The sequence below is a fragment of the Centroberyx affinis genome, unplaced genomic scaffold (assembly GCF_046629955.1).
Source record: "Centroberyx affinis isolate AG114_WGS23_722 - 3 ecotype Tasmania unplaced genomic scaffold, CSIRO-AGI_Caff_v1 ptg003351l_1, whole genome shotgun sequence".
NCBI lineage: Eukaryota > Metazoa > Chordata > Actinopteri > Beryciformes > Berycidae > Centroberyx > Centroberyx affinis.
In genome coordinates, this window is record NW_027281347.1 from 148,711 (window position 1) to 209,658 (window position 60,948).

The 60,948-nt window shown below is 43.6% G+C and overlaps 6 protein-coding genes and 1 pseudogene across 9 annotated transcripts in view; all 7 read left to right on the forward strand.

Annotated features, from left to right (window-relative positions):
* Positions 1 to 12,190, forward strand: part of kcnab1b (potassium voltage-gated channel subfamily A regulatory beta subunit 1b) — a 34,113-nt gene extending 21,923 nt beyond the window's left edge. For both annotated transcript variants that reach the window (XM_071538806.1, XM_071538807.1), the window contains exons 6-14: positions 1 to 23; positions 1,415 to 1,458; positions 5,430 to 5,516; positions 10,738 to 10,823; positions 11,048 to 11,168; positions 11,284 to 11,378; positions 11,563 to 11,683; positions 11,876 to 11,964; positions 12,101 to 12,190. The exon at positions 1 to 23 is cut by the window's left edge and continues 22 nt beyond it. In XM_071538806.1, the coding sequence (XP_071394907.1) occupies positions 1 to 23; positions 1,415 to 1,458; positions 5,430 to 5,516; positions 10,738 to 10,823; positions 11,048 to 11,168; positions 11,284 to 11,378; positions 11,563 to 11,683; positions 11,876 to 11,964; positions 12,101 to 12,190 (756 nt within the window). The remainder of the gene's footprint in view (positions 24 to 1,414; positions 1,459 to 5,429; positions 5,517 to 10,737; positions 10,824 to 11,047; positions 11,169 to 11,283; positions 11,379 to 11,562; positions 11,684 to 11,875; positions 11,965 to 12,100) is intronic.
* Positions 12,191 to 14,063: 1,873 nt separating this feature from the next.
* On the forward strand, positions 14,064 to 24,678 carry pask (PAS domain containing serine/threonine kinase). Its single transcript, XM_071538823.1, has 22 exons — positions 14,064 to 14,321; positions 14,518 to 14,742; positions 14,878 to 15,107; positions 15,199 to 15,369; positions 15,595 to 15,729; positions 15,962 to 16,096; positions 16,294 to 16,411; positions 16,894 to 17,075; positions 17,227 to 17,341; positions 17,550 to 17,645; positions 18,038 to 18,209; positions 18,579 to 18,811; positions 19,199 to 19,328; positions 20,180 to 20,772; positions 20,895 to 21,040; positions 21,275 to 21,442; positions 21,617 to 21,742; positions 21,851 to 21,985; positions 22,102 to 22,301; positions 22,703 to 22,836; positions 23,023 to 23,172; positions 23,960 to 24,678. The coding sequence occupies exons 2-22, from the start codon at positions 14,538 to 14,540 to the stop codon at positions 24,151 to 24,153; spliced, it is 3,768 nt and encodes a 1,255-aa protein (XP_071394924.1). The 5' UTR covers positions 14,064 to 14,321; positions 14,518 to 14,537; the 3' UTR covers positions 24,154 to 24,678.
* Positions 24,169 to 26,185, forward strand: LOC139660624 (chymotrypsin-C-like; annotated as a pseudogene).
* A 3,399-nt stretch (positions 26,186 to 29,584) lies between these two features.
* On the forward strand, positions 29,585 to 34,795 carry mterf4 (mitochondrial transcription termination factor 4). 3 transcript variants are annotated; one of them, XR_011696560.1, is made up of 5 exons: positions 29,585 to 29,612; positions 29,956 to 30,403; positions 30,545 to 30,729; positions 31,664 to 33,740; positions 34,659 to 34,795. XR_011696560.1 is itself a non-coding variant. In XM_071538818.1 (5 exons), the coding sequence occupies exons 1-4, from the start codon at positions 29,586 to 29,588 to the stop codon at positions 32,057 to 32,059; spliced, it is 1,056 nt and encodes a 351-aa protein (XP_071394919.1). In that variant the 5' UTR covers position 29,585; the 3' UTR covers positions 32,060 to 32,061; positions 34,659 to 34,793. The 3 variants fall into 3 exon arrangements, 2 of the variants coding, with proteins under 2 accessions (XP_071394919.1, XP_071394918.1); XM_071538818.1 differs by having other exon boundaries at positions 31,664 to 32,061; positions 34,659 to 34,793; XM_071538817.1 differs by lacking the exon at positions 34,659 to 34,795 and having other exon boundaries at positions 31,664 to 34,049.
* A 1-nt stretch (position 34,796) lies between these two features.
* On the forward strand, positions 34,797 to 36,216 carry LOC139660622 (probable G-protein coupled receptor 148). The gene has a single exon (XM_071538819.1). It carries the CDS (start codon positions 34,799 to 34,801, stop codon positions 35,744 to 35,746), a length of 948 nt encoding a protein of 315 aa, XP_071394920.1. The 5' UTR covers positions 34,797 to 34,798; the 3' UTR covers positions 35,747 to 36,216.
* A 308-nt stretch (positions 36,217 to 36,524) lies between these two features.
* Positions 36,525 to 38,059, forward strand: LOC139660604 (probable G-protein coupled receptor 148). The gene is made up of 4 exons (XM_071538777.1): positions 36,525 to 36,763; positions 36,882 to 37,142; positions 37,317 to 37,479; positions 37,664 to 38,059. Exons 1-4 carry the CDS (start codon positions 36,525 to 36,527, stop codon positions 38,057 to 38,059), a joined length of 1,059 nt encoding a protein of 352 aa, XP_071394878.1.
* Positions 38,060 to 38,952: 893 nt separating this feature from the next.
* klhl24a (kelch-like family member 24a) lies at positions 38,953 to 60,720 on the forward strand. The gene is made up of 8 exons (XM_071538814.1): positions 38,953 to 39,177; positions 40,757 to 40,875; positions 40,994 to 41,838; positions 44,051 to 44,235; positions 48,379 to 48,497; positions 54,901 to 55,089; positions 56,558 to 56,746; positions 56,927 to 60,720. The coding sequence occupies exons 2-8, from the start codon at positions 40,801 to 40,803 to the stop codon at positions 57,125 to 57,127; spliced, it is 1,803 nt and encodes a 600-aa protein (XP_071394915.1). The 5' UTR covers positions 38,953 to 39,177; positions 40,757 to 40,800; the 3' UTR covers positions 57,128 to 60,720.
* Positions 60,721 to 60,948: the final 228 nt, after the last annotated feature.

Sequence of the window (60,948 nt, forward strand, 5' to 3'; positions counted from 1 at the left end):
ACAAAGCTCTACTGGGGAGGAAAGTAAGTGTGCGTGTGTGTGTGAGAGAGAGAGAGAGAGAGAGAGAGAGAGAGAGAGTGCGTGTGTGTGTGTGTGTACCTTTGTATTCAGCATGTGCGCGTGCACGTTTTCCCTCCTCAGATGTTCGGGGTGCCTCACTAACACGCTACAAATTAAACTTTCACCTCCAGCCATAGAGCATGAAATGGGATAAAGCCTTGGAAACCCACAGCCTCAATCTGGAGGGGGGGGGGGGGGGGGGGCACTCAAAAGATCAGTGGGATACATACCCCACCCTCCACCCACCCCACCCCACTCTCCACCCCTCCCTCACTCCCTTCATACCCTTCCTCAGCCTTCTTGCCTTGCTGCCAAGAGTCATAGCTTGTTCTACTGTCATGCTGAAGTATGCTGCTCTCAATCTGCATTAGTCACATTCCCTTCGTCTTGAGGCTGCTACTGAGGGAAGCTGGAGATGTAGATCAGTGCATTCGCATTCCTCTCATGTGACGGTGGAGGTATTTTGTCTGATGCAGATCAGCGGTGTATGGGGCCTGGGCGGGCGCGATGGTGTAAATTTAATCTCACCCCATCCTGAGTGGCCCATATCGCCAAGGTACCAAATCTATCTCCATGCCGGATTGGATGGATTCAGCGAAAAAGAACTGCTTAACCACCAGCTGAGCAAGCTGTGACAGAGCCTGAGAGGCTTGCTGAGCATCTCGGCACACAAACAGATATTTGCACACTTATACTCTCTTCTCTCTCTCTCTCTCTCTTTCGCTTTCTTTGTCTCTCTCCCTTGCACAGCAAGCAGGAGGACATAATAATACCGAGGAGGGACAGCATGGTTTAGCCCCCGTGCTACTTTCTCTTTGTGTTTGTAATATCCATTACCCTAAGCAGGCAGGGAGATAGCAGGATGGAGGGAGGCGGAAAGAGAGTGTGAAATGAAGCAAGGAGGAGACAAATAGCAGGCAACTGAGCAAACTGGGGAACAGTGGGGCAGAAGGAAAGGAGAGAGGAGGCATAAAGTGGAAAAGGGAAACGCAGAGAGTTGGGGTAAATCAGAAAGTGGCTGAGCAAATGTAGGTTGGGGCTACTGACAGATCTTTGAGGGCTACTGACAGATCGCTGGGGGCTATTGACAGATCGCTGGTGAATAACACACAGTGGCTTAAAGTGCCTGTTTGCCCACAGACAGACAGACAGCACAGTGTGTTCTGTAGCTGCAGGCTCACTGCTGAGCGCTGCGTGTGTGTCTGTTCAGTGATTTGTAGGTAGTTTGTAACACAGGCTCTTGCTTGACATGTTTAATGATCTGTTTCAGTTCGTCTGTGGGAATGTATGTGTGTGTGTGTGTGTGTGTGTGTGTGTGTTGACCCCCCCTGACATGTTTCCCCTCCTGTTGCAGGGCGGAGACAGAGAGAGGGCTCAACAGGAAACACATCATTGAAGGTAACAGGTCTATTTCCTCGCCTCCGCTTTGTCCTTCACATCACCCCCATCACTCCACGGCCCGCTGCACTCCAGTAATCTTCCTCTTTTATCTCTCCGCCTCCCCCCTCTTTCTTCCCGCCTCGCCTCTCTTCCTCCTCTTTGATTTTTCTCAGCATGTACATGCAGCTGAACATAAAAGTTGTCTTAGCCAACACCACCTCAAACGCAGACGTCTGAAGTACAGTACATGAAATTTGTCTTTTAGCTTCTTATACCTTTAGAGGTTTCTTTCTAAGAAGCCGTCTAAGAAACAACAGACTTTGCGTATCTTCCCACCTGCGCTCTTCTTTCCTCTCCTCTCTTCTCTGCTTTTCCGCTTTTCTCCCATCTCCTATCCTCCCATCCCCTTTTCTCTCCTCTCCATTCCTCTTTTTCCTCCTTCTTCCTCTCCTCTCCTTTTCTCTCCTCTTTTCTTTTCTCCTCCCGTTTTGTCCAGTTATCTCCTCTCCTTTCCCCTCCTCTCCTCTCCTCTCCTCTCCACTTTCCTCCCATCTCCTGTCCTCTCATCCCCCTTTCTCTCCTCTCCTCCTCCCATTTTGTCCAGTTATCTCATCTCCTTTCCTCTTTTTCCTCTCCTCTCCTCTCCTTTTCTCTCCTCTTTTCTTGTCTCCTCCCATTTTGTCCTGTTATCTTCTCTCCTTTCCTCTTTTTTTATCTTTTTTCCTCTCCTCCTCTCCCCTCTTCAGCCCTCTTTTAGAGGTTTTGGGGAAGAGGCTTTCACCCTTGCACAAACTTATAATGACACAGCGCTCACATACCCTTGGCCCAATCCAATCCCACCTTCACGACCAACTCAGCATCCGGTCCACAGCACAATGCACCTCCAGCAGTGACTCAGCTCCCTCACACACATTAACATTCACTGCAGCACTCTCTAACTTTCCCCCGAAGAAGAAGAGTAGAGGAGAACACTTAGAAAGGAGTGGGGGGGGGGGGGGGGGAAGAGGGGGGAAGACACAGGGGTGAAGGGAGGAGGGCATTGCCAATTAGCTAAAGCCCAGTTGCCCTGTCCAGAGGATAGATGGCATCGCTGAGAGGTGCAGTGTCCCTGTCACCACTGGTGTGGCACATGTCACCACAGGCTAATGAACTGGCTGAGTGAAACATCTGCTGACACCATCTTCATCACTACTGGTGGTGGGCGTCACCGCGGGGCCATCAGTGAATCATTTGATTGGTTAAATGACACTTGTTGACAGAGCGCATAGCACAGCAGTTGTTAGTGGGTATGATGGGGTGTCAAAACTTTATGATCAATAGCAGAGAGAAGCACTGATGAACTCTGGGTGACAGTGTTAACACCTCAAAATGTCTCTAGCAAACGAAAGAAAAGAAAAGAAGCTCCAATTCATTGATAAAAAAAAAAAGTGGCATTGAAATAACGTCAAATTCTCACATTTCAGAGGAACTTTCGCACAACACACACACAAACGCATTCTTCATCGCAGACGCCTGTAGAATGGCTTTGTTGTCGAACATCCGTCTTTCTCCGTTCCAAAAATAGAATCCCTTGACAGCCAGTAAACTCCGGCTAATCCACAAGACAGAGGAAACTGCTAGTGATGACGGTGCAGGCCGGGATTAGGACGCATGTAATGGGTGTTTCTGGGATCACGGGTGTGCAGATGACAGAGGAGGGAATAGGATGTGAGAACGGTGATGGGGGGGGAAGGCAGAACTCTCGACCGGGATTAGCTCTGATGATGAAGACTCTGGCACTAATCTGCCACAGACACTCGCGCATACTTACTGGAGAACGGGAGAGTGTCTTTTTTCCTTGTCTCTCTATTAGTCTGCTGTCCTCCTTTGTGACAGTCTCCCATGCTCGGCTTTCATCTTTCATCTGGTCGTCTCTGTGTGTGAATGGGGGCTGATTTGCACACAATACTCTGTTTGTCACCTTCTCTTATCCTCTCTTCAATATACAGTTTTCACTTGCTTTGAATTCTGAAAGCTGAGCAAGAGAAAAAGAGATGAGTGAGACCTTTTCCTGATCCCCCCTTATCATCTTCCCTGCGCAGAGTTGTTTGATTCCTCCAACATTTGTCAAAATAATATAAATTTCTACAGGTGCTAGGGCATTTTGCAAATTTTCAAAATGAAATATTCTGATCTGCTAAGCAGGAGCCAGTGGCATGAACTCAGCTTAAGACTGATATAAGCCTTAAACTGGTTTAAAATACTCTTATGAGACTGTCTGTGCCATAAAAATTAAGATTACTTTGTAAGACACAAATTGTTACAATGAATCTCTCCTTGCAAATTACCAAACTAAAAATCACTGATTCTGCTTTGGATGGTGCACAGTATTTAGGGCCTGACTGGGCAGCATGTCTTAACATCTCTCAATGTACATCAAATTAGTCTAATGCTGAATTGAAGAAGATGATGATGTATCTGTTGAATGGCACACAATGGGATAAAAAATCATTGCCATTTGACAATGGCCTAAAATCTATTCTAATCTATTCTAAATTCTAATCTACCCAATGCAGAGGGCTCTGTATATTGAATTTCTCATTTCACCAATAAACAGGCCAACATTTTTCATTGAAGTAGATCAAGGCTCTTGGAAAATTATTGGATTAGCAATCTATAACTTAATTTTATTTTTTTTTAGGAAATAGTTGCTAGTTGCTATTTTTCAGAAAAAACAGGACTGACAAATACATATGAAAATATATACACTAATGTGGGTTAAAGGAGACCGTTTTTCCAATGCATTTTGCTCTTCCACAAATAAGGTTTGGAAGACTTTGACTGTGTCATGCATATTGTGATAACCTGTTTGAAACTTAGCAGTTTCACATTCAGGGCATTGAAATGTGCTGTTATGTCACACATAAAACAGGTCAGGCAACCTGCTTCATCTTCTTGAACCTGCCTTTCAGCTTGACAACAGCTTTCCCTGTGCTGGCTGTATACTGATAAAAATTCAGCTGAAAAAAATGAAAAAATCCTCATGCATCTCAGTAGAATTGACTTAGCCTGCATGCTTCTGTGTGGAATGACACATCTTCATATTCAGGATGGTCTCTTGGTAAATCAGACACACAGGCTTTTCTTTTACATCTCTCTTTAAATTGTCTGCTTTTAGCCTGAACTTTACTTGTTTTGTAGCCATTTTGAGCCAGTTAGCTCGCTACCTCACTTGATGAGCCATTAGATTGTTGGCTATTGAATTGTGTTGGAGGTGCGGAAAGCTGCATATGTTTAACACAGCACACAAAGGCAATGTTTGAAAGTGTGTAAATCAGACTTGTAGTCCCACTAACAATGACTGCAACTAGGCAGCCAGAGTGAACTGACAACCCAGATTCTCGTGCAGGCTGGATCAAAAATTGTGGCAGGCCGGATCGATCTGGCTAGCCTTGAGCCACATGTGGTCGACTGTCACTGTAGGAAAGCTGTGAAACATGCCGACTTTAAATTCACCTGCAAATATCATCCTTCTTGATGCCATGGTTTTAGTGCAAATAATCAAATTTTTGTGGCAAATATGCTTTAACAGGGGGCAGAATTAGAGGCAGTTGCGGGTGCAAGGTGACTATCGCACTTCTCAGTAGATCAAGGCTTTTGTGTCCATATCCCAAGATTGCAAGGGATATGATATTGTAATAAGTCCCCTTGGTCCACTGGTATTTGCACAAATATTTATGACTGGATGACTGATGCTCCAGTCTGATGTGGGCTATGATACATTCCTCTGCCAAGCAAGTCAAAACATCCTATTGGGAAAATGATAAATATTTATTGGTGTGTTTACATACCATGGGTGCTGACCCATGTGCTTCTACTTCAAAACTACAAACACAACAAATATTCCCAAGGCTCTTAATTCCTAGTGGTTCTTTTTTTTTATATATTGTAATCAGCCTCACTCTTTCTCATCTTCTCCCTCCCTATCTCTTCACCTCCCCTCACCCCAGGTTTAAAGGGCTCCCTCCAGAGGATGCAGCTGGAGTATGTGGATGTGGTTTTCGCCAACCGGCCAGACAGCAACACTCCCATGGAGGGTGAGTGACCACTGACCAGACCCGGGGGGCTGGTGGAGGGCAGAGCGGGGCAGGGACAATGCATGTTGTTCTGTAACTTGAGAAGGTGAGAAATACTGGCAGGATTGCTGCCCACAATGGACTGATGACCTTTGCCTTTGACCGAAAGTGTCCCTGTAATTATTTCTGTTTTTGTCTTTGTGTGTGTGTGTGTGTGTGTGTGTGTGTGTGTGTGTGTGTGTGTGCGTGCGTGTGTGTGTCTCACTCTGACACACACACACACACACACATGACACACACACATGACACACACATTTCAAATAATCTGACAATCTTGCCTCATCTCCCTTTCTCTATTTTTGTCTACCACTCTCTCTCACACTCTCTCTCTCTCTCTCTCTTTCTCTCTCGCACTCTTTCTCTCTCGCACTCTTTCTCTCTCTGTGGGATCACTAGTTTCCACAGGGTCTCTGAGCTGCACTCGCTCCCAGCCCTCCCTGTTCCTCTGAAGCAGGATTATCTGGCCCCCCCGGGGGGAGCTGGTGTATTTTTGGGCTGGTCTCAGTAGATGCAGGCCCTACTGTGCGCTCTGTTCCTTCAACACTCTGCGACTGCCTCTCCCACACATCTATGTCACCATTTCTTTCTTTCCCACTCTTCCCGTTTCTAATTCTCTCTCTATGAATTCTCTCTCTCTGCCTCTCATTTGATGTGTCTTGACTTCCCGCCCCCGACACCTGGCCCCCTTCTATCCTTCCGCCCCCCTCCCATCCACAGGGAGCGTTTGGCTGAAAAGATGGAGTCCTCAGTGGGCTCTCTGTAAGCTTTTTTCTCGTCTTTCCCCTTTGCCCTGCTCCCCCTTATGAGCCAGTAGGCAGTGGGAGGCCAATCTGTCATACTTACCATCCACAGAGCCTGGCTGTCACTGGTAGTACTGGTGACTGGCAGACAGGCCCTGTGGCCAGCAGCATCCAGCCTTATGATGAGGCTGTCTCTCTACATAGTCGCTTCACTCCTGACAAACACACACACACTGATGAGGAGACGTCTGATCTGATTGACAGATTGATTGATCAAGAGTCTGACAGGATGATAGGGACTGAATAGAGAGAGAGATAGATAGATAGATAGAAAGACAGACACAATACATAGATAGGCGGATAGATAAAGTGCATTGCACCTTCTGCTAGCCCTGCAACAGTGACCCAACAGTCCATTAATCATCATAAAACATCATACACATCTTTATTCTTCATTACAGCGAGGCAAGGCCACTATCATACATCATTGCGTAGAAGGTGAGTCACTGTTAACAGCTGGAGAGAAACTGGGACTGCATGTGTAGAGGTAGCCAATGTTGAAATCCCCCCCATCTGGCATGTATTCTGCATTAGTACTGTGAGATTTTCTAAATAGTTCCTCTTGGGGATGCAGTAGCAGTGCAGTAAACATGTAAAAAGTGAGACTTCTGCGATGGCTTCATCTTTATGAACATCTTATCATGCAGGACGAGTAGTTACTTGTATGTCTAACAAATCGATTCATCCTACATCACGCCCACACACTGCCCGTCCCGCTCTCCCACCACTTAAAACAGGATTAAGAGAATCAACAGAGCATGCAAAAGAAGCACTCAAGCCCCAAACGTCTCATCTAAACGAATTAATACTTGACTGATATGTGCGTGTGAGCGTTTACCATGTAGCACGTGTGAACATAAAGCAAGCCAACAGGTGTATGTCCACTCCGCTTGTGTGTGAGACTTGTGTTGGCATTCTGATGCTCTCATGACTGTAACTGCTTCCGATTGTGTGTGAGACGACTGGTGTCGCCTTGGGGACAAAAGGAGTGATGTCATGGCTAGCAAGTCTGTCTTTGTTACCGTCACCCCCTTCCTTCCCTTCTCGCCCGCACTCATTTTGAGAGCCTGTCCGCTCGTCCTTTTCTGTACACACGTTTCTCTTTTTCCTCCCCTGCTGCTCTTGACTTGCATCATCGTTTGGCTCACATTCAGTACGACAGGGACAGAGAGACACTTAGGGGCCAGCTTGTGTCCAAATAAATATCCAACTTTCTCCTTGCCAGGCCATGACTCCCCTCTCATTTCCACCACTGGCCTTTCCTATCGCAGTTGTCAATTACAGAGATGAGACTATGGGAGTCTTGCCTGGAGGGGTTAAAGGCCAAGCTGACTTGCTGGCATGCCATCTGACATGTTGCCAATAGGGGAGTCGACAAAATACCCATATGAAATATGATGAGAGTGTGGATGAAGGAGAGGGCATTGCTGGAATAGAGATGAAACATCTGCGCCATAGAGAATTCATTGTTTTAATATCCATCCATAGCCTGCAGAGTAATCTGCCCAAGTCTCAGTGTTGATATCCAGTCACCAGTCAACATTTTTTTATTATGTGACAGGGCAATAAGGAGCAAATTGAATCCTTTCAATCAAGTGAATATACCACAGAGAGAGTGAATGAAGAACAGTGAGAAGCAGACAAAAAGACAGACTGGCATCCATAAACAGATTTTATATCAATCCCTCCAGCCCACTATTTTTCACCGGAGCAAATAAAATCATATCGCCACAGCATTCCGAACACAAACCCCGTGCTTTACACCGCCATCGAGTCAGGACATCCCACCAAGTGCCAGGATATCGCTTCACTCCTCAAACGTGGAGCGGTAAAGAAAAGCATGCGGGATAATCTCACCCACTCAATAACCGATACTTACTCCTCCTTTTTGGCTGCGGGTTCAGAAGCTTCATTCCTACGATCATAGAACTAACTAAGAAAAGGCTCCATCGCCCCTTGAAAATCTCTTGTGGTGTGACATATTGATTCATGCCAGTTCACATCTCCTACTGCACTGTGTGTGTGCTGAAACATTAGCTAGAAGAGGAGTACCACCTCCCAGTAAAGTAACATTCCTGAAGATCCGTGCTCAGAGAAATGTGGATATATGAGTGTGTGTTGTGTGCTTTCTCCCACATTCTGTTCTGCAGTATGATACCTGCTGGCTGAGGAGACCTAATGTTCCCGACTCAACCCAGCTTAAGTGATGCGTTGCCACTGTGGGAAGGCTCAAGGACAGACTAATGTTTACAAACACCCAGGCAGAATGACAAATTAGCAAATTTGCAACAGCGGGTTTATGCATTCAACACACAAACAGACTTCTGCACCCATCACACGCACGCGCTTGCACATACACTTAGACACACACACACGCGCTGCACGTGCATACACACACATCAGAATGTGCAGTATGCCCACGATTTCACCCACATTCTCCTTGACAAATTGCAGTGGGCTCGTGTGAGTGGGGTGCTGTTGGTTAGTGTTAATGGTGAGCTCTGAAAAATGGCTTCCTGACCTGAACAATACAGTAACATCTGTTGTTGAACTTGATGACTCATCGCGGCCTCCGAGGCTCGTGGAAAGAAACTTTATGCTAAGACTATAGTGACAGTTTGTCATGACGTAATATTTTTTTGTCAGTAGGTAAGCAGGCATGTTACCGTGATTCAACTTGTCATCCACCCCCACCGCGGCACTGAGGTGAACTATTCATTATGCTTTTAGGGACTCTTATGAACTGCATGTGCCTCGGGGTTCCTCGCCGGTTCACAGCTTTTCCCTCTGTCCTCCCATGCCTCCATCTCCTTCACTCCCTCCCTCCGTCCCTCTCCGAACAGATGCACTGTTATTCCTCTACCCTCCCACCTGCTTCACCCACACACACACTTGCTCTCTGTCTCTCACTGAGCTACATTTTGGTCCAGAGAGAGAAGAGAGAGAGAGAGAGAGAGAGAGAGAGAACTACTGATGAAAGGGAATCGCTATTTTTTAATCACACACTGCTGTGGGTTCATCTCTTCACCCTTGTTCTCGGTCTCCCCACTTTAGATTCTGCATCCAGCATTTGCATTTCACTAATGTGGCAGATGTTTTAGTTATCCCTTTAGAATGGCACATTTTAAGTGCAATTAAAGAGGAAAGCAATCACATGAATGTACTTGCTTTATCTCATTGCTGTTGTTTTCCTTGGTAATTAAAGGGTTTGTGCGCAGCATACGAGAGATACATATTCATAATCATAGCTGTATTGTCATGTTTGAAAATGTCCTTGGTTCAAAATTCTTGGGAGTAAGGACTTCACAGTCATTTTACTGAATATGATTCTGCTTATTGTCTACAACCCACTCAGCACTAGGCGTCAATTCAAGGTTGCGTCTTTGCTTCAGCTCTCATATAGCCCTGGATTTTTTTTGGCTATGAATAGCCCAGTTTTGTACCCAGCAGTAAATACATTATTCCATATTTAAACAATAAATAGCTGTAAATATCACAAATATGCACCAGAGAAGTCCATATGTACAAGATAATGCTTTATGTTTATCATATACCTCCAGCCTAATTTTTGCCTAGACGTTTATAACCATTTAGACGTCTTTTACACAGCTAATCAACATAAAAGCTAAGTGGGAATAATCTGGTGTCCTCATTTCTCGTCTGGGGGTAATTTGCACCTTGTTGCAATACATTACAGCTTAATCACTTCAGTACCTCCGTAATCATTTTACCCCGACTGAAATTCCATAATTCCACCCACCATTTCTACCCTGCTGCCTCCTCAGGCACAAACACACAAACCACTAAAGGTCACTATGGGTGACTTCAGCCCCCTCAACTGTTACTTGCTATGATTAGTCCAACTGCACAAGCCACATTCTCCCAAGGTTGGCTGAGTCCATTCATTTTGCCTCTGCAGAGTTTGGTCACGTTAAATAATATGACCCCAGCAAACAATATCTGTTTACACATGGGTTAAAAGACAAAGGGGCCTTTCTCACAGAGAGGTTGAATACATATCACCCCATCTTCTTTTGTTTCTATTGTCCTTATCTTTCCTCTTTAGCTACAGGCTTGCTTTTGAGCTCTTCTTTTGTTGAGTATTTTGTTGAGCCTTGATTGGCAATTACAACTGAAGACAATCAATCCCTCTTTATCCTCTGATGAAAAATACCTGAATCTAATCCATGTTTAAATGTATTATTTTTCCCCTGTGTCCATCAAAATAGTCCAAGCTATGAAGTTGATATTTGACCTTGAAGTAATGAGAATTACAGAATTGTCTTTCTGGTTATGTAAAAGTAGAAATAGTGGCGCCACCCACTGTCCAGTTATTGCCAATGAACATGACTGCTATTTGGAATGGTGTTTTGTCCCTGCAGAGATAGTGAGAGCGATGACACATGTGATCAACCAGGGCATGTCCATGTACTGGGGGACGTCACGGTGGTCTGCCATGGAGATCATGGTGAGTAATAGAACATGTCCTTATGCTGCCCATGAACATCAAACTCTGCTCACATACAGCATGCTACTACTGTTGTTACACAGTCGGACTTCGAGGGCAAAGAAAAAAAAAAGAAAATGTCTGAAAAGGTGAGGGTCAGTGTTTGTTGTTTTGCCTTAACCTGATCTCTCTTTCTCGTTGCACACCTCCTCCCCTTTCTTTTTTCACCCTTCATATTCACACAGGAGGCGTACTCTGTGGCCAGGCAGTTTAATCTAATTCCTCCAGTGTGTGAGCAGGCTGAGTATCACTTCTTCCAGAGGGACAAAGTGGAAGCACAGCTGCCAGAGCTCTACCACAAGATAGGTAAGTCGCAGCGGCTGCCCAAAACTAGCCTCTCCGCAAATTTAAGCTTTACTGAATAGATTTGTGGCTGTGATGGCTTTCTTATCCTGTTCTTAATGGTCCTGTTCCGTCACAGGTGTGGGTGTGGTCTCTTGGTCCCCTTTGGCCTGTGGAATCATCACTGGGAAGTACGAGAACGGCGTCCCAGAAACCTCCAGGGCCTCAATGAAGGTACAGGTTGAATATCTTTGGATCACCCTGCTAGTGTTATAAATTGCAAACATATCACTCATATGTAGCAGCTATGATATTGAGGTGCATGTTTGTGACCTACAATATGACATAATGTAGCTTAGGTAACCTTTGCCTAATTTTGGGGATAATTCTAATGTGTCCACTTTCTTTGTTACTCCAGCCATACCAGTGGTTGAGGGAGAAGATAATGAGTGAGGATGGGAGAAAACAGCAGGCCAAGCTGAAGGAACTGGCTCATATCGCTGAGAAGCTCAGCTGTACTTTGCCACAACTAGCTATAGGTAAGGGACGAGATGAACACCCTTTGACAGTGAAGATACTGCATACCTTAGATACCTTAGCATTCCTGTGAGAGACAGTGGTTGTCTTTGACCCTTCAAAACCACTTACCCACTGCCTTATACCTTGATACCTTAATACCAACTGTAAAACGCCTATAAGACTCCCTGTGATGTCCTGTTCCCGATCTATAGCCTGGTGCCTGAGGAACGAGGGAGTGAGCTCAGTGCTGCTGGGATCCTCCAATCCAACCCAACTAACAGAGAACCTGGGAGCCATTCAGGTACAAAGAACATTTCCTAACACTGGATAATCATTTGATGAGTTGTTCTTTTAGAGCATCAATGTCCGCATATGATCATTTACCTAGTGAAATGAAAAACTGTACTTGTGCTCTTCCTTTGTTTTGTGCACCACAGGTAATTCCAAAGATGACAGCAGGCATCGCCTCTGAAGTGGATCATATATTGGGCAATCGTCCTCACAATAAAAAGGACTATCACCATTAGGATGGATCCCTCTTTGAAAACTATGCTCAAAAGCTTGTCAAAGCTCACTCCTCACAGCCATGGCACAATAAATGTGTGCCCAACTCTGCTTGTGTGTGCGTATGACTGTGTGGGTGACTGTAAAGTGTTCTGCTTGGCTCCCTGTCTGTATGAAGATCAACCAGTACTCATTGTAAATTGAGCTCCTTGACAAAGCATGCATGCTAAAGCTATCTCAGCCAACCACTGGACCCAGTCTAACCAACAGTTAGAAGATCCAACGAGATTATTACTGATGTGCGATTCTCTTCTGCTCCAAAAAACTGTGTAGAAGCTACTGATCCACAAATTCCTGGCAGCAAAAGATTAGATTATTAGCTGGGGATACATCTTGTATAGATGACTGTGTAACCATGCTCAAACTGATTGACAGTAGCATGGGCCAGTTTCTGTGCTCAAGAAGGATGATTTGCTGTAAATTGGGGGGTCAGTGTACTAAAACTAAGAGACTTTTATTGTCCAAAGCATCCCATAAGCTGATGGCAGTGCAGTAAGTACCTATCTGTGATAAAAGGAAGAGATGAACCAGACTGCACTCAATGTACCGGAGAACTAACTTACTAGATGTTTGTGATGTGTGGAAAAAATCTATGATGATGTGTTTAATTGGGCCTGGTCGCAGGAGACTGGATGATATGCTAAACCCCTTCCCTTGCAACTGGAGCTGACTTGTCAACGTGATGAATTGTTTCGGCACTGGATGAACTGAAATTCTGTTCAAGATCATGTTGCTAATACCAAGAGAGCTAAGTTTAACTGAAATATATTTCAAAACATCTGTATTGACTGTTATCTATTTTTCTTGATAAGCAGCTATGTCAGAATAAGCTTTTCATCTCCTCATATTTCAAGTTTTTAATTTTTCACTTCTGATGCAAAAGTTCAGTCTGTACTTTCCTATTGTGCCCCTTAATCCCTGTTTTAATTTGGACTTTCTGTCAATGGTTAAACTATCTGATTCATTTAAGTTGGGTCTGTGTTGTGGCTAAAACATTTGTCCAGTCAAGGTTGAGGAGATGTGTGTCCTCCTAACGGGAGCTTGTGAATTTCACAAACAGAGCCATGTAGCTAATGAAGAGACTAACTACAAATAAAACCATATGGAACCCTCTGGTCATTGCACCTGGAATAAACTGAACTGCATTCTCCAACTTCTCCCAGAAGCCAATTTTATGTAATGTAATGATCTTTGCTAAGTTAAAAAGGTTTTCTGTCTGTTCAAACATGTATTCTGGTGTTGTTCATCACATTTGTACATACAAATAAATAGCTTATAATTATCATGTGATATGTTTTCCCCATGCAAATATATTCTGATTTTCTATTAATGTTATTAATGCCTTCCAACTGTTAGGCCAGTCCAGTAAATCAAATGCAATGTCAAAGCTGATGTACCTTACGGAGCAGACTCAGTGTGTCATTCTCTACGAGTAATTTTTGCTGATATGGATTCTACAGCTGATTCTCAAACCCAGAGATGACACACAAAAGTAGTTACTGCTGTTTGCTTTTATAGGACAGCTTTGCTGCTTTCCTCATCACTTATAATCGAACACCGCATGAAAGAACTGTCTGTGATTTGTGAAACTTACATAATGGCGTACTTGCAACCTCGTTTCCATAGAAACAAAAGCGGTTTCCAAAACAGTCCATTGTGTCAACTATGAACGTATTAGGAAAAACTCATTGGATAATTTACCGGAAACTCTTCAAAGCACGATATTTGATTGGCTCCAGGGACTTCCTCGAATGTACTCGAAACCCGCGGTTTACAAAACTTGCTGCGGGACGAAGTGAAATAATCTTTGTTCATCTAGCTTTAACCTGGTGAAATGGTTTTGAAGTTTTGCTAACGCTACGGTAAGATCATCTAGCAATTAAACCATTCAAAGTTGCAGCGGCAATTCTGCTTTCTCAGAGTCAAACAGAGCAAGAAGGCATGTTGCTAGTAGCACTCGTGCTGCCTAGCTAACCAAACAAATAGTGGAGTGGAGGTAACTTAGCGTTAACTATCGCCAACTAAGTTCCTTTGCCTATAAACTGGCTAACCAAATTGGTTTGCAAGCCGTACAGATCGTCTGTTCGACTTAAGGTGAGTACTGTTTACTTAGTACACCTAGTACTTAATCTTCAGAGCAGACGCTAGTAGCTAACGTTAGACCTAACGTTACATTACTCAAATGAATTGCCCTTATTGGCTAACCTAACACAATCATCATAATAATGTAACAGAGCAGTTCTCCATATATGCATAAAAGTTGGCATTCTTCATTCATTGTCAACCCCAGCTGGATAGCCATTAGCAGCAATGTCGCTGTGGACTGAGGCTCATTATGGAGCGAGTCAAAACCTCAGAGGTAAAGGAGACACAATTTGTGTGGTTCCCGACTTCTCCACTGATCTCCTGGAAGATGACTTCGACCTGAATAAATCCTACCCATGTGCTCAACGACCTTTGCACAAGAAGGCGCTTCTGGCATTGCAGCGTCGTTATTATCCTGGTTCAATGACAGGTGAGTGTAATGTGCCGCAGAAGCCTCTGGCCATTGGTATACAAGCTGCTCTTTTGGACGTAATTGTGATGAGGATGGGAAATGTATCTGCAACAAGACTCTCTAACAATATGTGCCACAAATTTTTGCTCATAGGTGAATGCTTGGATGTATGCAGTTCAGTAGCCACAAGAAACCTCCAAATCTCCAGCCTGCATCCCGGCTCACACATTTCGGCCCCCTCCCTGCCACACCCATCCACCATATCAGAGACAGAGGAAAGCCTGTTCAGCCAGCTCACCTCTGGAGATTTTGGGCTCTCAGGATCCCCATCTGTCCTCAACCCAAACAAAGCCATCCTTACTGTGGACCATAAAACCAGAGAGGTACTGTACTTGTGGCTGGACTGCATTGGTCAGTCATGCAGCACTGTTAATAGAGGACATCCTATCAATGTGTTTTTCTCCTTTTTTCCAGATTTTGTCCGCCAATGAGCAGGCCTGCAACCTGTTTGAGTGTTCCACCAATGAGTTGATTGGGAGAAAGCTGTCCTGTGTTTTGAAGAAAACCAGTCAGGTCCTGGAAGAAGCATTGAGAGAAGAGTATCTACAAGTAGACAGAACTGTTGCAGTTGTGTCTGGAAAAGTGGTATGAAATATGTTCAGTAAAAAAACTTCAAACAGGTGCTTGGATGAAAAATAAGTTTGAGTGAAAATAACAAGTATGCATACATTTCCCCCCAAACTTCATTTTATTAAACTTCTGTCAATCATTTATCTGGCTGGTCTTGAAAGTCAGATGTGTTTTTTTTTTCTTAAACCATGAGTTGTAAGAATGTGTCTTTTTGTGTTTTACGTGCTACTCTACCTGTAGGTGGATGCTGTGACTGTATCTGGAGAGGTGCCGGTGTCAGTATGCACCTACAGACAGTCACAGAATGGTGAGCACTTGCTTGTCATGATGGAGCAAGTGGAGAGGGTATCAGCCTTTCTCTCCTTTTCACAAGATGTAAGTATCACAAGATGTTAGCTTTTTTTTTTTTTAGGAATGTTATTTTTATTTATTTATTTTGGGGTGATATTTCCAATGAAAATTCCTGTTTTCCTGTCTTTCCACCACCAAGCAAGCAGCTTTTTAGTGTTGTCCTGATCACACCCTCAATTATATACTACCAGGTAAAACACTACCATTGTTAACCCATTAAAACGATATCTAATTACACTTTTGTTGTCATTTCTAGGGCAGTATCCTCAGCTGTGATTTGGCGTTTGCCCATCTCCATGGATACCACCAGACCGAGGAGTTGACAGGAGTGTCTGTTATGGAGCTAATCCCCTCTTTACAAATCCCCCTTCACAGCCATGCATTGCCCAAAGTAAGCACACTTGAGAACTAAAACTGTCCCACTCAGCTAAGGAAATAGCTTCATAAGCTCCCCTTTCAGGTTTCTGTTTACCAATGTGCTGCTTGGACAGTTCAGTAATGCATAGAAAGTAAACGATATCACACAACATTTTAAGCTCAAATAACTCTATAAGTTTATCCTTTCTGACTCTGCTCTCCTTCGTTCAGATGCTGAGGGTTCAGAGAGTGTGTGGTAAAAGCAGAAGGGGTACGTTACTCCCGCTGTGCATCAAACTACAGGGGGCAGTGGTATGTGGGAGACCCCAACAGCAAAACAATGGGACTAGTTGCACCCTCCCAGCAGAGGCTCTTGAAGGATCAGATGCACAGGAGAAGCAGCCACACTCCCTCCTCACCTCTCCAGTGTGCAGAGCAGCAGCGGCATCACAGCCAGAACACTGTGAGCAGCCTCATGGAAAAGAGCTGTCCTCTGGTAAGGTATTCAGCTCAGTGCTTTTCAAAGACTGGGCAGGGGCCTGAGGATTGGGCATGGAAAGAGTGAAATGACTATTTAAGATTCCGTATAAGATGCCAACCTTTTTAATATGAAAAATATAGTCGACACTAGTTGAATAGTAGCCTCAAAACAAGGTAAAATTTGCTTGATTAACCTACCCAATATCCAGAAAAATCAGCACAGGGTAAAAAAGTAGTTGCAGGCCCTTCAAAAAAAAAATGAAGCATTGACTTGGCAAATATTGTAATTTAGTGAGTAGAGGTGCTGTAACTAATTGGTGCATTTTCTACACGTGTGTTCTGACTCCACAGACGTCAAAGAGGAAAGCATTGTCCTCTCCCCCAGCTCTGCACTGGTGTACTCTGGGACAGTTTGGGTTTTTGCTCCTCTGAGTGGCCTCCTCCTCCTCCACCCCAATGGCTCGATCTACAGCATCCACAACCACCTGGCCCTCAGCCTGTTTGACTACAGCAAGGACGAGCTGCTGGGAAAGGTTAGCCGTTACACCAGCTGAACAAGGCTGGTAGGGTTGAAGTCACCCATGCCATCTGATTTCACTTCTGTCACTGCTGGTCAGATTTCACTTCTGTCACTGCTGGTCAGATTTCACTTCTGTCACTGCTGACTCTTGGTTGTGTCGACAGTGTGTCACTTTCTTGATGCCTGGTTTCTATGGATGGATGTGCAACTCGGACAGGAGTGCCAGCCCCTTCTCCGATCCTCAGGCGGAGGCCATTAACACATCCAAACCCTCATCTGGTAACACTGCATTTGTCTCATTCATGACATAATTCAATATGGCAGTGTTTTACTGCTGACTTGCTCTCCTTAGTCTGAAGTATTTGTTGTTCTCTAAGATCAAAAATATATACAGCTGGTTTATAATACACTTCCTAAAGTAGATTTAGAGGCATTATGATATCAGTGACTGAATCACTTTTTTTTCTCCCTCTCGGGCTCCTCACAGCGCCCTGTATGTACTCCAGTGGTTCTAACCCCACTCCTGGAAGTCTGATCAGTCATCCTAGTCACACACTCTCAGAGGGCGACAAACCCCAGCAGGGTAAAGGTTCACTCTCATTTTATATCTTCTTTCTCACAAACGTGCATTGGTATTTTGTGCCTACTTCTGAACTAGTGATACTGTCCTACAGTATCACCTCAGGCTTATTTGTGTCATATGCCTCTCATGACTGTTTCCAATTATGCCAGTGCTGCTATACTGCAGCAGTTGTTTTGATTTGAATGTATTCTTGTAGCTTGTTCATATTTAGTCTAGTGTCATTCAGTACTTCTTGTCTGCACTATTTCTGAGGTCCCGTTGTGTGTCAATCCTCTATTGTGTAACTGTCTTGTAATGTCTCAGCACCAAAGTCAAATTCCTTGGCCACCTGTTGTACTTCTACAAATAAGTGATTCTGATTTATCCATTCCCTTCTTTCTCTTGATCCCTAGAGCCTTCCTCACTGGTGGCTGGGGACATGGCAATGGTGCATCAGGCAGTCCTGGGCAGAACCCTCACTGGAAGAGGCAGGATCTTCACTGGAACCAGCACCAGGCTAGAGAAACAGGGCAGTGCTCCTTCCACCCTGTCCCCTCCCGCTGTCACCTCCACACGTATGGTTATGTGAGTAGCAGTCACTGTGTGTACATACTCGTATGCCTCAAGATGTCTGGGCTTTGGTTTTTGAGCATAAAATATCCAACTTTACAAATTACTTCATAAATACTCACTGGAGAATAAACCTGTTGAATTTGACACTAGCCATGTTTCGTATAGGCAGGAACTTGTGCTAACAGTCAAGTGAATTTGAAAATGTAGATTGAATTGCATTCCATGATTTGCATCTAATAAGTGAGCATAAAAACATGTTTTTGATCTGAGAATTTGATTCACATTTGCTGTTGCCATCCAGCCTTTCTGATTTTGTCATTTGATTCTAAATTCATCTTGATTCACATAAAAATACTTAGAAACCCAACTATGTTTCCACAGAACTGATGACACTACAGAGCTGCTGGAGGCAGCAGCTGAGGTTGCTCTGAGCTGTAGCCAGCTAGACAGTGCAGACACCACCCAGGCACTCCTCCAGACTTTTGCCTTGGTGGAACCTCCAGAAGGAGACACTTGCTGCCTGGACTCCACCGAACCTCCACACCATAACCCAGAATGGCAGCTCGGTAATGAGGATCAGAGAGATGGTCACTCCCACGTCGAGAGTATCCCGGGTATGAAGTGGCTAAAATTGTTGGAATTTATTAATGTATGTAGAATCAGTGTTTCCTTTACATAAATTTATCTGTGGTGCTCCCTACAACTTGGAAATTAGCCCCACAGGTAGAAAACAGTGAACACAATGAATATTTATCTTTTGGCCTTATTGCTCAGCCTGCCCAGAGAAAACAACTATAAGTGCAATCACAGCGCAACTGGCCACATTTCATGATTAAACTGCAACACCAACACCCTACATATGTAAATAATTCTGCTGGAAAATACTCTGTGGAATTATTTCATACATGTATTGAGAGACAGTGCAAAAGAGCAGTCTCTGTTATGAAGCTGTATGGAGCATTTTCCATTGAATGATCTTAATTTTTGTTTCCCCTCTTCAGACACTCCCACTCAGGATGAACGTGTCATAGCAAGATTGGGTGGCACCTCTGATCAAGGGAAAGACCACCACCGCTCAGCTGTGTCTGTCCTCCAGGACTCCAGCTTTGAGGTGATCTCCATGGAAAGCAGGTGACGAGAGAGGACATGATGCTATGTCTTATGGGATGTTCATTCACCATAGATTTAGTGGTAATAAAATATCAAATGACTTTAGCCTTATTTGGATAGGATTAGTTATCAGGACACTATCTGATATAACTTATTCCAGGTCATCTGTTATATCAGTGACAACTAAGGATCAGAGAACTCTGTAATCTGTCTCCAAATTACAAAGATGGGAATGGCTAGGCTTCACTGCTCCACACACTGATCACATACCTAAAGGGAACCTTTAATCTTATCAATTTTATTTCTTTAGTGTCTTCCAGTTGGTGTAGGCTTACTTATTATGGGCTGAAGTTGAGCTAAGGACAAAGGCAAAACATTTCCTTGTGTCTCCATGTTGAGGAAAAGATTTTTTGATTGATTAATGTTTTTTTTTGTTTTTTTTTGATTAATCATTTAGTCTAAAAAATGTCAAATAATGTCAAATGCCCATCACAAGTTGCCAGAGCCCAAAGTGATGTCTCAAATCTGTCTGACCAGCAGCCAAAAAAGTATTGACTTTATAATGATATGAAAAGAAGAAAAGCAAGCAAATATTAGCATTTGTGAAGCTGTAATCAGCAAATGTTTGGTATTTTTACTTTGATTAGTCAAATTAATTAACTGACTAATCATTTCAGCATCAGTCATTGACATGCCAGGTTGGGATAGGATTTCAATTACAGACATGCTCCAGTAATGATTACTTTACCCTACCTCCTCCTGTTAAAGTAATCCCTGAATATGGCTTTAATCTGAAAAGGAGCAATTTACTGTCAGTTAGTGCCATGGATTGTTGCTCGTTCTAATCAATCTGATGGAACTCAAATATCCAGGTCTTCCTCCGGGTTCTGTGAGAAGTTTGCTGGTCACGGTGGCTCTGGTCCCAGCCAGGCAGAGGACTCCCGTTCGGCCCACATAGTGGACTCGGCCAGCTGCTTCCTGGACCTCAACACTGATGGTGACCTGGTGACCCGGGCCTTGGCTGACCTGGACCTGAGCGGTAGTATCGAGCTGCCCAGCGGCAGAAGGTACATCGACGATAACCCACGCTCCCTGGCATCCTGCGATACAGCCGAGCTCCTGCGTACCCCCTCCCTGTGTGTGGTAGGGTCTGACCAGGAGGCAGAGACTGACGGGACTGGGAATGCAGCTGTAGAGACCAGGAACAGTTTAAAGGAAGAGGAGCAAGGGGAGAAGGACCAGGGGGAGCAGGATCAGTGGGCAGCTCTCTCAACAATTCAGAACGGTCAGAGCCAGGAGTTCAGCACACAAATGAACGGGAGGATGCAGTTACTAACAGACACTCCTGCCACGTCTACTCCTAAGAAACAGAGGGTGAATGGGCGCACCCGGTCCTCAGACACTAAGCAGATTCTGGAGGGGCGATACGAAGGAAGTGCATACCACAGGGATGGCACTAGAATAGGTTGGTACTACTGCAGCTTTTACTGTCATTGTGTTTACCTGATGAAATTTAGCAGATATGGGGACATTGTGCTTCTACCCTTTATGCAACATCATTCTTTTTCTTTTCCTTTCTTTCTGCAGAGGTGCAGTGTGATGTGTGCAGGTCTAACCTCCCTGATGGCAGCTCTATGTTCTGTGTGTGGATAAGCAGGCCCGGCCAGCAGGGGGCACTGTTGCAGACTGATAGACTCTCGCTGCATGATGCATCAGGGGCCAGTCTAGGAGAGGTCAGTGGCAGTAAAGAGACTTAGTGATGATTGAGTATGACAAATGCTGTCTCTATCTAAACACAAAAAAGTGTCCATTTCCCTTACTGCCTGTTTCTAACTTTTTACTTTATTGTAGTTCAGTTTAGCTGTATCTATCTGCCCATGTATCCATCATCTGTCTAGCTATCTATATATCTGTCTTGCTGGCTATATATCTAACTAGCTCATATATTCATTAATTTATTCCTTCAGAGGATTGGTGAGGCCAGTCATGGGGAGGTTCTGCGTTCCACCATGGATCTAGAGCAGTCTCGGGCCTGTGACGGACAGTTTGAGGAAGAGTACCAGCCTCTTAAAGCTGTGGGTAAAGGAGCCTTTGGCGTTGTCTGGAAGGCATTAAGGCACTGTGATGGACAAGAGGTAACAGTGCATTTTCATTTTTAATGCATAAAGACATCCCATCTCTGCATGTACAGTGTGTAGCATTTCTCTGTGAAAGTATTTAACAAATTAATTTGTTTCAGTGTCTAAAACAAAGTTTTGCTAGGGGACATCATGGTGATGATGTGGCCTCTTTATTTTCATTATTTGCAGGTGGTAGTAAAGTTCATCAAGAAGGCCAGAATAGTGAATGACTGCTGGGTGGACGACCCGATGCTTGGCCAAGTCAGCCAGGAGATTGCCATTCTGACACGAGTACAGCACCACAACATTGTGAAGGTAACTGGGTTGTTACAGCAAAAACATTAAGTCGCAAGATTTTACAACCGTTCATCTATTGGATTGAATTCCTTCCCTTATGCATCATACATGTGTGCGTGTCACTAGGTGCTGGAGGTGTTTGAGAATGGCAGTTACTTCCAGATGGTGATGGAGAAACATGGAGATGGTCTGGACCTCTTCGAGTTCATAGACAAGCAGCCCCGGCTGGACGAGCCCCTGGCCAGCTACATCTTTAGACAGGTACATGACGGGGGGACTGGTGGGCACTGGAATTTAGTGATGCTGAAACCAAGTTCTGCACTTTAACAGTTGGCCATTTGTTCTTTCTTTAACGGATGATTCTCTCCCGCTCTCAGTTGGTAGCAGCTGTGTTCTATCTGAGGAGTAAGAACATCCTCCACAGGGACATTAAAGATGAGAACATCATCATCGACAAGTGTTTCCACATCCGACTCATAGACTTCGGCTCTGCTGCCATGCTGGCTCCGGGGAAGCTCTTCTACAATTTCTGTGGCACGCTGGAGTACTGCTCCCCCGAGGTGCTCCAGGGAAATCCGTACGTACATAATACAGGGGATGATCTGAGGGAAGTTGGCACCTTTCCCATTACCAACAAATGGGAAATTTTGACAGGCATCACCATCACAAGGAAAACAACATTTGGTCTCCTCCACCCCTCACCCCCGCCTCCTTGTTATATTTAAACAGCTCACCCACAACATAAAACCTGACTGCACAATCTAGGTCAGAGCGCTGTTTTCCAGTCTTTTATGACTTTTATGACACATTTAGTTTTACAGTCAATAAACAATATAGCTTAAAGGATATATCCAACCGTAAATTTAGAAAGACTTACTCATGGATGAGGTCGCTTCAGGTTTTGCATTGATTTTGTTTTGGTTGCTTTTGCACAGGTTTTGTATTGATTCTGTGTCGTTGTCCGTTTGTGTCCTGTAGCTATGAGGGTCCAGAGCTGGAGATGTGGTCTCTGGGTGTGTTGCTGTACACACTGCTATTCAGTGAGAACCCCTTCTGTGGTGTGGACGAGATCGTGGAGGCCAAACTCAGGCCCCCTTTCCCTCTCTCCCCAGGTAATCTGCTGTCGGCAACAAAGCTTTGTGTCGGAAGCTCTGTTCTTGTTTGCGTAATGAATCAAAAGCTTTTGAGTCACCGAGCAGCATTTGTAGTTGTTATTTCACATTCACTGACTGTCACACAGTGAATGTGTCTTCCTGTTTACATTTTTTTTGTGTTTCCTTCTGTTTGTATTCTCCTAGAGCTGCATGGTGTGTTGTCAGGGCTGCTGTACCCCGATCCTACCCAGAGGATGACTCTGGACCAGCTACTGCTGCAGTCCTGGATCAGCCAGCCCATCTCCCTGGTGGAGTACAGCTGGACTGAGGTGGTCCCTGAGAGTCAGAGCCATGGTAAGTATTGCTCCATCACTCTCTTACTAGCAGGCTTATATTTGCCTTTTATTAAATACTGGATATCATCCAGCCATGTTGTCTACTTCCCATATGATGGAGGTTCCTCTCTCACCAAAGCTACAAAAAAACAGTATGTAAAACCTATAGTGACATTATTTTCATTGCACATTTCATTCTTTCATTTAATTGATCAATAATGTTTTTGTAAATTCATTTAAAGAGGGTCATGTCTACCAGAGTTTCCCCTACCATAGAATATGTGGGCCGGGCTCCCCAGCTTTAAAGAGCTGCTAACCAACCTAAAATAATTGAATTAATAGGAGTTACAGTCAGTGTTTTAGAGTCACGTGAAGGTCTAAATGCAGTTTCAGGATAATTTCCATTCTGCCAAGAATACAATTCTTGTAAAAAAAAAAATTTTAATCCTTTTTTTGGCATGAAATTAGTCAAATTTAAAGATATTGAATATCAGGACAAAATATCAGCTATCGGTGACTCCAGTCTAAAAATAGTGGTTTCGGCCTTCAAAAACCCATAGCAGTTGAGCCCTACTTAGCACAGCTAAGGTTTTTTTTGTTTTGTTTTGGGGGTTTTTTTAAGGATTTTTAGATATACAGTATCTTCCATTCATTTCTTATTATGGTTGCTTTTTTGTGTTCTTGATCACATCACAGATTAGCAAATATTCTCTGTCACCCTTATCTGTAATCTCTCAACACTGCATATGGTGAGAGAGTAGAGTGGAGACAGTCGATGTCCTTAAAGATCCTCTCTTCCACAACAGGCTCACAGTACCATGAGTCCAATCCCAGAGCATATCTCGGACATGGCCTGTTCCCGGATGAGGGTGATGAGACTCTTCCTGATGATGATGATGATGATGATGATGATGATGATGAAGAGGAGGAAGATGAGGATGAGAGAGGGTCAATGGTGGCCCTGGAAACTGAGCTCCAGAAGTACCTCTGTGATGACTGAAGACTGAATTTCAAAATGGGGATTCTCCGTACTATCTCCCTAAGTGGAATCCAACTATCCGTCCAACATTTATTTTCCAATGGAGCCTCAGAGAGGAGAGGCAGTGCAAAATCACAAAGGGAAGCCTCTGTTGTGTGAGGCAAGCCCAAACTCTAATCTGTCAGTTTCTACAGAACAGCTTGGAGACAAATGAAGCTTTTACCTTTATGAAGAATGCCGGACTTACTACCAAATATAATGAATGCCATTATCAAGCTATTGGGTGGGACAGGATGTGTATTTATTGGTGACGCATAAGCATTATGATATACTAGCAGATTTTACATAATCTATTTTATTTAATCTTGGAAGTGGGGAAGATTTAAAGCAAAATGTTAGTGAATGGAGGATCTAGCATTGCTGCCAAAACCCAAATGATTGACCACAACCTTGAATCGTTTACCTCTGAGAAACCGCACAGAAACTTTAGTTTGAAAGTTGAAGGGAAGGGTTTTCTTTATTCACCTTTCATTTCACAAGTGTATGTTTTATGTTCATGTTTTTAAGCTTTCAAGTTTTTAATTAAAAATTGTAAGTATATTTACAATATTTTATCTATTTATTGTGTTACACACAAATAAATATTTTAGCACAATTTTGTCTTTTTCCTGTTTTTATTTTGTGAAGTTGTGATAAAGAATTGACTGTTAAATAGATAGTAGATTTATTTTCCCTCAAGTAAAAAATGTGGATGACCATATTAGTCATAATTAAATAAATAAATGTCAGTAAAATAAATAGCATAAATATATAATCAGCAGTAAATAAATTAATAATTGATTGCTTTTATTCTTTAATTTCAAAAAAATAATGATTTATTTTTAATAATTATTGTTTTCATAATAACATGACTATTTAGTAGTATTTTTATTTCATAAAAACTTTTTTAAATTTTTCAAATAGCTTTTATTTTCAATTACATATGATATTCAGAATTACATTTTTCAAAGTGGTTCTTTTATTTCCCTTTTTCTTTTTTCATTGCTCCTCTTTTTATTTCATAATGACTCCATTTCATAATGTCTCAGCTGTCTGTCAATCAAAGTGAATGGGGCGGGGTCTATTTGCTGATTGGGTAATCCTTTGCGATTATTTTTCCTGGCTCTGAGGCTGGTCTTGCCCCACAGGCCAAATGACATTAAAAAATACATTAATTAGTTGGATGTTGAATGGTGTAGTCCAGAGCTATCAGCTCTGTTGATCCTTAAACTCCTTAAGCTTTATTTGGAAAGACATGTACACGGTTTATTACCTATTTTGGTCTTGGCCTTGACTTGGTTTCAACGCCCTTTGGACCTGGTCTTGACTGGAACTGGTCTTGGAATTGACTTGGACTCCATTAAGGTGGTCTTGACTACAGCGCTACATTTGAATGCCCTGTTACTTCCACAGCTGGAGGTCCCATCACTGACATCCTGCAGCAGGCCCTCCTGCCTGTGGTCAGCCACTCCAACTGCACCAACTGCACTGGTCACCAAGAACATGATCTGTGCTGGAGGAGATGGACATCTGGCTAGCTGCAACGTGAGTCACATTAATTTCCCACAACTCCTAAATTTTATTCTACAGTCTCATGTAATATAGAAATGGAGTTCCTGTGAAAATATTTAGAATAGTTTTACACAGTGCCATAATGATTATTATATATGTACAATTTCTAAATATTTTCGCCATCTTTTGCCTGAACATCTCGTCTGGCTCTGGTGGCCCCCTGAACTGCCAGAACCCTGACGGCTCCTGGGACGTCCACGGTGTGGTGAGCTTCGGCTCCAGCATGGGCTGCAACTACCCAAAGAAGCCCTCTGTCTTCACCCGCGTCAGTGCCTACATCTCCTGGATGAACAATGTGAATGGAAATGGGCTTGGCTTGTACAGTATTTAATATAATATGTACCTTTTAGTGAACGCTTCTGTCCAAAGCACTTTACAGTACAGTGCATAGATTGTTTTTTTGGCTCCACTTGACAATGTTGTGCAGTGCTCTCTCTGTTGATTACAGCTCTGCAGATAGATTCAGCGTACTGTCTTTGTGACAAGGCAATTAACATTAAAACCCACAGCTATTGATGGGCAGCCATTTCTTGGTGGTGATTATGTGGCTCTTAATGTTGGGCTGAAATAAAAGCAGGAAAATGGTTTTACTTAAAAGGAAATCATTGAGTGTTAAAATGTGAATGTTCATGAAATTCCAAGTTTCATACTCAACTCCTACTCAAGTGGCAGATGGTTGCACTTAAAATTTGTAAGAGTGTGCCACCTGCCGTACAGGTGTAGAATATCTATCACTGAAGTGTCATTCAAGTGACATTAGACAGCATAGTTTGAAAACCAATTGCAACTGGAGAAGCAGCAGCCCAGCTCTAGCCTCCTCAGCCCCCAGGAAGTGGTGATGCTGGTTGTGCCCAAAGTGCTGCAGGGCTTCTGGATTAATCCGGCAATCCTCTTGTCCATACCCCCGCTGCAGCTCAGCGACCTGGCCGTCGGACTCACGACTTCCTCTGAGCCTCCCTACTGAAGCCCCTGTGGTTCCTCTGAGTCTCGCTACTGAAGCTCCTCTGGTTCCTCTGATCCTCCCTACTGAAGCTCCTCTGGTTTCTGTGAGCCTCCCTACTGAAGCCCCTGTGGTTCCTCTGAGTCTCGCTACTGAAGCCCCTGTGGTTCCTCTGAGTCTCGCTACTGAAGCTCCTCTGATTTCTGTGAGCCTCCCTACTGAAGCTCCTGTGGTTCCTCTGACCCTCGCTACTGAAGCTCCTGTGGTTCCTCTGAGTCTCGCTACTGAAGCTCCTCTGGTTCCTCTGACCCTCGCTACTGAAGCGCCTGTGGTTCCTGTGAGCCTCCCTACTGAAGCGCTTGTGGTGCAGGATCTTTGATGCTTTGGGGCTGTTTTACTGCTAGTGGTCCAGATCTTGTTAAGATCGAGGGCATAATGAATTCCATTAAGTATCAGGATATTTTAGCCCAACCTGGTTGCCTCTGCCAGGAGGTTGAGAGAAGGACCTTTCAACCAGACAACGACCCCAAACATACATCAAAATCACCACAGAAATGGTCACGGGAACACAACTTGTCTCCAGAACCCTCGTGAAAACCTGCGGTCTGAATTGAAGATGGCAGTCCACAAGCACAAACCTAAGAATATCAAGGATCTTGAAATGTTCTGCATGGAGGAGCGGTCCCTCCCAAAGTGTTCTCCAACCTTGTCAGACATTACAGTAAGAGGCTATTGTACTAAAGTATAAAAGTGTACGAGACTCCCATATGTTTGAGCCCAAAATATGACTCATTGCATGTGTTGCATGCGACCGACCGAAACTTAAATCCGTTTGATTCCAGATTTAAGTTGTTATAGTTGTTGTGTTCTAGTGGTTAAAAGTTTTATTTTGGAGTAGAAAATGCAGCAGTCGGACATGTAATGACCCGGAAGCGGTAGGCTATATTTGTTAAGTCTGTCTCGTCTTAGCTCTTGCAGTGTTCCGGAACATTAATATGAAACAGAACTTCTTCAAAAATGTAAAAGTTTACAGCCTGATATTATCGTTCTGAAGCAATTTTGCAAATTGGCAGCCTCGTTCACAGTGATGGATTACCTTACTGACTGAATTAAGTCTCCAGAGTTATTTTCTATGCCGTTTGGAAGTGAATGAGCCCGAGTGGTAGCCTATGGCAAAACTGATTTTAAAATATCTTTAATTGTGGCACATGCATGTAAAAACAGTCAACATTAAAGGGATTTAAAATGTCAAAAATTAGCAAAAACTCAAATCACGCTAGAGTTGTCCTTTAACATAGGGTACTGTATGCTAAAGCGTTAGCGCACAAGGTACAGAGATGAGTTTCATCCCCCAGGCAGTTCTAAGAAAAAGATCCTAAGCCAAAGGTGGCACGCTATCAATCAATTATTTATTTATGTATGCATTTATTTATGATTATTTATTTCACTGACACATATTTTATTTAATTGTGACTATTTTGGTCCGCCATAAAAAATATATATTGTAAACCACAAGTTGAATTTGGCGTCTTTTTCGCAGCCGGCAAACGTTCACACAGCAAAACACTAAATAACATTAATACAATACACTTCTTATTTCTGCATGTAGAGACATGAGCATTGAAGGCATTATGGCAATCTGCCTGGTTGTCGCTGTGGGACTTAGGCTAACCAAAGCAACTCTAAAATAGATGTCAAGTTTCCAAATCAAATTTGTTTAGAACGGTTCATAAAGTAGCTTTGCATAGCAAAGATATTATCTATAAACGTATTTAAAACACAGGGTCTCCAGCCTTATTAATTGTGTTTGTCCGCATCAGATTACCGTGGGCATTGTGTAAACCAGTATACCTGAGTATTGCCTCTTGTAAAGCTAAACCATTCATAGCATGGCCTCATAAAATGGGCCTATTCAATAATCAAGGTGCTGTCGCTTGCACTGAGGAAAACGACTTATTCAGAACTTCTACGATCTCTACCTTAAAGATGGCCTGGAAAAAAAACCCTCAAGAGGATGATAGTTAGGCTACTGTAGACTGTAATTACACAGTCTCATAAGTTGCAAATAGGTTGCTAAATTAATGATTTTTATTTATTTTATTTTATTTTATTTTTACAGGCGATGGTAGGTTGGATTTGAAAGAAATAAAGAAAAAAATATATACTTATTAATATGTTTGGCATGACAATGTACTGTCTACAGCGTACTATTACGTTTTTCATCTTCCATTCATGCCTACGTTTAAAATTCAGGATAGGCCTCGACCCAGCAGTTAAAGGGCAACATTTTTGTGACACTGCTGTACCATTTTATATGCTGTCTGATGGAAGCTTATATCACAGGAATCCTTTAATCAAAAATAAGTGCAAAAACTGTGCAAAAACTAACAATAATAATGGTGAACAACCGATGATGATGATAACCAACATAATTTTGTAGGGTAATAATGAATAAGTATCCTGTTTATATTTTATTTGTGAGGATGGATGGTGCAGGAGTAGCCTACAGATTTGATCCTGTAGTTTCTTTATCACTATAGCAGAGAACAAAGATCAAGCATCAATTGCTAAAATGTAGGCCTATTTGAAAGCCACATAGGCTATAATAAAAAAGAAAAAAATCACATCTGGGAGCCGGGAGCATGCAGGACTAATGTTCCCTCTAAACTATGTGCGTCGGTACAAGATAGCTTGATGATCTAATAATCTATCACATTGAATAATATTGTCAGTCATCGGTCATTGCTCGACTTGTAGAATTTAGAAAACTGACCTCCCTGGTTTCAGGAAAATATGGGTAACTTCATGCTTCTATATTTGCAGGATTTTGTGTTCATGCCGGAACCCATCTGTAACAGCGACCGCTGAAAGAGGGAAGTATTTTCACGACGGACAAGCAAGCATGAGTACCCGAGTAGCAGCACGTCAGGTGAATTATGAAGCTAGAAAATAAGACAATATCGCCTTATGTTTTAGCCAATTGGTTATTAGACTGAAAACTCCTTATTTTATCGACTTCATATTTCTAAAATCTCGTAGAAATGTTTGCAATAGAAGTTAGCCAGCCAATAAACCCCCTTGATAACCTTGATGTTTGCTAACTTCAGCTAATGTTATCTCCATACTCGCTTTTCCCTCCTCTGTTGCTACACTATGTCCATAGCAGTTACCTTTGTCCTGTTGTAGCTTTTCAGCATAATGATATGCCACTCCGTCGTTAGCAAAAAATGGGGATATAACTTGTGTTTATGGTCATCTTGTCTATTCCACAGGTTCTTCAGTGGACTCTGAGAAAAGCCACTTCCCCTGTATTCATTACAGTTCAACCTGGGAGATGTCCTGTATCGCACCGGCAGTCGCTCTCCATAGGGTGCAGATTCCTCTGTTCCTCCACCAGCCAGAGTAACCTACAGTCACTGCAACACAACCATAAACTAGCTTCTTTTCCTAAGCAGCAGGTCATAGAGCTGTCCCTACGCTCTTTACTCAATATGGGCTTCACCGACACCCAGGCAGAGCAGGTGTACGAGACAGTGTCCAAAGCCAGAGGAGGGAGTGCTGCAAAACATGCCCTCTCAAATCTCACGGCTCTATTCGTCCTGGGTCTCAACCCCTCTAGCGTCTTGAAAGTGCTGGAGAAATGTCCTGAACTTTACCACGTCAAGGACTCGCAGCTTCATCAGCGCATAACCAATCTGCGGAAACTAGGTTTAGCTGAAGGTGAGAGATCATGGTCTTTGTGCAGCATAGTTTATTTGAAGCATTGGGTTGGGCAAGTGCAGTTCATGCTCAGAAGTACTGGATATGTAATGTGTGCTCTGCATGAATATCCCAACATTATATCCCCTTGTCTCCCCGCAGGCGGTCTTCAGAGAGTGGTGGCCTATTACCCCCCGATCCTGAGCGTGCCTGTGAAGAGAATCAGAAGTGTGGTGCTGTTCCTCAGAGAGAAGTGCCTGTTCACCGTCCAGCAGGTCACAGACATCCTCAGAGATTCTCCAGCCATAGTGCAGGAAGACCTGGGTCAGCTGGAGTACAAGTTCCAGGTCAGAATACAGACCTAATGAGAGACAAATAAGACAATTGGTCCTGACATTGTCACACTGAGGAAAAGTCTTTTTATTTTTGATGCATTTTAAATGAAACGTGAAGGAAACTGAACAGAAAATTGCAGTTGTTATGCTGAGCGTGAGTGCTGGTCCTGTTAGCCCACAGATTTGTTGACTTCCTCAAAACTTGACTAAACATTATAATTCTCAGCCAAGGTCACAATAGTTGTAAAAGACAACTGCATTATAGGCTTTCAGGTGACATGACGCCATCGTCCACAGCTCTGGGCAGCAGTGGCTGGGAATAGCTGATTGTGTTTCTAAATGTACAACTTGGCTGTCGCAACGGTGTGGAATAGATAGGGTTTATTTCTGTGCTGTTTTTGCCTGGGAAGTGGGAACTGATTATTTACTATCACTGTCTTGCTATAAACACATCTAATTTGCACACTAGTTAATGTATTTAGTAGAAACTAGCATTAATAGTTGCTTCGTGCTTAACGTTAACAGTAGTTGCTTCACTAAATTAGCCTCCTGGTGAGCTTTGGCTAACAGTGCCTAAAGCCAGCTGTTTATTCAGGTTAACTGAGCTGACTCTTCTCAAGCTACAACTCATAGTGTTCCATTCACTCATAGTACCATTCAGTAACTTTTACTTATAACACAATATAACTCATAACAATTTTTTTCAGGTATCTCTTTTTTTTCTAGCCAGATTGTTAAATATTTTGCCATTATTTGCACTCAGCTAATTCTCCACAGGACATCCATGATGTCGCTAGCCATGGTTGTTGGGAGATTTGTAATGCAACTGCAAAGCCTCCATAGTAGTGTAATTGAATATTAGTTATGCTCTTTAAGTGTGTTTTTGTCACTCTAAAGTGATTGTTGCAATGTTTGTAACAGCATATGTTCCCCCATCTTTCCACAGTATGTCTACTTCCGCATGGGTGTCAAACAAGCGGAGATGGTGAAGTCCCAGCTGTTCCGCTTCTCTCTGGATGAGGTGCGCTGCAGACACTGCTTCCTGGAGCGCAGGGGCCAGTACCAAACCCCAGACAAGAAAGGACAGACGGAAATCATCAACCCCAAACTCAGCAGCATCCTGCACGTTGACCAGGAAACCTTCCTCACAGAAGTTGCCAAGGCAGCAGCAGACGAGTATGACGTATTTCAGAAACTGATGGCGAGAGAATGGCAGGAAGAGGAGCAGCAGCAGCAGAGGGACACCGAAGCTGATAGTGATGATGATGATCAGGAGGAAGAGGATGATGACAAAGATGAAGTGACTGGAGGGAGGAGTGGATACATGAGGAGGAAGAAATGAGGGTGAGGGAAGGAGGACTGTGGGAGAATTTGTTACAACCTGGTTCCAGGAAGTAACAATGAGGGAGTCATAAGCCAAAGTAAAAGTTATAACAATAATTTATTAACTAAAACTAAGGACTAAACAACAACACAAACTACATCAAACCAAAAGAATAGAACAAAAGGTGTGCATAGGTGAGGAGGGAGAGAGACGCTGAATGGTCTGAAGGTCTGAAGGTGCACTCCATTGGCTCTGATGACGACCCCGCCCACCAGGCTCCTGCAGGACAGACAAACATGCACAGCAAGCAGAGCAGGAGAGTGGGAGGGTCGTCACACCCCCCTCCATAAAAACAGGGTCCCACCGGGAACCCCTGTAACACAAGTACACAAAACAAGTTTACAAAATACGTATTTCTCCAGCCCACCTGCCCCTGGCCCGCTTCTTCCCCATCCTCAGCAGACCTCGGTACCTAGGCAGTCATTTAAGAGGTAGGTAAGAACAGCACAGGAGACAAAACAGGAACCAGAGACAAAAACATTATAGTTAGGCTTCCAAGGGCTGGGACAGCAGGACCGTCACCATGTTGTCCGTCCCCTTAACATGGCGAATGTTAAGGTTGTACGATTGAAGGACAAACAGGGGAGACTGCACAGCAGTAGACTTCCTGACACAGATATGGGCAATTCACTCACACACTCCCACCCAAAAGAGATGACACTCTCACTGTCATCACCTCAGGCGGGAGAAAGTGTCGGCCAGAGCAGGAGAGTGGGAGGGTCGTCAAAATTGAAAAAATTACATTTACAGTTGTAACACTGGCAAATAAAAATGTCAACTGGTTGTTGTTGAACTCAAAGTTTTGTCAGGAGCGGCTATAGAGGGTTCTTATCTAAAACACACCTAATTTTCTCCACAGTTTTGTCAGACATACTGTGAACAGACAAGCTTGAAAAACATGTCATTGGTGCTGTATCTCCAAGTTCAGATGGTTGTTCTCTCCTGAATTTACTCTCCACACTCCTTTGTTGTCCAAAGTTAAGTGAACAGTGAGGTTTGAAGTTGAATTCTGTGCTTGGTCAGGTTCACTTGGAGATATACGTGTATTTCATCATTATTATCTAAGTGGCCTCATCCGGATATGAGATGTGATGATGTCAACATTAGGCTAATAGATAAGGACACTTTGTATTGATAAGTTATAACAACAGTTTGTGTATTCTGTCTGGGGTGAAGATGGTGAGAATAACTCCAGACATCTCTTCCCTCTGATAAAGGTTTTTGACTTTCTTTTAGTGGCCTCAGAAGTTGGGTTAAAGCAATTTGTCAGCGGCTTGATTGCCTTGATGCTTGATGCGATGTAATTAAGAGGGAAAGTATGAGCCTAATCCTTTTAATGAAGTTCTTTAAGTGGTTTTCAAATGAGTTCTTACAAATTAATTAGATTTGAAACTCAGAGGACATTGAACAAGTAACATGAGGAACAGCCAAGAGGTTGGAAGCACCACCCCGTTACTATGTGACAGCCGAGTGGCCATAGCTTTCTACATCCCTGTATTATCTGTATGAGTCAACAGAGAGTACATCAGCAGATAAGGTCAGTGAGTGACTAGAGTTGTTCAGAGCAGCCATTGATTTATAGAAGCATAAAGCCTAATGGATGAGCAGCACTCGTACGTTTGTCTGCTCTGGACATCAGGTAAGAAAACTCATTCAGGCTCTATTTGTTGCTGAGGGGAAATGATTTCAACCAAACATCACCTTTGGTCAATCAATAATTTGTCAATAGGTGTGTCTGTGCAGTGTTTGAAAAGAACCAAGTGATTTTCGGGTTTTTGTTTTGAGAGTTTGAACATGGAAGGGAAGCTGTATGTAGCTGTATGTATGTAGACAATGTATGTATGTGGCAACATTATCATATTTGTATTACTGCTGATATTAAATAATCATCAATTTAATGAAAATGTTAAACCCTGTTGTGCCACCTGATAGTATATCTTAAAGATAAAGTTGTACAAATTTAAATTTGAAGAGATGTAATGTCTATATATACATTCAAATTATTATTATATTGATTATAAATATTTCTTAAAGGATTCAGTTTGCAACATAACATTCAAGGGACAAAGTCCATTACTGTATGCTGTGGTTAATATGTAAATTTTGGTGTTGCTCATTTTAATAATGATATGGAAATTGTTGTCCAACAAGCTTTAAAAAGTCCTACCTATCTAATCCTGATCGAAACGGAGTCAGCAGGAGGCAGCTTGATAATGTAGACAAATGCAGTACAGTTTTGCCCAACCTGCAGTATAACAAGATGATGAATATGTGAACAACAACACATATTTTAATTAAAGGCCATACAGTAGATAATACACAGTTGCTGATAAAAGGTTCCTCTGTGTGGAGACCTATATTTGGTCACTGTAGTCAATTAGGTTGCAATGCATTGTGGTTGTCATATAAAATAGTCTCTCACTATTTGCATTTATATTTTATAATTTGCCTAAAGTAAGTAGTAAAAAAGGTCTACAAGGCTTCAACAAAATACGTTGTGGAGCTGGTCCACTCAGAAGGTAGCCTAATATTAATTCCTGTCTGTTTTCATCCCCAGGAACCTGCTGGAGAAAGTAGGCTACAAATCATAAAGCACAAGTCACACATCAATATCACAGGCAAACAAATTAAAATTTTTACACACAATAGAAAGAGTATTTCATAGCATCTGTATCTGTGTCAAACCCCAAAGACAAAATGACATCAATAAAAATGGCAAACCTCACACAGGAGTGGTTTGAGAATCTGCGCAGTTGGCACCTAGAACTGTTCTTCATCCCCACCACCGTCATCACTCTGGCCACCTTGCTCGCCAACCCTGTCCTCCTGACATGCATCTTCCTGTCCCGAGCCTTGCGTCAGGAGACCCGTTACCTGCTGGTGGCCAACACCCTGGCGGCAGACATTCTCTTCCTCATCCTGAACCTGGCCACAGTGTTCTGCAATGCCTTAGGAGCTAAGATGCCCCTGCTCCTGTGTGAGCTGATCACGGCTGTCACTGTCACCTCCTACTGCTGCGTCATCCTCACCGTCACCCTCATGGTGGCCGACACCTATGCGGCGGTCCGCTGGCCGCTCCGTTACCACGACTTGCTGCCGCCCGCCCGCACCCACCGCATCCTGGTGGGGGTGTGGGTGCTGGCAGCCATGTACCCCCTCTCCCTGGTGATCGTGATGGAGGTGGAGAGGGACAGTCCCCCTGAAAACATAGCTGTGTGTCTGGTCCTCATCTCCCTCGGCTTCATGGAGGCCAAGAACATGGTGGGGGTCCACATCTACTTCAGCATAGCAGCGGTCATCTGTGCCTTGCTCATTTTGTACTGCTACATACGGCTCTACATGGTAACTAAGACCCAGGGCATCTGGCAGAGCCGCTTCTCCAGGGCGCGGGTCACCTTGCTGGCCCACGGTGTCCTGCTACTGCTCTACTTTGCCCCGGGCGTGGTCTTCACCGTGGAGCTCTCCCTGTTCCAGACAGAAGGCATAAGCCTGGACATCCGTGTGTGGATCAGCACAGTCAATATGTGTGTTTTCATGTTGCTGCCCAGGGCGTTTGCTCCTTACCTGTATGGGCTGAGGTACAGGGAGATCTCTGATACTGTGCTGCAGCTGCTACATCGACACAGGAGACTCAGTCAGGCTTAAAGACACATTGGAACTGTCTGTCATTTATACACACTGGGCAGTGAAATAAGAATTGGCATTTCAACTTGACCAATGATTGAAAAAATAAATCAAATCTCTTGTGATTTACATATTTCAGTTGTATGCTTATTGTCTAAGTTGTCCTCCAGCAAACAAAAAAACTACTCTTCCAATGTTATGTGCTTCATATGAGGTTTGGCTCACCTGCAACACCCTACTTTGTTGTTTAACATAACATCACTCATGGCTGTTGTGAAATGTAAATGTTTCTGTGAAGAATTCAACATCCCTGCCAACTTTAGTATTCGCTCTTGAGTTATTTTCATAAGCACTGCAATTTTTTAAGGTGGTTTTATGGTATTTATTTCTTTTTTGGAGATGCTTGTGGGTCTTTCTTTGTTTCTTCAGTTCTTTGTTTGTCTTGTGTTGAGTCGTCATTAAACCCATAACAGATATGTTGAATAAATTCTATTTACCAAAATATGTGTGATATCATTACGTAATGTAAAAGCCATGTAGAACGTACCACTCAGACTCAGCTTTATGGCCATAGTAACAAAGCACTTAACTCCATTTGCCTCCAAAGTCTTGTTTGTCTAAAACTGGGTGTCCAAGGAGATCATTAACAAATGGCTAATCGACTTGGCGTTTTCAGGCACTAGAAGAGACAGGGAAGCACCATCTCCTCTCACTCAGTGTCATTAGCCAGGACGGGGTTGTGGATGGAGGTGAGGCGGGCAGGCTGGCTGCAGTGATGGGGACTGACAAGGACCCGATTATGTCTCTGCTGTGTGCCGTCGGTAACTGGTACAACAGCTCTGGCCTGGCAGAGAGACACATGCGTCTGTCCACTGAGAGCAACGCGTCTGACCCGCTGCAGAGACAAGTGGAGCTCTTCATCAGTGAGTGGTACGTCCTGCTGTCTCTGCACCACAGGGTGCTGCAGCTGTGCCCCATCTTAGGGTTCATGGCTGTTTCCTTGGTGATTCCTGTCATCCTGGCCAAGATCCTAACCAGGTGAGTCATGCACACCTACACACACACACACACACACACACACACACACACACACAGAAATACACAAGAAAGTCTACCATTTTAAAATACATCTATTATGTTCCTGCCATCCTCCTAGGCGGCAGATGCGTCAGGAGACACGCTACCTTCTCCTGGCCAATGTGTTGCTCAGTGATCTGCTGTTTCTGACAACGTACATGCTCAGTACCTGTGTGAACGCAGCAGGGGTGCTGATGTCCGAGTGGGCCTGCGCTACCATGCTTTTCCTGCTGGGGGTGCTATACAGCTCTGGGATCCTCAGCACCAAGGCTATAGTCCTGGACACCTCACTGGCAGTGCTGGCCCCCCTGCGTTACTTTGCCCTGTGGCCAGTATCCAGGTATGGGGTTGTAACAAAAAAGGCATTGAGATAGTTAACCATGGCTTTTGTGGTAAAATACAATACAATTCTTTACTATCTTTGTCATTCTGTTCAAGTGTCTGTCTTCTTCATTCTCGCTCTCCCTCTCTCACACACTGTAACATATGTGTCCTGCTCCCTGTCTCTGTACAGGACCAGGAGGGCCATTGTGGGTATCTGGGCCGTGTCGGTGCTCTTTCCAGCAGGCTCTGCAGGTGTGTTTGTATGGTACCACGCCACTGACCCTTGCTCCCTCCACATCTGCTCTGCGCCTCTGCTCCTGGTGCTCACCGTCAGCCTCTCCACACCCTTGCAGGTGGATCACAAATCCTTGATCACAAATCACGTGTGCTAGTGTTTTTATCAACTTCCATACTTTCCCAAAAGTGCCCTAGAGATCACGATCTGAGCCTCATGTAGCTGCAGTGGCACTGTCATTACACAGCCTTACATCACATGTGCGTCTAATTTATTTATGTATTGACTGATGTTTTCCACAGATGACTTTGCTCCTGACAGTGACCGTGATCCTGCTGATCTTGCTCCTGGTCTTCACCGGTTATGTGGTCCTGTACTGGCGCACTCGCATGGCGGGCGTCTGGAGGGATCAGCGCTCGTCCCGGGCCAAAGGAACCTTCCTCGTCCACTATCTCCATCTCTTCCTGTCCTGCTGCCCCTTGCTGGTGGTGGCCATTGAGCTGCTGCTGTACTGCCATCACGGCGTCCAGGACCTGCGTGCCAACCTGTGGGTGTCTCTGGTGGTGTGTAACTTGCTGCTGGTGCTGCCCAAAGCCCTCGCACCCTACCTGTACGGCTTAAGGTACAGAGACCTGAGAGGGGTCCTGCTCAACTTCTACGGTCTGAAGAGACCCTCCGCTGTCGCCCCGTTGATGTGACTTAGGGGTGCATGAAATACAACAAAGGACTGCGCAAGGACAGCACCATGTGTGTGTTTCTGTCATTACTGTATCTCACCTAATGTTGGTCATGATTATTTAGATCGCTTTGTCTGTGTACTAACTGTGAGGTGTATGTGTGTATATATACATGCTGCAATGACTATCCATAAGACACAAATGTTGTGTAAAGGGGACAATTCTCCCACTATTTGGTAATACACACAATTCAAAACAGAGTAAGTGGGTCAATGATGAAGCCGGGAGACTTTTCAAGGAACTTAGTTGATAGCTCTCTGAAATGTGGTGCAACAGCATAAGGAAGTTGTGACATCCTTTGTTCCACCTAAGCTCCTCCTTCCTCCTCACCTGAAAAATAGTGCGTTTCATCCTGTTTTCACGTGTCCTGGTATCATATTACAGCTGGAAAACATCTCTTTGTTTAGCACATATACCCTTTTTTGTATTTGATTTACCATTGTATGCCTATGGAACCACTGCAAACAAATTATTTTGGAGCATGTAAATAAACACGTCTATTTCTGATATTTTCAGGTTTATTTATCCTAAGTATCCTAAGTTACAGAAACACAGGCAAAACATGAAATACTATAATACTACGGTGTTGTCTCTGTTGGCGTGTATTGCTCAATCGCTGTCAGTTCCTGTTTCAACTTTTTCTCTACTAAAAGTTGAGTTTTGTTTGCAAACAAAGGATAGCCACGTGGAGAGCTGGTGGCGTTTGGGAAGTGATGTTTCTCGGTGCGCATAATTAATGACCCTCGCCTTCAAGTAGACTGCATTACCCATAATGCACCACTAACGCCAGCTGACAGGGCTCAGTTTTCTTTTTTTCTTTTTTTTAATAGGCCGTGGCGAGTATATCTGGGTTCTGTGTTTACAGTTAGTTAGAGTTCTTTGTCTTTGCCATCACCACTAAGTCAAAATGTCTGCGCAATATAACAGCCTGCTTTGTGTGCCATAACTATCTGAGTACACGCAGCCTATTGGAAAGGATATTAATATAGACTTTCGGGATACACATTTATTTTTGTCCCTACATTTTGTTTTTCTCCACTAACTGAAGAGGAAGCTTCATCTGGAAACTTCTGGATAAGGTACAGTTCTCTTCTCTATACTGGATGATGTTGTAAAGATTTTGATGTGTTTTGGGTTTTGAATAATTTCTTGCTTTTCCGTTTGAATAGAATAATAATAATAATAAAAAACTCAGTATGTAAACAGCACGGCTGCTCTACATCTTTTGTGTATGTTGTCAAGGGCTAACGGTCGGCATGAGGCAAGGATCCTTTGTCTGATAAACTGGACTGGACACAGTCTTTCTGTATTTTCATCATTTTTAAACGCACCAATAAATTGAACTTGGTTGTCTGCTATATTCTACTTTACTAGTAGGACATTTATAAATGTATATTCAGGAAAATTAAAATGGCAAATAATTGTGATGTTATATATTTTTTTTCCATTTTCAATATGTCGGTGCTTATTTTATTGTATTTATTTTATTATTCGTCATGGCAAGGTAACCCCATTGGTCCTTAGTGTAGAGAGGAGGGAAATCTTTCATGCGTCAGACACCTCTGCCAAACCTGTCCTCTATAGCCGATTTCAAGGATGTAGTATAACACACGTGAAAAGATGAATAGGGTGACTGACTGTGTTTCGAGCCAAGTTAAAAATAGCCCTAAATGAAATGACCTCACTTGAGCAAAAGCCAGAGCCTCCGCTGCCTTGACCTTTTACTGAGGGACACACAGGGCCACAGTGGCCATGGATAAGGAGTCTTAATGATTTAGCTTATTTCAGTTTTAATCAAAAGTCTAGCTTTATGAAAGTCTTTACAGCAGGCCTAAAGCGGCTGTAAAGCTAGGTAACACCTATGCAGAAGTAGATGTCCTAAATAAATGCACAGTCTCTGTGAATATGAACAAAGCATAATTTCTGGGGCCCCTGGGGCATTAGATATGAGTACCTTTGGTCTTAGTGTCCTTTTCTTCTTATAAAAGAAGATAAATCTACTATAGGCTTATCTTAAGCGGTGAAAAGATTTGATTCAAGCTTATCTATGGTTCTGACTTCAAAGTTTGTTGTTCAGATTATGATGACGTAGTCGGTTCTCCAACAGCATCCCTTCCCCCACTCTCTTTCAAAACAAACCTGACTGACATGTAGGTTGTCCTTCCAACCGTTGCTCAACTTCTCTCCCGCCAGTCTCTCTTTGTCATCATCCCTCAACCAGTGTATTGTGCTGCAGGGCACAACTGTTTCACAGAAGTGGCGAGCCAGAGGAAGTGTTACGCAGATTTGAGTACAGCTCAAATTTCTCATTCCTTGAAACTTTGTCCTTAGCTGTGATGCAAGACATTTTAGCACTACCCTAAGGGCTTGGGAGTTGTTCGTGGAACTGTCTTGTTTTCTCCCACTTCTGCAGGCATGCTTTCCGGCCTCTGCGACTGCTTCGTTTGCCTCTGGTGATTGTTTTCACTTTGTGCAGCAACAGTGATTCACTTAGGTTGCTATTGAATTCATGACCTTTTCCTGGTTATCCTTTCCTACCATATATGACTTGATGCCATTGTGCACATCAAACAATAATACATGACACACAGGAAATTTGATATTTGATAGAAACAAGTTGTTGATAATAGTGCTGTGCTATCTTCTGTGCATTCCCAGGTTGCCCTAAGGTTTAGAGTAGGTCAACGTTGAAGGTGGCAGCCATGGTGTTGATTCTGGGCAGAAGGCTGAACAGGGAAGACTCTGGGACCAGAGACTCCCCGGCCGTCAAACGCAAGGTGCTCCCAAATTACAACGATTTTCTGTGTGTTTTCTATCATTTCCGTGTTTTGCCTCTGCTTATGAAAGTCACAAATGTTCTAGAATTCATCTTTATATATTTTGTTGTCTCCTAAGGTGTTTGAGGTTGACCCCAAAACCTTAGCCAGCCAGGATGTCTTGGACTTCTGCTCCGGCTCCTCCCACTCGGAGGCCATCCTCCAGGTGTTCAACGAGTTCCGCGACTGCCGCCTGTTCACCGATGTGGTCATCAGCGTTCAGGGCCGTGAGTTCCCCTGCCACCGCGCCGTGCTCTCCGCCTGCTCCTCTTACTTCAGAGCCATGTTCTGCAACGATCACCGCGAGAGCCGCGAGATGCTGGTGGAGATCAACGGCATCCTGGCCGAGGCGATGGACTCCTTCCTCAGCTATGTTTACACCGGCCGCGCCAAGATCACCACCGAGAATGTCCAGTTCCTCTTCGAGACCTCCAGCCTCTTCCAGATCGCCACGTTGCGTGACGCCTGTGCAAAGTTCCTGGAGGACCAGCTGGACCCCTGCAACTGCCTCGGCATCCAGCGCTTCGCCGACGCCCACGCCCTCAAGCAGCTAGCCAGCCGCTGCCGCAGCTACGCCCTGGCCAACTTCTCAGAGGTGGCTCAGCATGAGGAGTTCCTCGATCTGCGCAGGGACGAGCTGGAAGAGTACATTTGCAGCGACGAGCTGTCCATCGGGAAGGAGGAGGTGGTGTTTGAGTCGGTGATGCGATGGGTGTACCACAGTGTGGAGCACAGGAAGCCCATGCTCAAGGAACTGCTGCACCACGTCCGCCTGCCCCTGCTGCACCCCAACTACTTTGTCCAGACAGTGGAGGGAGACCAGCTGATCCAGAATGCTCCAGAGTGCTACCAGCTGCTCCACGAGGCCAGGCGCTACCACGTGCTGGGCAACGAGATGATGTCACCCAGAACCCGCCCGCGCAGGTATCATCACTGTTTACTTTAGAAGGTATCACTGACGTATCCTGGCTGCACCTATTCTGAGGAACTTCACAGAGATAATACAGGCTAGATGTAATGCATATGAAAGGAAAAGGTCAATAGTTTTCAGTTCTGGGTCAAGGGTCATCATTTTTGCCTCAAGGAAGTACTGTGACTTACTTCTCTGAATAGCCTCCTACAGTATATACTGTGCTGCAGTCAAGAGGAAGATGAATGACTGTAAATGTCATCTCTGTTTCCTCTTGCCTCATTGCAGTTTGAGAAGCTGGAACAGTATTTTGACGAGGGTTAGGCATAATCCAAATACAGAAAGATGCCAGAAAACACATTTTGTGTGATCTTTGCTTTTCTCTCCGCCTTATGAGTCTAGCTGGGTTAAAAAGCTTCTGCGGCTGTGAAGAAAGAGATCAGCGTGAGATAAGAAAGCATGTTTTTCAGCCAGTGCATCACGGCATGTGGTTTAAGGTTACAACATGCTGACAAACTCAATACCCCTTGTTGTTGTTGTGTGTGTGTGTGTGTTTGTATGTATGTGTGCGTGTGTGTAAGAGAGAGAAAGAGAGAGAGAGAGATAGAGAGACAGAAAGAGAGGAAGAGAGTGTTATTGTGCTGAATAGACAAAGCTGTCATTGACTGAGATTTGTTTTATAGCCCTATTTTGAAATGAAAATGTATCATGAGGAAGAAGACAAGGCATGTTCATACATATTCCGGTTTACCAGGAGAGGGGAAAAAAATGACTGATGCAAGGAACGGCAATCACGAAATGTCGAGTCTTGTTGTCATACCAGCTGTGTAACTCACCTTGCTGCCGTGTTTGGGCTTCTGGTGTGTTCACTTGTTCATTTTACACCTCGTTACCAAATGTTCCCTGTCTTTTAAGTGTTTTACGTGTGTATACTGTCCAGTTGGATGCTATAGTTTAATATTTGAAGGATGAAAGCCGGTGCTGACTGAAACCTTTTGAGTAAGACACAATGCAGACCATATGGTGGCCTGGTGTAAAGCTAACAACAGTGCAGCTGCCCTTCTGTCCCAGACCCACTGCAAGGGTTAAGTGGAACAGTGCAAGGTGTCGGCTAGCAAGGCCGTGTGACGTGTATTTCAGGCGTATCGTGTCAGTATCCAGGCAGATCTGATCAGACAACCAGCCAGGCAGGCAGTTAGTCTCCCTACTATCTGCCTCTGTTGCCCTGTGGGCCCAATCCTCTTGTTCCTGCTCCTAACAGATGCCTAATTCCCCCCTTTGCATGTGCCCATAGTGGGCCCCCTCTTCTCTTGGGAAGCCCCCAGGGTCACACCAGTCTCCTAATCGTCTCTTCACGGTTTCTCAATTACAAATTATTCACATTTCGCACACACGCGCACTCACACACACACCCACACACACACAAAAACAAACCTGAACAGCTCCTGGTGCTACACTATCCCATAGCTTTACACAAGTACGTGATACACTCCCAATCTCTTACCTGTATCTGACCTATACTTTATCACATATAGCCACAATGCCTAGTAAACAGGCAGGAGGAATGCAGGGGAAAGGTGCATAGGAAACATCTTGGTTGGTCTGCAATTAACACTGACAGTGGTATCCAGCACATATTGGGATTTTCATATGGAGAAATCCCATGTAGCCTCTGTCCAGCGTCAGTGATTCTGAATGGTACGATAAGCAATGAAGCTGCAGTAAATTAACTCCCCCATAGGAAATTAGGTCATATCCAAGGCATGTATTTTGAGCAGCTAGATAGGAAAGCATTGTGAGGAAAACAAGATTCTGTCTAGCTTTAAGTGTGTTACTGTTGTAGCCTGTGTTGATATTTCTATTTTCATCTGGAGTTTGCCTTGAAGATAAATGAGGCTATGCCAACGGAAAACACCAGTCTGCACCTGCCCTGGCACGACTACCTGCCTTCTCTAATTATCTCTCTCTCCATGTGTTGATGTGTCACGTGATGTTCTCTAGCACCTTGTGTATATGTTTTCATACTCTTTGTATGAAACTATAATTTGATTAGATAGCACGATTGTAATGTGTGCATTCCTGCAGAGTGATACCATGCTTTTTAATTTAGACATATTTTTGTTTTGTGCCTGAGCTGTGTTGTGTTTCTCTCTCCATCCCTCATTTTCTCTTTGCCTCCCTCTGTCTCTCCATCTTCCCTTCCCTTCCCTTCTTTCTTCCGTACAGGTCGACAGGCTTCTCTGAGGTGATTGTGGTGGTGGGGGGCTGTGAGAGGGTCGGGGGCTTCAACCTGCCCTACACTGAATGCTACGACCCGGTCACAGGAGAGTGGAAATCGCTCGCCAAACTACCTGAGTTCACCAAGTCAGAGTATGCTGTCTGTGCCCTCCGCAATGACATTCTGGTGTCAGGTAAGAGCCCAGTGCATTAGTTAGCAACGAGTCCTAATACTGCTTTACACCTATTTTGCCTATGTTTAGATTCAGTGTATCCTCGGTTGTTACAAAGTCCCATTTCAGTACTGTAAGACTTTGTCCTACGCAAAAAGAAAAATTACCTATTATAGTGAGTGTTAATGGACACAGTGCTTGTCTGTGCTGGACTTACCACCTAATCTCTTGGTGGAGTGGCAGGAAAGGCCATGGTGGCTGTCTGCCCCGTGTTATTTTTACAGCCACAGCCTGTTTGAGTCGAAGGAAAATATGAGAGCAACATCTGGATGCACTCTCCAGGCTCAGTGCCGAGGGAGGCCCTTATTGGCCGGCTTGATCGCTCTCTGTCTTCCTACTGGCCGATCCGCAGGGTCACCCGCCTCCATAAGCTATGCAGCTTTCTAGGATCTCCAATAATGCACTCATCTAACATCCATTTTTGGTTTGAGTCTACTGCAATTGTTTGGGATGTAGTACACTTAAAAGGAACCTAAATCTGAGTTATTATAGTGTTCATGACCCCCTGGCCAGGCTGCTGCATTGTTTGAATATAGTATGGGCCAAGTATGGCGCAAGCCTCCTCTGGTGAAAAAGGCCCTAGATTTAACAAGACAGCACCATCACGTCATGCATCCTGAGTAATGAGACCAGCGTGATGCTTACTGCAAAGCCAAGGATTGATTTAAACCTGTGCTGTTACTGTTGTATACAGGATGCGGTTCTATATGGCTCGTGGGATAGAGGGCAACGAGTTCAGGTTTTTCATGGAATCCTTTCCAGGAATATGCTTTGATAGAAGCTCAGATGTGCCTGCTAGGATTGCTCATGCTCCAACATGCTTTGTATTAGGTGCAGGAAAAAGGTGACTGCGGGGAGAGACTACAGACAAAAAGAGAAGTAGAAAGAAGTAGAGAAGAGAAAAAAGAGAGACAGAGAAAATGAGAGAGAGAGTTGTCTCCGTCAGAGTGTGCAGTGTTTATGCATTTCCATGTTCTGCCCGTGCCAAGTCCTCACGTGTGCACTATCAATCTACCCGCAAGCACTGCCTGGAAAAGTCAACATACCTCTCTCTCTCTTTTCACTCTCTCTCTCTCTCTCTCTCTCTCTTTCGCTCGCACATACTCTCACACACCCCCAGCCCCACTTTAAATTACTTTATGACATTTTATCTTCTTCATTGACCCATTTTCCACCTACATTCATACAGTGTTTTCCTGCCTTTATTTTTTTCTTTTACTATTTTACCCCTCCTCTCTCTCTTCCCCCCCCCCCCCCCCCCCCTTCTCTCTCTCTCCCTCTCCTGGCACTGGGAGCTGGTGTAAATACCTTTGGAGGGCCTCCAGTCTCCAGCACAGCTGCAGTTAGCTGTGGTCTTAAATAGGATGTGCCTCGGACGGGTATATGAAACCCCTCCAGTCTTTCTGTCCCGGGACAGCGATCCTGACCACCACTGCTTTTCTCACATCCACAGCACACTCAAGCAAGTCACTCACTGCAGTGTCATCAACCACTTTGTCAGACCAAAAGTGAGTGTGGTGGTTACGGTCAGCATGGCCTCAATTCAAATCTGGTTGCACATGATACATTATTGTGTGATTGCTGAGTCAGCAATCACAGATATAATATTCTCACTCTTTGTTATCTTTGGTTTAATGACATAAACAAATGACTCTTTGCTATCTGATTCTAGTGTGTGTAAATAATTGATTCTGGATAATGTGTTATCAGCTAGTGAGCAGCAACACATGTGCTTGTCTGATGCAGTACAGTATCATGCATGCCAGAGTCACAGGTGGCCAGACGTCTCTAGCTGTCTCCTCAGTGGACAGGAATTCCATAACATTCTGAACTTGATCATTACCAGTAGCAATAAACTGTGTAAAACTGTAGGCAAAGTTTCGTCCTAGGAAAGCTGTCATACAAATCATCCTAGGACGCCCCCAGACACGTCAACTTGACAACTCAAGAACAGTAATTAGCAACAGTGGTCCTCCCCCTCTGAGCCAGTAGGACTTGACCAACTCAAGTTAACTGTGAGAAAAGACCTTATTCTAAAGGAAGTTCTTTTAACAAGCAGTGTAGATTTGCATGACCCTCTTTGAAGTGTTATGTCCCAAGTCAACTTGTGTCTTTTATGCAAGTCTTTTCAAACAGAAGCCTCAAGGGTTGCAGACTCTCTGGCTCTATGACTATCCAGCAGATTATCTGGCAAACGTATGACTATGACTAACTCCCTCTGTGTCCTACATTGTAATTTAATATGACTGAACTGTAATTACCGTATATTACCCCACAACAAAAAGTGATAAGAGGTAAACTCCTGTAGCCAGTAATTCCTTTAACCATCGGATGGATGACCCTTGAAGGAGTTCATTTTGGATGGATGAAACACAAGCTTGTTGTCTATCCCCACCTGTCTAGTCTGTCTGTCAACTATCTCACAATACTGAAAAATGTCTGCTTTGTGTGCATGTGAATACACCAGGGAACCAGACACCTTTGTTTTCATTGGCAAGTTCTCTTTATAACATAATTATTGCTCCATATAGCCACCCACATGTCTTCTGTAAAAAGAAAACACCCAACAGCCAATGGCAGACGCCGCCATAACAAACAGTAATGGATTGAGAAATCATTTGATTTCATTTTCAGGAGATCAGACCATATATTATCATATTAAGTCCTTCTCTTAAATGAGAAACTCCTCCCCTCAGGAGGGCATCAGGGTTTAAACAGAGAGGTGCGATTTGAAGGCATGACTATTCTTATTGATTTTCATATTCCATATTATATTAACTGATACTACCATGAGATCAATTTATGTGCCAGTGTGAAATAACACAGATTGTCACTGTTCTGTCTGTTTATGTGCTGAGTGTTGTTGGTAGCCACGCTACAACCACACACAGAAACGCTCTCATGCATACACACTCACATGCAAACCAATCTCTCTTCCTCACAAAGCTTCTCCTCAACTTATTGTTGGATATCAGCCAGACAATGACCGCTACTGGTTGTGATAACACAGCAGTAATGCTATTGTCAGAATATCTCCCTAGTTTTTCAGATGACACCAGACGGTGTTATGCTTTTGCAGACAATATGCTACCTTGCTTTTTTTCTCAACTTTTTCCTTGAGACTGACATGTTTTTTTCTTTCTGTTTAACCTATATTTTATCCCATTGTCTGTGTCATGCCTCCCTGGTGCTGCTAGAAAACTGAATTTGTTCAATGCCATTCATTTGTTTTTTTAAGGATCAGTGTAGTTCATAACTCAGTCTGTGGAGGATCAACAGGCAGGTGTGTGGAGGAGGGGGTGGGGGTGTGTGTGGCGGGGGGTGTTGGGTTGATAGAGGGGCCGTGTCAGGGCTTGTTAAAAACGTGTCTGGGTCACAGTGCAACCTGGTTGACTGACTGCTGAATGTTGTTGTTCTCTCCAGCTGCAATAAAAAAAAAGGGGGAAGAAAAAACAGTTTGTAATAGTACATGTTTGCTCAGAGACAGAGACAAGGAACTCAGCCAAACGCTGTTGTTCTGTGGTTCTGTCATTAACAAAAGATCCTGACTGTGTGTGTGTGTGTGCGTGTGTGTGTGTGTGTGTGTGTGTGTGTGCATGTGTGTGTGTGTGTGTGTGTGTGTGTGTGTGTGTGTGTGTGTGTGAGAGAACAAAGAGTCAACTGGCAGCTGTGTATATGATTGGTGTGTGTGTGTGTGTGTGGGTGTGTGTGTGTGTGTGTTGTGTTTACTCAGTGTGAGTGAGGCAGACTTTGTTAGCAAGGTGAACAGAGTGGACCAAGCCTAGGTCAAACTCAGATAAGACACTAGCAGCTATGCCCTAGTTAGGAAGTGAAATGTTTCTTTGACATAAACGCATAATCCGCTCAAAGCTTGGATGTTCTCCAAGAGTAACTTGGCTTTATTTTTAGACACATTATTTTTATAACATCAACTGGATTTGAAAAAAGAATCTGAGATGGCTTGCGTTAAATAGATTTTTTGACCTTGACTTAAACTTGGCTCAAAATGGACTTAACTTTTAGAGAAGAGCCCATTAAAACACACTTGGAAGAAATTATTGTATTGATGTGCAAAATATCTGAAATGTATGTGTTGTGTTTCAGGCGGTCGTATCAACAGCAGGGATGTGTGGATGTATAACTCGCAGCTCAACCTGTGGATCAGAGTGGCCTCCCTCAACAAGGGCCGCTGGAGACACAAGATGGCCGTCCTGCTGGGCAAGGTGAGGAGGGACCTCAGCCCTGTACATATTCCTCTCCATCTTTGTCTATCAAGCTATAGGTTTATCTGTCTATCTGTCACATCTGTCTTTGTTATAACCCCCCCGGCACACACTCACACACACACACACATTCACACACACTATAGACTTCCATTTAGAGTTACAGTTAGGGAAATAATCTGGTTTATGTATGTAAAAAAGTCCTTCAGGGCTGAGGTGTCTGCCAACTGACGTTTGAGTTACTGTCGCTAGAGAGAAGTAGGATAACAAAGAAGTGTTTTGTAATTTCACACCTCATCATTTGGTTTGGTAATACCTGACCTGTGGTAAAAAAAAAAAAATCAGTAAGGTTCTCTGGAAATTTACACAATCAGGAAATTTTTTGGAGGTGATGGAATATTCCAGTGTACTTGAATGTGTGCCATTTACAAGCTTTTGAGTCCCATCCCCCTGTTACACACATTTTTACCTGTAGCTTGGCAGAATGTTGCAGAACACACTAAAAGTCTGTGTAGAGATGACTGACATTAAGTGGTGTGCATAGACTTAAACATCAGTCACTCATCACCGACAGAAAGAGGCTATAGTAGTGGATTCCAGTGTCACATTTGACTAGAAGCTCTCTGCCTGTCAAGCATCTTCCATGTTGCTCCTTGAGGGCGCCACGTGAGTAGGAGTGATATCATATTCAAACTATCTGACGCATCCCTTTGTTGCCCCAGGGTTTGTAAACGGTCAGTGCCAGCTCATCTTACACAGGACCAGCTTCAACAGAAAGAAGGAAGCTTGCCTTTATTAAACCAGGCACATAAACAAGTGTCTTGTGTCTACTCCACACACAGAAATTCAGTCAACCTTCACTTTTAGTTATTCCTACAAATCTACTCCTCATATGTCAGGTGCATATGATCTGAGCCTGCTATATGTCAAGTACCAGAATAGGAATGGAGATCTGACACCAGTTTGGGTATGAAATCACAGTAGAGTTTATGTTTACATGCAACCTGACCAACGATCCTCGATCAGTGCTTCTATTCTGGAGCTGTGTCTATCTATAGTCTCTAGTACAGTGCTGGGTGGACGTTCCTGTCCGAGGGTAGTGGGAGTTTACTGGATGTGTGCCAGTACCTCACACCTCCCAGTTAAGGACTAGCCTAGTCCACTGGCCCATATCATGCTTCATCTGTCTCTCCTCAGTCACACACAGCCTGCAGTGGCCATACATAGATACATGGGCTCCTGTAAGGCCTATAAACACACACTGATTATGGAGACATAGGCCTAGGCCAGCGCACATAAAAACACAGATGTCTCAAAGTTCAGTATTTTCAGTGGAATACAGCATTCTAGTGTGGAGAAAGGAAACTCTATCATTAGATTTAATTACAATGTACCTTTGCGATATCTATTTTTAACTACTGTACACATTTTGTTGTGAAAAGTTCTTAAACTAGATATTCAAGTCTGTCTTCATAGCATGGTGTTCATCCATGGTTGTAAAGACCATCATAATGCAAAACAAATGTTGACCACTCGTAATACAATGACATCTGTGCCTCCTGAAAAGCCTCCAAACCGTAATTTAGTGTTATTAGTGTTGTGTAAAGGGGGACAGCCATTGATTATCAGAGCAGGCCGAGCATAAACAGGGATGAGTCAGGCTCACACACGTACCACTTACTTAGACACGCGAACACATGTGCACACACATTCATGCGCATAAGCACACACATACACACACGCACACGCACACAAGTACGACTATTCTTGGAAAGCTCTGGGCTGAAACGGTGCATTATCTGTCAGTAAGGGCACAACACAGCCAGTTTGTTGTCATTCGCAGCGATTGTGCAAACATTGTTTCTCTAGCTGCTGGCGGCCGGCTTCTGGCCAGTCTGCATTGGTCTTGCAGTGACTTCCAAACAACACCCAAAATGCTTAGTTGCCTTACCACAGAAACAACAAATGCAGGCATGCCTGCATGCAAAGACAAATACACACGGGTCTACCACAACAATGAGGTAATCACCTGACCTGTCACACGGTGGCTGTAAAAGTCAGTAATTAACCCTAAACTGAGTCACGGATCAGGGTACAGTGAAAACAACAACACGTTGGATCGATAAGGCTGCCACTCTATTATTTACAGTCATAGAATATTACAGGAGGCCAGTCAAGTTTACACTTACTGATGTGGAGCTGACTTATAAAAGCCTAAAGAGTCCAACAAACATGTTAAGTGGATCCATATGAATTAAGTTTAATACATCAGTGGAGCGTCCCCCACTCTTCTATACTGCGTACATCCTGTAAATGATTGATTGACCCTCAGGGCAGATGTTTGCTCGGTCTTAAAATAAGCAGCCATAGTAGAGGAATTTTTTGCTAAACCTACCCTACAGGTTAGTAGTGTTCATGACCTACAGTCACACATACATAGTGTGCGCACACACACACAAACAGACACACACACACACACACACACACACAAACAAGCACAAGCACTTTCTTGAAAAACACATTCCTTGGAGTTGTTAAATCCAAGGCTCTCATCTCAGACCACTTCCTGCATCTGTCACACGCATGTGGTTAAGTCTTCTCTTTCATCCTCCTCGTCTCGCCTTTTCTTCTTTTTTTCAGTCTCTGTCTTTCTGTCACAGACTCCCAACATGCCTTTATCATGCCATTTTGATGCTCTTAGTTACTTTTTTGATGCCTATAGTTAATCGTCTTTTTCTAGTTCCTCTCTCACTGCCCATCTTACAGATTGCAGATCAAAGGGAAAACTTCCATTTGAGGGCACACTTTTTTTTTTATTAGTCTGTTCTCAAATGACATCCATCCTCTTATCTCAAACACTTCTCTGTCTCTTTTGTCTTTCTCTGTCTGTCTCTGTCGTTTTTCCTCAGAATTCTGTTCTCCTCCTTTAGTGTTTATTACCATTCATTTCCTCTTACCCGTTTTACAGATTGGACCACAACATCTAAGGGATGTTCTTTTTTTTATCCTCTTTTCAAATTATATCTATCCTCTTATCTCAGCCACTTCTCTATCTCCCCTGTCTCTATCTCCATCTTGTCATTTTTCCTCCGAATTCGGTTCCCCCCTCTCTGCAGTTTTGCACCCAGTCATTTCCTCATAGAGTCTGTAATTTCCCCGTTTGATGTGCAGCACTGATGTTCCAGTTGCTAGTATGGGGAACAAAACCTGAATGTTGGCAACAAGTCTGCGTAATGAATGCACACGCATGATCACACTTGCACACACAGAGGCCTCAGTGTTGACTTCCAGTAACTCACTATGCAAACAATATGCATACTCAGTGGGCACATCAAATATCTTTGTGCGCACACAAAATACATTTGGCTCGCTATACTTGTGAGGACCTTCCATTGACTCCATTCTTACCCTAACCTCTAACCCTAACGACTACATGCCTAACATTAATCCTTACCCTAAATTGAACCTAATCCTAGTTCTAACCTTAACCCTAAACCAAAGCCCTAACCCTAAAGTAGCCCCTTAAAGAAGTGAAGACTGGCCAAAATGAATTAACTTTGCAAAAATGCCCTCACTCCGTAGGTCTAAAACTCAAACTGGTTCTCACAAAGATAGAAGTATAAGAACACACACACACACTTATTAATGTTCCTGCGTTCTATGATGTCCTGTTGGACTGGTCTTGTTTCCATAGTGTATAAGCTAAAAAAAAATAGGTCACCACTTGTTTTGCTCTCCCTGTTATGGGCTGCACTCAGCGACGGCTGTTCTCATCTGTCACACACGCTCTCTCTGTCTCTCTCTCTTTGTCTCTCTCTCTCTTAGTCTCTCTCTCACACTCTCTCAATTAAATTTCAATTCACTTTGTTTTATTGGCGTGAATGTCAGATGAACAGTGTTGCCAAAGCATTGAAATACAAAGAAAAATAACTGGAGAAAAACTAAAAATAGTGTAAATAAATAACTAGTACATAACAATAAACGCTTAACAGTTATTTAGCTAGGAATCATTTTTTCTTCACTAAGTGACAAGTGCAGGCTGTATAATCACTCTGTGTTTCAGCATGACACAGTATATCTTTCTCTCTCTCTCTCTGTCACTATTTCTCACTCTCTGTGTGTTGAGAAAACTGGTAATCATTCGGCCATTGTCAGACTTGCATCACAGCCATAAAATAAGCCATGAAAGTGCCTGTTCAGTAGCGAGCGAGTCTGTCTGCCGAGAGTCATTAATCACATTTGGCCAATAGTGTTTATGCGATAGCCGCATACCTCAAGTGCATGTGGAGTATGTGCTACCATCATCGAGTTAATGCGGAATGCCCCTATATTGATATACTGTACTCTTCTGTGGTGTATCGAGAGCATGCGGGGCGTTTATCGAGTGTGTGTGGAGTGATGGGGGACAAACGGTGATCCGACACTGCCCCCGTCCTCCACTCTCTCACACAGGAAGGTGTCTGGATATCATCAGTGGACGGTTAAGGCTAGTACAGAGAGAGAAACGACTCTCTGACTCATGCTCTGACCCGTATCGGTGCTTCTAAACACATTCGTCTTGCTCCATTGATTTCCTGCATCTCTCTGCGTCACAAATTTTTTCTCTATCTCTCTTCTATCTGTCTCTGTGTGTGCGTCTCTCACTCATGCCCACAGACACGCGACACAGATTTCAGATTTAGTATCTCCTACACATCAACATATTCAAATGAAACTGGTCACATTCTGGCATTTGAACACACACACACACATTAATATGGCTGGGTCGATGCCATGCGTGGGTCTCAACCTTTCAGTTGAGAAAGGCGGTAGTGTTGTGAACTGCCTCAGTTGCTATGCAAATACCTAGGTGTCCATTCACTCCCCTCTTGATTTTTTGTTCCCCCTTTCCACGCCTTCTCTCTCTCTCTCTCTCTCTCGCTCGCTCTCTCTCTCTCTCTCTCTCTCTCTCTCTCTCTCTCTCTCTCTCTCTCTCTCTCTCTCTCTCTCTCTCTCTCTCTCTCTCTCTCTCTCTCTCTCTCCCCATCCCTGTTTATGCTATAGGTTTATTCGAGAGGCAGGAACAGCCTTGAGGTATTATGTTGCGTAAGATCAGCCTGTTGATGAGTTGTGTTGTACTCTCTTGAACCAGTAATACTGCTCGGTGTCTGGCTGTCGTTCTCTGACACGTGATCTCCTGAGTCTTTGTTATTCAGGAAAAAGGATATTAGAAGTCTATCATGAATCGCTTCCTTTGACCCACTTTTCTAGCTTGTTTTTCCCTTTTTCCATTTCATTCATTTTTCATGCTGCTCTTTCCCTATTTCTCATCATCTTGCCCTCCTCTACGGTCCAGAGGGGTAGCAGATGTAACTAGAAGGCACTCAGTAGAGCACAAACCTGCACCAACGCTGAATTCATCATGTTAATGCAATGCTTTTTAGCATCCAGCTTAGAAGTCCCAGTTGTTGGACTTTCCCACCAGCACATGAATGCAGCATAATAAAACCTAGATCCAGATTACCACCAAAATCTTAGTAACTGGTCCTTGGGCCAAGGGCTATCTGTTAACCAAATTTCAGCCAAATAAGTTTGTAGCTTTTTGAGATTTCTTGCTAACAAACAGACGAACAGACAGGGATGAAAACATAAGTTCCTTCCAACTTCATTGGCAGAGATAATTACAGTTCCATGCCGTCACATACAGCACATACAGTCATCACTCATTTGCCTAGATTCTGGTCTATTTGTCTTAGCTGAACTATGATGGGAATGTATAGATTATAATGACACCACATTGACAACATAGTTTTTCACAACCTGCCTTTCCGCTGCAAGGCCCTGTCTGGAGCACATGCAAATGAATCTTGAAGGGAGTTATGGATGCCATTGTAATAGGCGACAAAGCCACTGTAAATCAAACACACTGCACAAAAGAATGTTAAGGTCAGACAGTGGCTCAAAGGATTACGGTGCCGCTACTTAGAGTGTGTGACAGAGTTCGGGTTCTGAGGTAATGTTGAAGTTCAAGTTGAGCAGATGATCCAGGCCAGTGTTTCCTGCTGTAAGAACAAAGAGGACAGGGACGGCGGTGCTTATTGAGAAGAAGCACGTCATCTTTGTTGTTCACCAGATAGACTGGTTCTCCTTGTGACGAGGTATAAAATATTGTGCATACACACAGACCAGCAACCTTGGATAAACACATCTGTCTCTCTCAGTAGATAACTAGATAATGTGTGTGTGTGTGTGTGTGTGTGTGTGTGTGTGTGTGTGTGTGTGGACAGGGATATATCACAAGTAAACACCAGTCACAATTTCACAATCTAGCTTTATTCAACAAGCTTGTGGTGGCTTAGGTGTTATTAAGCTGTCAATCACAACTCATCCTCTAACCCTCGTGCGTCTGTGTGTCTGTCCTCAGGTCTATGCTGTGGGTGGCTATGACGGCCAGAGCCGCCTGAGCAGCGTGGAGTGTTACGACTCTTTCTCCAACCGCTGGACAGAAGTGGCTCCCATGAAAGAGGCGGTCAGCTCTCCGGCTGTGGCCAGCTGTGCCGGCAAGCTCTTTGTCATTGGAGGAGGGCCGGACGACAACACTTGCTCAGACAAGGTGGGGAACAGAGGGAACAGATGGCAACTTCCAAATCACAGACTTAAGGACATGGCGATGATAACTATATAGATGTTGGTCTCTTTCAGGAATGTCAAACACCCTCTTTTGCATAATTACACCATTAAAAGATACAATTGTCCCAATTAATCGACTACAACTTTAGCTAAGCAAGAATTTAAACGGAAGCTACCAAACATTTTTAGCCTGTGAGAGGAGGTTGATGACATGATCGGTTAGACGGTTACACAAACAGAAACCCCACCTATACCCGTCAGTTATCACAGATTATCTTTCTATCTAACAAGACATCAGCCACATCCCAGCCGGTCTGTTTGATCCAGATCAAGCACATCAAGTTATACTGCGTCAGTCGTTACTCCTGATCATTGTTTCCGTGCTAATTTATGCAAAGTGCAGTATTTCAGGTTTAATGTTCCCTGTGTGATGAGTCAGAGTCATTGATGGTTGGCTCATTCACTTTTAATGTGATGACAATGGGGTCCCGTGACACTGTGCTTAAGGGAATATAGGGAATGGTACAGGAAGAAAGCATTAAGAAAAAGGCAGACTAACCATGTTTTGTGATCAAATCAAACAGATTTTTTCTGTGATACTATTCGGAAAATCTGGAGTCAGGATGTTTGACTGACTGGTAAATAAAACAAATTCTAAGAAAAGACAGATTGTGTAACTTGTCATTCCTCATTGTAAGTGGAGCCAGCAGTGCCAGTATGAAATATGTAGACAACCACAGAGATCTGGACCAAGACATGCTACACTGGTATAGTTTCCTTCTCTGATAGACAGCGCTGTTAGCTGGCAGTAAACAGGAAGACAGTGGCATTCACAGGAACTCAAGCTGGAGTAGGAGGAGTGCCCTCTTCCCTGGAATAGCTGATTGTGTTTATGTGTGTGTGTGTGTGCTCTCCCCAGAGAACACACATACACAGGCAGACAGGCAGGCTGGCACTGGAAAACAAAAGCACCAGTGTCTCCCTGACCGGGTGTCTGTCTATTTGTATCTGACTCTACGTGGCCTTAGGGACAAGAGTTCATACTGACTCCAGCTCCCTCAAGTTGCTTATCTCTCCAGTCTTCTTGGGGTAATTTTCATTGATCCCAAAGGACCTACGCTGGAGTGAATGCCTGCACATGTGTTGTTCACATTAGCTGCGGTTCAGTGTGGGAGGGACGACTGTTTGGGAGTTTGAAAGCAGAGCATTTTGAAGAGCGAGGAGAGAGAGAACGCATGGATTGGATGCACAACCGCGTAGTATCTTATGCCAGTCAAACCACTGAATAAGATACACATTTTTCTGTTTATTATTTACTTTTTTACTACCACAGGGTAGATAGCATAATAAGTTACATTGAAAGTATGTCACACTTGTGTCATTTCTATGTACAGCTTTATGCATTTTTTTTCACCAGAGTCAAATAAAACTAACCCAATTGCATGTCACAGGTCCAGTGCTATGATCCAGAGACAGATTCTTGGTTGCTAAGAGCCAACATCCCCATCGCCAAGCGCTGCATCACGGCGGTATCCCTCAACAACCTGATCTATGTGTCCGGTGGTCTCACCAAGTCCATATTCTGCTACGACCCTGCAGAGGATTACTGGATGCATGTGGTTCACACGTTCAGCAAACAGGTAATACATTACACACAGATACACATGTGCACTTTTCATACAAAGAACACGCTCTGTTTGATTTCAACTCCAAGAATGTTGGATTTGTATGATCTGCGGCTATCTCCCCTTATTCTTCTCTCTCTCTCCTTTCTTCTCTGTCTCTCCTCCCTCCCTCCCTCCCTCCCTCCCTCCCTGCAGGAGAGCTGTGGCATGTCGGTGTGTAACGGTAAGATCTTCATCCTTGGTGGCAGAGGGGAGAACGGCGAAGCCTCGGACACCATCTTGTGTTACGACCCGGCCACAGGCATCATCACTGGAGTGGCAGCCATGCCGCGGCCAATCTCCTACCATGGCTGTGTCACCATCCACCGCTACAACGAGAAGTACCACAGGACCTGACCACAAACAAACACACACACACACACACACACTCTCACATGAGCGTGCACACTTAAGAACTTTAACTCTTTGAAAATCAAGCTCACACAAATACACACATGCACAGGACACATACACACACATGCAAGTACACACAGGCACACTTGTGTAGAAGAGGCCTATTTAGTAATTCAGACCACAACACCATTCAGCTAATTTATTTTCTCACAGCATCATGTAGCGACACTCTTTGTTTGTGGTGTAGATCTTTTGCTGTCGTGCACCATTGTACCCTTCACCATTAATCTTGATAGCCTTTCTGTGGAAACGTTCAATGGTTGATAACGCTACTGACACGTCTGTAACTTGAGCCAAAGTGGAATCAGATCAACATGCTAGATGTGCCACGCATTAGTAGTAGCTGCACAAGGTTGGGAAGCAACGGATCACATATAATGGCATTGCAGTTATCAGATTGCAGATATTTTGGAAAAAAAAGGGGTGATCACTTGTTGGATTACCACAAAATGTTTTGAGGAAAAGAGTATTTAGATATCACGAGTCTAGATGCTAACAGTTTTCTACATTTTAAATGATGCCTGGTGCTGACTGTAGAGGATGATTATCTGTAACACATTCAGGTCTCTAAATAAAAATAAATTGTTTGCTTTACTGCATATTTTATGGATTTTCTCGGCTAAGTAACCTCAAAGTAACCAAAAGTACTGAAATTACTAATAGCATTACTGAGCTTTTATAATTAATTGTATTACATTACTGATTACAAGCAGGTAATCAGTAATCTATCTACATTTTCTATATATTGTACATGTTGAAATGACCTTCCCAACGCTGTGCTTTTCTTACTGTGCGAAGTGACATCACGTTGTACCTCCCTAAGATCTCTCGCTGGTGATTTGAAGTGACCACAGATAGTGATAATGAACAAAAGCAATGCCTTGAGGCACAGATTGGAAAATATCCACGTGGAACCATGCACTGATGGACTGACAGCAGAAGAAAGGTGATCTGAATTGACTTTGCCTGAGAGATGAGTGGCCAGGCCAGATTCCTAACTCTGTACCCACTGCACTCCAAACAAATTGGAGTATAGCCTGGTAAACAATATCAAAATACTCAGAAATGTCCTCCATTTTCTTTTCCTTCAAACTCAAAATGACCTGATAAAGATGCGGTAAACAGTCTGCAAGCTGTACTTTTCACCCACAGTATCAGGGACCATAAATAAACGCTGAATGCGAGATGCTCTTAACTCTTGAACCTGAGCAGGATGAGGATGAGATACAGAGTGGAGGTTGTATCAGAATATTTGAACGTAGCCACAGACCTTCTCATAGTAATCTGTTAGTCTTTCTCCCCTGCGGTGGTCAAGGCCCGACACACTACTTTTTCCACTTCCCTTTCCTGTTAGTCTTCCCTCTCGCTTCCTCTTTCCCCCCCCCCACATCCCTCTGCTTATCACCTAGTTCCACTTCCCATGTCTGCTTCTCTTATCACTGTTTGTGCCGTGTCATCACCTGAAGCTTTAGGATTTACAGTCGTACCTCCCTTTAAGCTTTATGACGCTACATTAACATTATTATTATTACACACATTACTGACATTTTCTTATTGATTTTTTTTTTTTTTAAATTATACTTGTCTTTTTTACAATTGGATGTTTATTATGAAATGTATTGTACGTAGCTTTAGCAAGTGTGTCTCTTGCATATCAAGATTAGTTAATTGGTGTACTGGGTGTGTGGGTGGTTTTGTAGATGTGAGAAGCCTTTGCAGATCAAACTCGAAGACTGCTCTGAATAAGTGGTGTGTATGTATGTTATGTATGTGACTTTTACTGCTCTTGGGATGCCTTGTACCTTTGGAGGTTTATCAACTAGTTGTAGCATAAATATCGCATGACTGTTCACTGTTATCAGTCGTCAATCTGCTTTGCCACAAAGCAATTCCAACCTTATCAGAACTCTGCACCGCTCATGTCGGCACCGATGTAACTCGGGGTAACCATAGATACCTCCAGGTGTGTATGTGTGTATGTGTGTTTACTGCTCAGTACTTGTGCTATACCTCCCACAGGAGGACTGAGAGTTCTGAGGGCGAAGGGATTTGAACAGTTTGGATCCTGGTCAGTAAAAGTCACCTTTTACTACAATCGGTGTTGATAGACTAGAGATATTGCTGTGAATATGGTAACTTTAAAACATTTTTGTTTTCTTTATCCAACTCGTATTTAAATGTATCTCTTTTTCGTTTGCATTTATTGTGTTTTTTTTTCTGTAACTGAGAGCCCCAATTGTGCACTTTGACAGAATCCTGTTAAATGTAGAATTATATGACAATGTATATATGATTTCCTTTTTTTTTTTTTTTTTTACTGTATCAGTAAATGTTCTTTGCTTTCATGTGACGTATGTGAGTGAGAGGAAAGGGGCCTGGCAGCACCTCCTGTTGGCCACCACCTGCTATGGCTCTGATACACAAACAAAAACAACAAAAGAACAAGAGAACAATGTCGAGAGTGAGTGAGTGAGAGAGATTTAACTTTCTGTTGGAGGGTCAAAGGTAGGGGGATCAGTGAGTTTGTTTATTTGTTACTGTCTAACATTGTGTAACTGTATAAGTATAATACAAAATGCATTAACAGCAGAGATTGGGCCCCTTTTGTCAGTGGCGATGACAAAAGCAGGTGGGGGGATTTTGGCTTAAACCACGCTCTAGGCATTTCTTTAGATGGGTGAGTTTAGTGTCATGCCTTCAACAGCAGCGCAGGCTGGAACAGTGAAATTTTGTAAAATCCCTCAGGCCCACCCACACTCCTTTGCAGAATTACATGCTCAGGGTAACTCAGAAGGCCAACCGGGAGAGGCTGTCAGGCAAGAAAGTGGCAAAGAAAAAGAGAAGGAGTGAGATAGAGAGAGAGAGAGTTTGAGTGTGTGTGCGTCTGTGATTTCACTGAGTATTTACTCCAAACAGGACACAGACACTGTCCTTTTACAACATGTTGATTTATTGATTTTCATTATTAGCTATGTAGAGGCCTTCATACATTGTTTGCTTTGTTAAGATAATCCATTGTTTTCATGTCTCTTGACTTTTCTTTCCTTGTTGTGGTGAGTTTTGGGATTGTGTGTTGCTGAGATATGGTTGTGTTTTTGACTGTTTGCCACATGCAGGTGGTCTGCCTTAAATTAAATAACTCTGAAGAGCTGAACATGTAAGTTTGATTGTTGGATATGAATATGAATGCAGATATAAGCCAAAGTGGATTTGATTCAATCCCAAAGGTGACTTTATTGAAAATGCATCCATGGGAAAACTCTATCTTGCATGCGAGATGGGGGGTTTCACGCTGCCAATGGGAGAACGTTGCCCTATGTGCCTTAATAACAGAATAAACCAGCACAGGAATGACATCTGATCATTTTGATATTAACTTTCATTATCTTGTGTATGATGTGATATTTTAACACCACTTTCTCCTCGGATGCTCTTTGTCTAGCTGAGAGAAAGCTTTGTAAACGGCAGCATGTTGAACTATAATGGCTGACTTGTGTAAGTGAAGCATCAATAAAGTTTTTCCTTCTATACTGAAACGTGTGTGCCGTCTCATTATTGGAATAACAAGGATGGAATAATCTACAGTAGACAACTGTTTACTGTCTGTCTGTGCGTCTGTCTTCACCCCCATCCTCTAATGTTTACTGTCTATGTGTGTGTCTTATGTGCCTTTCTGTTCTTGTAGCCCCGGGGCAGGAAGAGGACATTCCTTTCTACCTCTGAGACTGTCGCAGTCGCACATACAGGCTGTCATTAGTCAAATG

Coding starts and splice junctions, on each gene's coding strand:
- pask (XM_071538823.1), top strand. CDS start 14,538: ATGTCGCTGTGGACTGAGGCTCATTATGGAGCGAGTCAAAACCTCAGA. Junction 18,812..19,198: donor CCACGTCGAGAGTATCCCGG/GTATGAAGTGGC, acceptor TCCCCTCTTCAG/ACACTCCCACTCAGGATGAA. Junction 22,302..22,702: donor GAGGTGCTCCAGGGAAATCC/GTACGTACATAA, acceptor TGTGTCCTGTAG/CTATGAGGGTCCAGAGCTGG.
- mterf4 (XM_071538818.1), top strand. CDS start 29,586: ATGAGTACCCGAGTAGCAGCACGTCAG. Junction 29,613..29,955: donor CCCGAGTAGCAGCACGTCAG/GTGAATTATGAA, acceptor TCTATTCCACAG/GTTCTTCAGTGGACTCTGAG. Junction 30,404..30,544: donor GAAACTAGGTTTAGCTGAAG/GTGAGAGATCAT, acceptor GTCTCCCCGCAG/GCGGTCTTCAGAGAGTGGTG.
- LOC139660622 (XM_071538819.1), top strand. CDS start 34,799: ATGACATCAATAAAAATGGCAAACCTCACACAGGAGTGGTTTGAGAAT.
- LOC139660604 (XM_071538777.1), top strand. CDS start 36,525: ATGTCTCTGCTGTGTGCCGTCGGTAACTGGTACAACAGCTCTGGCCTG. Junction 37,143..37,316: donor GCCCTGTGGCCAGTATCCAG/GTATGGGGTTGT, acceptor GTCTCTGTACAG/GACCAGGAGGGCCATTGTGG. Junction 37,480..37,663: donor GCCTCTCCACACCCTTGCAG/GTGGATCACAAA, acceptor TGTTTTCCACAG/ATGACTTTGCTCCTGACAGT.
- klhl24a (XM_071538814.1), top strand. CDS start 40,801: ATGGTGTTGATTCTGGGCAGAAGGCTGAACAGGGAAGACTCTGGGACC. Junction 40,876..40,993: donor CCCCGGCCGTCAAACGCAAG/GTGCTCCCAAAT, acceptor TTGTCTCCTAAG/GTGTTTGAGGTTGACCCCAA. Junction 55,090..56,557: donor ACAACACTTGCTCAGACAAG/GTGGGGAACAGA, acceptor TGCATGTCACAG/GTCCAGTGCTATGATCCAGA.